The sequence below is a fragment of the Lygodium microphyllum genome, chromosome 19 (assembly GCF_053477565.2).
Source record: "Lygodium microphyllum isolate KBCC chromosome 19, Lygodium_microphyllum_v1.1.10, whole genome shotgun sequence".
Taxonomy (NCBI): domain Eukaryota; kingdom Viridiplantae; phylum Streptophyta; class Polypodiopsida; order Schizaeales; family Lygodiaceae; genus Lygodium; species Lygodium microphyllum.
The window spans coordinates 51,366,996-51,439,084 of record NC_141153.1 but is presented as its reverse complement, the minus strand read 5'-3'; the positions used below and the strand labels follow the sequence as shown (position 1 = coordinate 51,439,084).

General features: G+C 39.9%; 1 protein-coding gene across 4 annotated transcripts; it reads left to right on the top strand.

The window, feature by feature from the left end:
• Window positions 1–19,643: 19,643 nt before the first annotated feature.
• LOC148019861 (uncharacterized protein YGR266W-like) lies at window positions 19,644–46,607 on the top strand. Of its 4 annotated transcripts, none has more exons than XM_087700064.1 (7): window positions 19,644–20,044; window positions 20,313–20,536; window positions 20,612–21,061; window positions 21,330–21,719; window positions 22,020–22,383; window positions 45,353–45,582; window positions 45,888–46,607. In XM_087700064.1, the coding sequence occupies exons 2-7, from the start codon at window positions 20,315–20,317 to the stop codon at window positions 46,056–46,058; spliced, it is 1,827 nt and encodes a 608-aa protein (XP_087556190.1). In that variant the 5' UTR covers window positions 19,644–20,044; window positions 20,313–20,314; the 3' UTR covers window positions 46,059–46,607. The 4 variants fall into 4 exon arrangements, with proteins under 4 accessions (XP_087556190.1, XP_087556187.1, XP_087556188.1 ...); XM_087700062.1 differs by having other exon boundaries at window positions 19,649–19,797; window positions 19,883–20,044; window positions 20,313–21,061; XM_087700061.1 differs by having other exon boundaries at window positions 19,645–20,044; window positions 20,313–21,061.
• The last annotated feature ends 25,482 nt before the right edge of the window (window positions 46,608–72,089 follow it).

The window sequence follows — 72,089 nt, the reverse complement described above, 5'->3', positions numbered from 1 at the left end:
ACTTAGAAGCCTTAAACACCTTGTGAGAAGAAACGGATAGTTATCATCCATATGGATCTTGACAAGCTCATTGTGTTCTTCCTCAAGAACCTCATTAATGAAGTGATACTTCATCTCTATGTGCTTTGTTTTTGCATCAAAGTCAAGGTTACATGCCATAAATGGTACTCTAACTATCACAATGTAATGTAGATACCTCTCTTGTAATATCCAAGTTTCCTGCTATATATGTAAACCATATAGCTTCCTTGCAAGCCTTAGTGGCTTCAATATGCTCTGCCTCAATGGTAGATGAAGTCATACATGATTGATAATGATGGTTCACCATTGTCTAGAAATGGTGGTCCACATACTCTAGTTGCTCCACCTCCCACTATTGCTTGAGCTAGTAATACACATCCTCCAACACATAAGAAGCGAAGATGGAGTCCGGGCACAATTGTGCTAAGTGAGATAAGGAAATTCCAGAAGAGTGCCAACTTGATTATTCCTAAGGCACCATTCTCTAGGTTGGTGTGAGAAATACTGTAAGATCTGCAATTACGGCTTCATGACAAGTTCTTTTCAAGGAACCAGGCAAGGAATGTGGGGCAATGGTCAAGCCAAGCCTTGCTTGCTCTCCAAGAATCAGCTAAAAGTTACTTGATTGATCTAATGAGTGCTTGTCAACTTTTAGCCATTCATGCCCGATGTATCACTATTAAGCCCATAGATATGGTTCTTGTTCGTAGGATCCGCAACAACACGGATGCATTTAATCTTAATGTCAACAATATACTTTGAGAAGCTACCGTGTAATTGGATCTATGTTTTTAGCTAAAGTTTGGTTGTAGATTGTAAGGAGCTTAGTTTTGGGTTATCTTTCCAGTAGACCTTCAAGTATTTGATAGCAGTGGCCTATAAAATGGAGTTAAATTTTAGCTAGCTCTAGTTGTACTTGATGCGATGCACTATCTACCGTGTACTTCATGGTTTCGTAATGCCGAATCTGATATGTGATATTCTATTTTGACCATGATTTGCATTGTGCGTATTTTCAATTTTCTAATTTTGAAAGTAGTTTCGTTGAGGATAAATTCAATACGCAATCACACATACGTCAGTGATCAGTTGTACATGGGCCGATACACTATATCTTTACTGTATTTAGCGGTTTGGTAACATTATATTCGACATGCGATATTCCATTTGACCCATGACTTATTTTTTGTGAATTTTTAAGTTTCCAATGTTTCACATAGTTTGGTTGACAACACATTTAATATGCAATTGCGCACACTCAGTGGTGAGTTTTTCTATTATCAGTGAAGTAATCTAGTTAATGCATTTTCAAAAAATGATTGAACCATCAATTTTATAAATCAAAGTCTGGTGAAACTTTACCCACATGTCGGGCATCATAAAAACTCATAGATATTAAAAAATTGGCCCCATCAGAAGCCTCCGAATATGTGTCCTAGAGGCTTTTGATGGGGTCTTTTTTTTTTGTAGTTGATGTGTCCTAGAGGAGCCCATAGGTAAAATTTCACATCAATTAGATCACTAGTCATATTTTTCCAAAGCATGCATACATTAATTCAAGTTTAAGGGTTTTTAGAAAGTTTGGCTATAAGTTTAAAGTTTCACCTCATTTTCAACATTTCAGTTTTGATTTTTGAGTTGTCTCTCCTAAAAGACATGGCATGCACCAAGCAAGCGAGGCCCAGAGATACCCCCCTAAAAATCCCATGCATAGGCCATCTCCCCTAACTCCACCACCACCATGCCAACATCACAAGTGTCAATGGAGGCTAGACACATTGGCTCTTTGCGAGATTCGCCATTACCAAAAGACCACGCACCTCTTGATATCAAAGGCTCCATTCCAAAAGCTGGTGCAAGAGATTATGGATGGCATACTATTTAAGAACAACATGAGGCACTTCTCAGATGGATCACGCTTACAACAACCCGATTGTTGGACTGCCCAAGCCCTCCTTGCACTACAGGAAGCTATCAAAGCTTACCTCATCAACTTGTTCGAAGACTCGATCAATGCAGCAATGTATGCAAGGAGAGTCACCATCACCGATAGGGATCTGCAAATAGTGAGGTACATATACGAAATGTAGCTTCCAAAGAGATTTTGTAAAACCCTAGTTTTAATGGATCCCATGTAAAATGTTATGAATATGAATACAATTTTTTTAGCGCATCTTATTTTTGTTTATTTACTTGTTATTTGTTTTATTTATGTCTTTGGGTTATCACTACATGTGTTCGAACGAATACATATTGTGCACGAACTCGATAAAGCACTATGTATTAAATTTAGGGTACGAATCATGTTGCGTATAAATCTGACAAATAAACGTAGGATTCAAGTAAAAACAATAATAAACGACACATATGACAAACTACATTGCATGCAAATGCAACAAACATCGATTTTCATTACTTCGAGATAAGATTACAAAGTGCATTACATTGGTGATGAGATATCATTTGGCAATAAGTACATCTACTCTCTCCTAGGCTTCTTCGAGCTACACTCCCCATAGTCATGAGCTATTCTTGATCATAGACAACAACACATTTTGCCCTAGTAGTTCTTGCCTAATGACATTGGGGTCTTGAACACCAACAACCATGCCACTGGCCACCATGGAAAAAAGTGGCCCGGACCTAGTACTAGAGAATACATAGAGGAGCTTCAAACGTCAAAGCAACACTACTTTCTCCAAGCTGGAGTTCGTCAGGATGGTCTTGATGAAGGGCCTAACCTTCTTTAGTGCCCTCAACTTCAAGAAATTCTTAGTAAAATCCAGAGAGCATATCTTATGAAATACAATAATATCGCTCCAAGCTAGTCGATGTACTCCTTCAATGTCAAGTCCTGCACCCTTCCTTGGCTACCAAATTGGCCACCTTGTCTAGATGAAAATTCATCTATATAGATAATGTCCTATATCACACAAGTTTGGTGTTAGACTCATTATATGCATAGAGTGTGCCAAAGATATATACATCGGATTTGCACGTAAATTTACTAGTAGGGCCTCTAGGGCACCAGTACCCTTGGGTTAAATTTTTGCCAGGTTATCGGATTCGCGCATAAATTCACCAATAGGGCCTTTAGGGCATCGAGACCCTTGGGGTAAATTTTTTCTATGATTACCTTCTCTGCATCATCTATCTATTGTTGTAATGGAGCATCTTACAATTGGGCCACCCTCATCTCTCTTCTAGGAAGGTACTGTGTAGTCAGCAGGTCAAGGACCAAAAAGACTTTCTTGCAACCACTTAAACTCCTCATCTGAGATCTCATACTGTGGCGTCACATGCTCTACCTACTCTTGGATGCTCACAATGACAGAGATGTCATCGATACTCGTGCCATCATATCAACCCACCTCATCAACATGTGCTAGGGTATCTTGTATATCTATAAAATCATCAAGTGCATCACACACCATGATACAGTATAGTTCTTCTTCTCTTAGCTCCAAAAATTCTAATACATCCTACATAAGTAGATATTCCACCCCCTCAATGTGGTGATAGCATGGAGAGAAGCGAGGGGTGGCTCATCGCCGGTGTCTCATCAGGGCGGCAGGGAGGTGGGTGCACAATGGCTAAGCTCTGTGCTACCTCTATGCTCAGATCGAGTGCAATCTCCTCAGGCTCCCTCTCGAAATACTCTAGTTGTGGCCGACAGGGTGCATTAATGTCTTCCTTACTGTCCTCTTACACCTCAGTACACAAAACATATATGGAAAATGCTACATCGCGCTCGATGATATCCATCGTGGCGTGGTCATGGGATGAGGTGGACACTGCTCTAGCGTGAAGATGCTACCCCACATACACCAAGGCTCGATTTATCACCTTTACATGGCTCGAGTCCGAAATAGAGCAAGTAAGAGGGTTTGTCGTATCACAAAATGATGTCACTATACTAGAGCTAGGGTCTACAGCAAAAAGCAAGCTCTCTAGACTCAAGGTCATGCAAAACCGATGGTATATTTGGTCTCCCATGTATGCGTAGTGTGTCGAGCTAATCCATGCGGCGAAGTGAGAGTGGTAGCCATGGCACACAAAGAGAAAAGGAAGGAGAGCACAAGTGTAGAGAAGTGGAGAATGAAAATGAAAATGAGTTTGGAATTATAGCTTTTATGTATCTAGGGTTTTAAATAAAGATTCTTTTTTAATCCTAAAGTTTCAAATTAAAACTCTTACCTTAGTTTCTTTATTTCAATACCTTAAAGTCACTGTTAAAATTACTTATAGAGACAAATGCTTTGTTCTACATTATTATATCCTCGAATATACTTGGATCGCTGAGTATATTCAAGTCTAACTAGAGAAAATATAGAAATTTTTTAAGAAAAGAAATCTAAAAGACCTTCAAAATCCCTTTGGATCCAATTTAATATTTAAATTTAAGAAATAAGTAGAAGCGATGAGCTATAATATATCATTATGTAAATACAATATTGCATAGATTATAGAACTCCAGCCTACAATTTAATTATGATTTTAACCAGCACAATTGACTAATTATAGTATGTATTATCACACACTTGGATCATAGTAAACTAAGATCATTAAAATTGAAAGTACTCGAAAGTTCTAAAAAAGTTTGTATTTATTCTTTATTTAAAAAATTTACAAAAATTCCACTATCTCAAGGATATGTGGAGAAGCACATTGTTTACATGTCCTAATTTGCTCACTACTACAAATCCTGGCTTTTCTATTATCTAACTTGAAATAGAAGCTGTAGAGAGGCTCATTGGACATTCATTGGATTTCTTGTCTCAAAAAAGAAATGGGCCAATGGATCTCTGTGCTAACCACAAAAGGATTATGACCATTCCACAAGATAACCACATCTATGAGAGTTGTATGTGTCTCATCTCGGGTATCTTGATCTAAGTTGATCCACTCCCCTTGCAAAAGTCATCATCTTCTATATCGAAAGTGAATGCACAGAGTTTGTCTAGCAATGAAATACTTGTAATAAAAATAAAAATAATGATAAGTAAATGCCATTCCTCAAATGGACACTTGCATTGATAAGTAATCTTTGTTTTCTTTAGAACATCACATGAACCAAACAAGTGTGCAAACAATGAGAATGGAATAAACCAACTAAGATGCACATCTTTGGAGCCTGTGGTGGGTTTCATAGCACTATTGATGTCAGATTTTATACTGGACTTATATGCTCCTGACAACTTCAAGCTACCAATCAACCATTCACCATTAGATAGTGGCGGCAGAGTTATTATCATAGATCAAAGAACATATATCTTTATGCCAAATATGTATCTTGCCGCTCAAACATTCCACATTCTGCCATTCATGCAAAGTTAATGGATATAGAGTTGTCAACACCATATTGGGAAATATGGGAATTTCCCATAAGTTTGGGATACATGGTCAAATCTTTGGATTTGTCATAACTTGAATACTATAACTCCAAATCGAGCACTCTATAGCTCAATAGATTCTATTTTTCAAGTGTTTTCCAATGATAGGTCACATCATATGGTTTTGAGAAACTTATGGGCATATTATCTGGGTGCCACCTTTTTAGTATTCAAAAAATGGGAATTGGAAAATTTTCAAACTCACTAATATTGTGTTTATTAGTAAAACAAGATTGAATTAGAACACTGCAAAGATTTTTAAAAACAACTCTGATGCAAAATAATAAATAATGATAAAAGTTAAAAACTTACTACTTTGTTTATAATCTGCAATGTAGTTCTCGTCATGTACAGAGATTTGTTTGTGTGTATAAACATGTTGGATCAACACTTATGTTACTGTACTTATTCCATTAAACACTTTTCTGAACTCTAAAATTCTACCTTTCCAATGTTTGTTGGGTTTGCAACATCCTTACGCCTGACCTTGAAACTCCCTCGAGTACTTGGGTGCATCAAAATCCAATCAAACTAATAGTACTTATCACAAATCCAATTACCTATTGAAGACCTCCACTACAAGGATGTTACTAATGTTTTTTATCCGTGAAGACATCTATAATAATCAAATAAAAAAGTTATCTATCAACATGTGTGTAATTTGCAAATGTTCTCTCCAAATGAAATGAAATTTAAATGGAGTAATTTTTTTAAAAGCATTATACTTGTAATTCTTTTCATAAAGAAGCCCAGCAATGTTGAGCAAGAAGTTGACTTATAACAAGACCATCGTTCCTTCACTGACAAATTCCTAGAGTACATAAACAAAAGAAATCTCGGGTCAAATCATACATATAAACTTACATAGGCTTTGTCCAAATGAGTTGAAACTTAACCATGGAGCAACAGAAAAAAATGACAATATACCTATGGCTCTCTTTGCAAAAGAAGCCCAAAGACGTTGAAGAAGAAGTCAAAAAACAAAGAAAAGCTCTGTATGCATATAACTTGCATACATTTTGTCCAAATAAGATAAATTTTAACTATGGAGCAACAAAAAAACAAGACCGTGTACTTGTAACTTTGTTTACAGAGAAATCGTAAGACGTTGAAGAAGAAGTTGAGTGTTCAAAAGATCATTGTTCTTGACTATAAGAGACTCCTAGAGTACCAAAACAAAAGAAATTACATGTCAAAGAATGCACATAACTTGCACAAGTTTTGTCCAAACGAGATAAAACTTTACCATAGGACATCCATGGAAGAGAACAATATACCTGTAAAGTTTTGTGAAGAAAATCTTAGGGCTTTGGTAGAACAAGCTCTGCTCTCATAAAATATGTAAAAATCACTATGTGTTTGTGTAGAGAAAATGAAATTTCACAGGGTTACAAATAGGGCAAGCAACAATGAGGCTATAAAATTTCGTCAAGAAAGAAGAAGTGAGGAAAGAGATATGATAAATTTGAGTTCCACCTAAGAAACAAGGGGGAACTAAAAAGGGGAGAAATGAAAAGTCAAACATAAAAAAATAAGAAAATAAAAATTTGAGTCATAAACTTTCCGGAAGTGATAGCGTTGTATGCCCCACATTTCCCCTTACTTTATTATTGAAGGAAGATTTGGGCCAAGGTATGGCTAGAAGATTCATGTTACATGAATCTGGAATCCCGGCTCTCTCATTGGCTAGGCCTATATTTGTTTATTCACTCCTTAAGGGGCAAAAAAGAGAGTCCATATTTCTCCTAATACATGCCAGTAAAAATATTTTCTATATGCAACTTTAGTAAATTGAATGTCTCTATATGCCATGTAAGCTAGTATATGCATTTCATTCATTGCAATGTTTGTAAAAGATGCAATAACACATAACTTTCTTTGATAATACAAGAATCCATTGGCATACATATAATGGTAAAAGACAATGGTATTAGTAGTCGAAAATCTTTGCCAAACAATAGAAAAGTTAGAATCTATTGAATATGCAAGAATCAGGGCATCAAAAGTTTGAACTTTGATAGTAGAAATATAATGCATGTATACATTTTTTATTTTATCAAAACCAAGAAGATGATGTGATGGAACATTTTTAGTAGGTCTATAGCTCAATGCATCTACAACCACATTAGTATGTCCAAGTTGGTATTGAACCATTGGGTGAAACTTTTGAATAAAGGAGACCCATTTTATATAACAATGAGAGATTAACAAGTGGTTTAATAAGTATTTTTATGGCTTGTTAGTTTATCTTGATAAGTAATTCATATTCCACAAGATAATGTTTCTAGATATCTAATGCATGTACTATAGCTCATTGTTCTTTATTATACACGTTATAATTTTGTTTTGAGGATTTAAGTTTTTGACTTTTATAGGCAATAGGATGATCATGTTGCATTAAAATTACACCTATGCTTCAACTGCTAGTAGTAATTGATATATGGGCACATGGGTCAAAACATATTTTAAAATGTCAAAAGATTTCTATGGGTTTTAGGACCCCATTTTTACACAATATCATAATCAAGGGTAAGGTAATCAACGAAACATTTGGAACAATTTTTTTATAGAAACTTGTTAATCCAAGAAAAGATCTAACTTCATACACACTTTTAGGGATAGGCAAGTCTTTTATTGTTTGAACTTTCTTTGGATGAAACTATATGCCCTATCTACTCAATTTGATTTTCAAAAAATAGACTATTGTCAAGATTTGTATACAATTGATTTTTATGCATTAAATCAATCATAATTTTAAGATGCTTCTTATGTTTCTCTTTTGTCTTACTAAAAACAAGAATATCATTTAAGGAAACAATTACAAAATCTTGATCATACAAGAATGTTTTATTAATCATCTAGTCAAACATAGCTAGTGCATTAGTAAGATTGAAAGGCGTGACTATAAATTCATAATGACCAAACTATGTATTAATCATCTAGTCAAGCATAGCTAGTGCATTAGTAAGATTGAAAGGCATGACTATAAATTCATAATGACCAAACTATGTCTAGAATGCAATCTTAAACATATTAGTTGAATCCTTGAGAATTTTGTGATATCCTTACTTGAGATCTATTTAAAATGTTGGTCCCCCCCTAAGTATATTTAATAGATCATCTACACTTGAAATAAGGTATTCATTATTGACAATCATTTCTGTTTAGTGCCCTATAATCAATGCACGTTCTATTGGTTTTGTTTTTATTTTTAACCAAAAGAAAAGATACACCGAATGGTGAAGAACTACGATGGATCAAACCTTTATCTAATAACTTAGTCACTTGTTTTTGTATTTCTTTTTTGTGCAAAGGATTGTGCCTATATGGAGCTTTGTGTGGTGGAGTTATCCAAGGAAAAGTTTCTTCTTTGTGATCTAGGTCTCCATAAGATTATGAAAATCCATGTAGATAATCATCAACAAAGCAATATTAATATGAATTAAAACAATACAGTGGCAAAAGTCCTGAATGAATTTTTTTGTTTTTTGAGTACTCATTAGTTTATGTGTGGTTTATTTGTTGAAACATTTCAAGTTTCGAATCACCGCTTCAATGAAATAGATTTGACTTGAACTTCAAGAGTTATAGTATGTGTGTGGTAATCAATGTTTGGATTGTATTGATGTCTAACAAGCATGCCCAAGGTAATGTCATAAGATGATTGAAGAGGTGCAACTAGGTAAAAGTGATTTTCTTTATATCTATCCATAGAAGTTTATAGCCCTCTAATTTTCTATGTATCATTACATTTGATACCTTAGAATGTGAACTGAACTTTGTATAATGAAGGACTAGTCTCGAACCATCTTTTCAAAAATAAAATCATGCTAGTTTAATAAAATCATGGATTACATTTGTATCATATTTCAATGTCTACAATCACTCCTTTGCCTTTAACATACACATCAACACTTATCATTATAGTCTTCCACAAAACAATTTTTTGTATCAAATTAAACTTGTAGCCCTTGCTCTACCATCTCGCCAATAAATACTAAATTCTTTGTGATGGATGGCACATATAATACATCTAACATAATATTTGTCTAACCATCATGCAAGGATAAGGAACTTTTCTAATGTGTGAAATTGGGTGGCATGAATCATCACTCTTCTACATATAACATTGATTTTGTAAATTCTACATCTCTTTAACCCATTCAATATGGCATCAATACATCATACATCACCATGTGTCCCCTTTCATGTAACAACCCTAGTAACAACAGTCATCATATGTTGCATGATAAACAGATGCTTATTTTTGTTTCCATTTTGCCATGAAGATGATGCATAGTTTCCTTGTTGAAATTTACCACTGTGGATATCATCCTTCTTAGCATATCATTGGGCTATAATATGACTTGTTTTGCTTTGAAATTTGTTAGAACCTCTATTTTTCTATCCACCTCTTCCTCTAGAACTCCCTCCTACCTCTAAAGTGTACACGGTCTCCTGAAACCTGCATTTCATTGAACTCTCAATTTAACCTGTTTTATTAGTTATCACCGGTACGTTCCATACCAGAGCCTCTTGAAGAGGATCTACCATGTCTCCTTCTTGAACTTGAGTAAAATGCTTAGGCCTATTCACCACTTCTTACAGATGATTCACCATGCATATTCATCTCTTCAATGAGATCGTGAGAGAGACCAACTCATCAAAAATTGGAAACAGCTTATGTACATATATAGAAGCAACAAACAATGCATCACATGTGTCGATGAAGAGAGCTTGCTTGTGGGAGAGTCCTTTACATGGCATAATAAGCACAATGACTCTTTATGGAGGGCTAGAATATTGGATAGGGCATACCTCAATTGGGGGGGAGAAAGGGGGGAGGGGGTTTGCACCAAGACCCAATCTAAAGGTCTTAGCTGATGTAACAAAGGGGGGAGGGGATTTTTGGACAAGTTTAGCTTATTTTTTATATTTTGTATATTATTTATTATAAATATCCAAAAAAGATATTAAAAAATCCTAAGATACGGTGACATGCAAAAAGCAAGTTGCTTTTCAGCCAGTTTTAGGAGATCTCATGCAAAAAGAAGGGCTTTTGAAATCGCACGGCACAAGATCACAATTTTCAGGTACTAAACAACACTCCAAATTGGAAAGAAAAAGAAAGAGTGATCAGGGAGAATTTTGATCAGGTATTCTAAGGTTTTACCTCCCATTTGGAGCCAACAAAACCCTCAAATTTACCATCTGAGCAGCAAAGAAGAAGCTAGTATTTGGTGCGTGTTTTTGGTCTACCAGGGAGCTCTAGGATATCTAATCCTTGGAGATTGCTTCCAAGTAGTCCTAGACAAGGATTTTGTTTATCTTCTTAGATTCTATCAATACATAGTGCTTTGATTCATTGAGCTTTGTTTTTATCTTGTGTACCTCTTGCCTATGCTTTTTCTTCTCTTCTATCTCCTACTCTCTACTTCCTTCTCTCTCTCTGATCCCTAGTGGATATGACCTTCTAACTAAAACCCATGTGACATTGGTGAACCTGACGTAAAAATTTGTCAAAAGGAAAGACAAGATGGGAGAACCTTCAAGCACAATTTCTAGTTATGTTTTGCAACAGTTAGTGTAGAATATGAACATGCTTATGCAGGTACAACAACAATAACACTTGATGCATGCTTATGCTCAATCAGAAACTGTTGTGATGAATGCTCTGTAGATATTAGAGCATGAGATGAAGTTGTTTAATGGTAGGAATATATCTGTATATTTACATATCTATGCTCAAAAGATGGAGTTCTTTGGGGTGGCTCAACTTGCATGGAGCTAGTATTTTGTATGGGTCTCTGTACATGAATTGAAAGCCCAAGTTACTGAATTGTACATGCAGGATGTTGACTAGATAGCTTTCAAGAAGACACTCAAGGAATAATTTTACATTGAAGACACCAATTTGATTACCCACAAAATTTCCAAGAGTGGGTTCTAAAACCCAATAAGGGTCTTGTGGCTACATAGTTATTAAGAGAATTTGAAAGTCAGTTTGAGCAGTTAGATCTTGCAGAATAGCAAGCTATTGCAAGTTAGAAATTTGAATTGTTCCAAGCAGTAGATCTCGAGCTTCAAGAGAAGATGATTTGTTAGAGGATCAAACGAAAGAGATAAGGCTTAAAATAGAGTGGAGGCATGTTAAGGAAGCTGTTATTATTGCACTAGTGAAAAAGCATAAAGGGAAAGAACGATTGCATGTATTTAGCTTGCTCACTGTTATGGGCAAAATAGTTTATGTATCCAATAAGCTACCCACTTCTGTGGCTAACCCTATGGCTACACGTGTTGTTCCCGCTATTAGGGAAGATGTATTAAATGAATTGGTTAAAGACGTGGGATCTTCAGTTGAAGGTCACAAAATTGAATGAGAAAGGACAAGAGGAAAGGGGATGGGCAGCAGCCCCCAAACTAGGGAAAAGATGTATGTGGTGTAATAGTTTGCAACATGAAAGGAAGGATTGTGATGCTTATTACGAGGCATTGGCACGACAGCTCATCTTCTTGGAAAGATGGTAAGATACATGCACAAGAAATGGGATTGCCTCTTGCATTGAATTTTGGAAAGGGAGGTATACAAAAGTTGTTGGAAGACTTGGTTGTCCAAAATGCTTATATAGCCGTACATGTTGCTACTTTTGGTCTATAGTTGGATAGAATGCCTGGCCGAGTGATGGGTGGTCTGAAGGCTGCAATATAGATACATGCTTTGCATGCAGATGAAAAGAGGAAAGCTACTAATAGTGAAATGCCTCATGCAAGGCTAGACATTCGTGACATAACTAGTAGGAAATCACTAGTAGATGCATATTCAGTGTATGAATATTTAGCAAAAGTGCAAAACACGGATGTACTTGTGGAAGAGAAATGGAAGAGAGATGAAAATATTGCAGAGACATCTAAGGGAGTGACAAGAAGAAGTGTGGATCAGCCTAAAGTTGCAAATCAATCACCTTCCAAGCATGTTATGGAAGAGGTTGGGTAGGAGTAGGAAAATGATAGCAAGCAAGAGGGCAAACAATTGGGATACAAGCTATAGCTTAATATTGCGACAAAACCACCACGAATGCCTTAGAAGATCCTATAGTGGAAGAGTCAGCCATTGCATATATAGATTTTCTTAATGCATCTGAAGAGGTTTACAAAGCTCATGTTTTACTTGATGCACAGACTTAAAGGAAGATTGGTGGTGTTGGATGCACATGATTTGCAAGATATGGTTATTGTTTTTGAGACAGTTCGTGAGCTCGAGGATATGCCTTTAGAGGATGTTAGATGGAATGCTCCACAAATGAAGAATGTTTCAGACGCTTTGTCAAATCCCTTGATAGGCAATTCAAAGATGCTTCAAGATATGGACTACTTCACTATTTTTTGTGATGGTCACCATGTGTTGGATGCAAGTGAGGCTTAGTTTATGTTTGATGTGGTACACAATTGTCAGTATAAGTAGATTTCCATGCACTGGACTTTGAAAGTGCATGCATGATGCTATGTATTTATTGATGGGTGCATTGATAGCTTGTATATGGAGAATCAACAACCTCTAGTATATGATGTGCATCGAATTCCTGATGACCCTAGAGTGGATGCTTGGTATGGTGTTAGAGTTGTGCAAATGCTAGTCATTTTAATCCATGATCCAGGGGATACCTTCTTATGTGCATGATGAGCAACAAGTTGATGCTATGGGTTTTTGACCCAGGTGGTGCATTTGTGGCACATACCGGAGGATGTGCAGGTTCAAAGGGGGTGGATGTTGTGCCGCTATGCAAACAGTGTGAAAAACTCTAGAGTGCATCATCATCCCTCTTTCTTATTAATCTAGAGAGTCAATGTCATATTAGTCACTAGTGTTAGTGTCCATAGTATGGACAGTTCCAAAATACGGGATGTCTGGACAAGTTTAGCCTATTTTTTATATTTTGGACATTATTTCTTATAAAAATCCAAAAAAAATGTAAATTTTTTTTAGAATAGGGTGATATGAAAAAAGCAAGTTGCTTTTCAGCCAATTTTGGGAGATCTCGTGCAAAAAAAGGGCTTCCAAAACCGCGCAGTGTGCGATCACAGTTTTCAAGTAGCAAACAATACTTTGAATTAGGAAGAAGAAGAAAGAGCGATCCGGGAGAATTATGATCATGCATCCTGGGGTTTTACCTCGAAGCGAGTATTTGGTGCACGTTTTTTGTCTACCAGGGAGCTCCAGGAGATCTAATGCTTGGAGATTGCTTCTAAGTAGTCCTATTCGGGCAATATTTTTTGAATATATACAACACAAGCACTAAGCCTTAAACCTCTTAAACTTGACCTAGTAGCTCAAAAGCTACTTTAAAAACATGGATCATTTTTTCTAGTAGCCTAAAAATAACTAGACTCTCTTATCTTATTTTGTTGAAATAACTCACTAACAATGCAATTCCTCTCCTTCTTCATGCATACCCTTTTCCTATTTTGTCATATACCCATAATAGCCACAGCCCTTACAACATTCCATATCTTAATAGACTCCTTGTCCAAACAACTCTAATCAACAAACAACATTGTCTTCATTTTCACCAAGTCATAAAGACCCGCATCCTTAAACCGGCTCTTGATCTTCTTCCACAGTGGCATTACATCCCTACATGACCAGAAAAGATGCTTGATAGATTCCTTTTGGGTGTAGCACAACAAGCAACAAGTATTCATAGGTATCATTCTCCCTAACATGTCTTTTGTGGATAGCTTCAATGATATGATTTTCCACAATAACTAATCTCCTTTTCCATGTAACCATTGATGAGTGGGGAAACATACCTTTCTACTAGGATGTGAACCTTCATAGGAATGTCTACTCTTGTCTCAGCAAAGTCCCTCATCTTCCTCATCTTACAAGTAGGCTTGCCTCTATGGTTAGCTAAATATCTTCGTAGCTTTAGATGCCCTATCTTAGTAGAAGGTGGCTAGCTCTGGTTATTGCTTTCTTTAGCACTTGTCTCATCCAATTCTCCTCTTGCTAGTTGAGAATGAACTTCCTTCTCATCTTGTTTGAAGTGATTATTTCTACTCTCTCATTGCTCCAAATATATTTCCATCTCACCATCCCCTTATTCACAATAATATTGGAGATTTTGGTGTCTGAGTCGACTAGAGAGCTATTCCTCTTGAATGCTTAAGAAAAGGGCCATATGCATTGCAGCAAGGCTCCATCTCCTATCGTAGGAGCATCTTCCTTCCACTGTAACTTTCTCATCACCTTTCTTCATGAGAACATCATCTTTTTCACCATATCATAGCCACTAAATGAAACTCTTGAGGTTAAGACAAGCAATTTGTCTTCCTAGGTAAGCATCTCCCACCTTCCACCTTCTATCTTAGTTGAGCTAATCAGTACCCTTACGATGATAGCTCATGGCTCTTGGCTTTCTAGCTTGAGAAAAAGCTTGAAGGAAAGCATGTTAACTTTCTCTATCAATTATTCTAAATAACCCATTGCTAATATCTTTTGTGATAGTATCCTAGGAAATTGCATGCCATCTCTCTTGAGAGCCGTAAGTCCAAAGGAAGGAGCGAATAATTTTATCAATCCTTGCACATTGCATTTTGCTAAAGGGGCTCACAGCAACAACAAATGTTGCAGTTGGAAGCAACATCTTATCGGCAACCAAGACCCTGCCAACAAAGGATAACAAGTGCTTTTGAAATTTAGCGACCTTCTATTCCATTTTGGTCACCAACCAGTCCATCATCTAGAATCCTGACATTGTCAGGTCAATCGAGGCACCCAAATATATGAGGACCTCCCCCTTCTTAACTACTTTACACCCCATTTCACTAATCCAATCTGGTTTATCTCCTAGCCCTGGGAAGACAAACTTTGTCTTAGGATTGCTTATAATGGCCCATGAGACCTAAGAATATTGATCATAGACTTGCAAGAGCTCCAGCACATTCTACTTCTCTTCCCTTACCACATTGGCATTATCTTCAGCAAATAGTTGAGCAATCATTTGCCTCCCATTCGAAAGTGGTAACCCATGAAGAGTCCCTCTCTCAACCTTGTATTGAAGTGCCTTCAAGAGGGGATCAACAAACAATTGCAAACAAATAGAGGATATCCCTACTGCACCAACCTTTGCAATTCAAAGGGATGAGAGATATAACCATTTACTCCCACCTTAGTCGTGGCATTTGAGAATGGGATCTTTATCATTTGACAAAATCTATGCCCCATCCCTAATTTGTCCATCACTCCCAGCAAAAAATCCCATCTGAGCATGTCATAGGCTTTATCAAGTTCCATATTATTAAAACAAAGTCACCTCCTGATTCAATTGCATGTTCCATTGCAACTATTACATTTAGAATTGCATCATGTATCTCTCTCCCCCAAACAAATCCGTACTAGGTTTTGTGAGGCACCTCCCCCAATATAAACTTAAGCCTTAAAGCTATTGCTTTCGAAATAATCTTGTATGTCACATTTAGGATAAAAAGTGGCCTCCATTGTGGAGGCTTGATTCTTACTATACCTTTAGGCAGTAGTTTTATTCTTCCTTGATTCATTGCAAAAGGAAGTGATCCCATTCTCATGCATACATTCACAAACTTTGTGATGTCTTTGCCACACGTGTACCACAACGCTTGGAACACCTCGACTGGTATCGTGTTTCTGGCTTTTTTTCTTCATCTTTGTAACAACGAGGTGAAGTTCCTCAACTAAAAATGGGCGTGCAAGCATTTTTGTTGTTTCCTTCCCCACCACCATCTCCACTGGTTGCAGGAACCTTTGAAGCTTCTCTCCATAATCTGGTTCTACTGCGGGTTTGGCCCCTACAATGTTGGATAGATGATCGACATAAACTTTAGCAATTGATACATTTTCAATATATTTCTTATTACGAATATCATCCTCAATCATTGCTATGTGTTCCCTGCACAACTTCTATTGAAGGGATTTATAGGAAAGTGTAGGGGCATCTTTCTCCAAGTAGTAGTCCCCTCTTAGATATGTCTACAGGGCCTCAACCCTCTTAACTTCATCCATTCTAATAAACTCCTCTACCCTTTGAAGCAACCACATTGCAGGTTGGTAATTTGGGACATCTCTTAGGACCTCTAACAGGCAAGCTTTGCACTTGATAGCTGCCTTCATGTCTCAGTTCTTATGCTTGGCCTACAAGCGACCAAATTGCTTTGCAACTTCTGCAATATTTTCGATTTCCTTCTCAAGTTCAAGAAAGAGGTTGGTCTCTTTTACACTAGCTTTGCTCCATTTTTCTTCCAACTGTTTGATTAGCCACTTGTTTTCTAGAAATGAAGTATTGAACATGAATTGGGGTGGGCCCTCTGTAAAACCTTGGGGCACAAAGATTTTGAACGTGAGTTGGATGGGGCTATGATCTGAATCAACCACATTTGTGAGTAATCTTAGATTTGGTTGGGGTGACATCCACCACCCCCCTCTATTTTGTATAGGCTTGGTGTAGTCAAGTAGCCCTCCATGAACTATCCTTGCACCTATTATGGCAAATGAAGGCTAAGGAGTTCTTCCCCTCGCCCATTTGTGCAACGTCAACCTGTTCATGGCTGTAATAGAGGTTTGTCCAGCTCTCTCTTTTTTCATTTATCATGGTACCGCCTTTGTGCGATCTATCAACCTTAGCAAGAGTCATGTTGTAGTCCCCTATTAGTATTGTTTTCTCTTTATCCATTATCAAGCTGACTTGATCGCATAGCTTAGCCCTTTTTGCAGAAACATTTGACCCATAGATTGAAAATATGTGCATCTGACTGTGCCCCCAAAGCAACCCCCTCATTGCTTTTCCAAATAAGACTAGGCATTAATTCCTCCTTGATTAATAGCATAGTGCCTCCTCAGCCTCTCTCTTATGTATCAAACATTGTGACATTTCCATTAATCTTAATGCAAGGCATATCCTCCATATGTAGCTTGATTTCTTGGATTGCCAAGACGTTAGGTCGCCTCTTCCTTACTAGCTCCCGTGAGCATATCTCCTCCTCTTGGAATATAAACCCCTTATGTTCCATGGAATAATGCTAAATTTTTTGGGTTATATACCATGGGAGGTATCCTAGAATTCCTGAAAGTCATCATTGTCATCTACAAGCGGGGCAATATATTCTTGTCGACCAACAGAATCCTTGCTAGTTTTTTAAGGGATACATTATTCTTATTGCTATCTTTGCACTTAGCATGCACCTTTCCCGATGGCACATTCTCCTTTTGGGGTGCTCATGCTTCTCCTTGAATGGATCTTTTTCTTGGTTACCCTCTTACTTAATCTTAGCCACATTAGCAGATTTGGAGGCACCCTTAGCTCCCTCGCATTGACTACATCCCTGCCCTTTGTACACACCGCTCATGCTCCTACTGATTGAATGGTTCGGTGAAGTTTTCGAATTGTGGTGACATTGGTGGTTTAGGCTTTTCTTGCTACTTTTGCTCACCTTTCTCAGGCCCGACTTGATTTTCTTCCTTGGTTTGCTTTTGCTTGCAACCTCATGTATAGTGCCTAGTGCAATGACACAAGTAACATACGTCAAGGAAGGGGCTAAACTTGACCTCAATGCAGAGTTCAAACCCCTATGGATCCGTGACTTCTAGGTAGTCAAGGATCTCCTTGTTTCAGTTCCACAAGATACATGCTTTTTTGTCAATCCTAATAACTCCATTGTTGGCCTTGGGGATATACAATACCTTCCCTAGCACTTGCAATAGCGAGCTACTCTCTTCCCCAACATTTTCAACAATGATCTAGTTGGCAAGTCTTAGGTACATAATCCATACTAGACACTCATGTTGGAGAGACTCCTTTGGGTTGAAATGCAACATCCATGGGAGTGCATAAACAAAATTTCCTTTGAACCCCACTACTGTCACAGTAATCTAGTCTCTCTCCTGTTGTGTGCCCACCACTGCAAAGTAGAAACCCTTTCCAACAAACTTATATTGACTAAGCATGGCTCTACTATGAGAACTAGCATAAACCATTTTGCAAATTCATCTTCTTCAGGTATTTTACCCATAAAATAGAAATAGAGCCCACAATAGTGAACTTTGCATATTTCTTTTCGATCTCCTATAGTGAAAATGATGTCGGTGCCTTAAGCACCTTTGCTCCCTTCTCTGCGATGACCTTCCTCCTTTGTTTTGTGAGCTTCCTGATGTTTTGTCTTAGGTTTTTCTCCACGTTCGCCTTGTCTAGATCATGTTGCTTGCCACCGGTTGGCAGTAAGGTAATCCAAATCCATAGCATCATCACCCTTGGTCGACTTTCTCTTCATCAACTCAGACTCCCCACCATCCTCAACATGTCACTTCCTTGTGGTCTAGATGTTGCATGAGCATGGCCCCATGTTAGGGAAGTCGTCATGGCCTTGTGGGTAGTAAATTCCCTTATTGTTCTACTTTAACAATCAAACTTACAAGGAGGACTAAAATGGACTTCAAATTCAAGGCCATCATAAAGAGATCAATTGAAATTCAAATTCTTTAAGAGGAAAGGATGAAAAGTTCTAATGATGACATCTCTAGTCTACATGAGTGTGACAACAACTTGGAAGCTAGTCACAAGTTCTAGGTATGCAAGCTCTTTTGTAAAAATTATAAAAAGTTAGCTAAAATAAACTTGGTTAGGCTTATGCCTCAACTAATGTTCATAAGAAACTGAGGTCTAGTGTAAAATGAGTTACAAAAATGTCAAAAAAACACTTTAATTTCAAATCTTGAGATGTATAAAATGTTTGTATTCATTAAAAAACCTTGTTAATTTTGGACACAAACAAATTTGATAAGGGATGTGAGACGTAGGGTTTGAAGTCACGCACACCTATAACTCAACACACATTTCAACCTTTACACCATGACACTATTGCCAAAATCCCTCTTGTTTTTGAGTTAAAGGTTTTTGCACATGCTACCACCCTTTTTTTTGGGGTTGGGGGGGGGGGGGGGGCATTGGCCTTGATGCATTTAATGTGATGCCAACACTATTGTGAAAAAGGAAATTTAAATTCCTGTAAAGAAGTTTACCTGGGAGATGGAAAATTTCCCGATGTTGCGTTTCAGTGAGGTGAGGTTCAGCCTGGCGATATACGTGATGCCACGTCAAGGATTCTGGTCGGCTGCCACGTCAGCGGGCCGGGCATTTCCGCGGGTCGAGACTTGTAGACGGTTAGTTAGCCGATGAAGAAAAGAAGGATTTCGCTCTCTCGCTCTCTCGCTCTCGCTAGCTGGCCCTCTCTCTCTCTCTCTCTCTCTCTAACCAGAACACGATATCCTCTGTTTAGACCTGCCCACAGATAAAGCATCGCTTGCTGTGTGAAATCAGTAGGCTCACCCACCATGAAACGAGGGGGCACACGCCAGGTATAGTCCTTATATCTCCCATCACACCATCGAGCCTTTTCCCTGGCACTATCAGGCGTTCTCACGGCATATTTTCTTGAGTCAGGGGTCCGATACACCCAAGTGATTTCCAACCTTCAGATGCAGGATCACTTCTCGATTCATGCTCCTACTCTGCAACAGCTCACCTCTTGATTGGCGAGTTGATCGCTAGCCTTTTAAATTGCTGCTGAAGAAGATCATTGCCGATATCGCTGCCATTGCCATGGTGAGGACTCAGAGAATTGTAGCAGACATTTACAGAATTGTAGGCTTCTTTCTGTTGTATTAGGCTCGGTGCACATATACAGAATTGTAGGTTTCTTTCTGTTGTTTTGAATCCAGTCTAGTCTTACACATCAAATGATTCATATTCTACCTTAGAAATGTGAAAATTTGTTTTAGGTTCAGTATATATATACAGAAGTGTAAGTTCCTCTCTGTTGGTTGTAAGTTCAGTTTAACTAACACATCAAATGATTCCTATTCAACCCCAGAAATGACAAAAATCAAGAACGCTGTCCGCAAGGCACCCCTTCGGCTCTCACGATGGAACGTTGCTGCCAAGGTGCATGCTCGCACCAAGATTGTGGATGCAATGGGGAAGCTTGGTCGCTCTTCAGAGCCTATAAAGAAACACGTGGACAAGGACATCCCTGTGGTCTTAGTTGGGCCTGTGATAGGCTTGGTAACATCCACATCAGCCCGTATTATGCTGGAGGTGAGCAAACAAACAGAAGTGGTGATGACTTTGCAAAAAGTAGTGGCTGTTGATCTTGCAGAACGTCATTCGCAGGATCAAAGCCATCATCACACTGTTAGGTTCTTAAGGAAAACGTCTGGATCTCTTCTCAGAAGGAAATGGTCATCCCCCTCATCCCCCTCATCCCCATCATCCCCATTACCACAAAGGGATGCCCTGACAGAAATGACAATTGATGAAGACATTGGGGACCCAATCACCAAAACTGTGCTGCTTACAGCATGCCGAGCAGGCGTGTTTCATTTTACAGGGCTCAAACCTGGTACACGGTACAGGGTGCATGTTCATGGATGTGAAGGAGCAGTTGTGCCAAGCAGTTTTCAGACCTACCCAGCCTTACCCGGCAAGAGCTTTTGCATGGCCTCTATCAGCTGCAACAGCATCTTCATTACCAAGAAGACCATTAACCCTTTGTCCGACCTTTGGTCCCACCTTCTTAAAAGTGTGCAGAGGTTGGACCTTATTGTGCATCTTGGTGATCAGGTAAGCTGTCTTCTCTTTCATTTTCTTTAGCATACTTCCCTCATAATAGCACCTATACTTGCTTCATTAGGGTGAAGCATGGTAGAGGAAGTTTAGCTATGGGTGTTGGGAGGGGTAAAACAGAAGTAGAACACTTATTAGTTGATTATTGATATCCTTTTTTGAGTGTTCATAATAGTCTTTGCAACAATTCACTACTGCAGTTGTTACTCCTTTTACCTGCAAGAGTTTCTTTTTATGCTCTATTCATTCCAAACAATATGTGCAGATTTATGGTGATGGGGATAAACGGCTGGATGCTGGAGCTGGAAAGAATCGTGATAAATGGTCAAATTGTTTCAAAATTGCCCAAGACATATTGAAAAATGTTGATAAAGAGCATTGGGAAACAAAGCAAGATGAGATATGTGAAAAATACAGACAAGTATACAGGGATACCTGGAATCATACAGACACTGCCAGATGTCTTGCAAACTGCCCCAACCTAATGATATACGATGATCATGAGATAAGGGACAACTGGGGAGACAACCCTTCTGATCGGAATCGGGAGAGTGCTGACTTCTTCATAGCACGATGTGCATGGCGTGTGTCAATGGAATATCAACGACAACTGTATGAAGATGTCAATTTTGCAAAATTGGAGCAAATAAAAAAGGTCAGTTTTATTTTACCCTTTAGCTGGATATCTGGTACAAATTTGTGCCTGTGAGGGATGAAAGAGGGGTTAGTGAAGTTTCAGGAAGGTTCTGGATAAGGTCCTTCTGCCACCTCTTCCATGTAGAGATGGATTAGATATGTGAAAGTGTTCTGGAATGGGTTCCAGGTGTATGGTTCTCATCAAACCAAATAAATCTGTTGTTTGACACAAGCTTATGAACTGTCTGCATTTTTGGGATTTGTATTGATCTGTATAAGTGTCAGCTTTTGATCCTTCTAGTTTTCTTTGTGCTCTCAGGATTATCATTTCCATGTGATTGGCAATGTTGGGCTTATGTTTCTGGATATACGTGGGTCTCGAACTTTTCATCGTGAAGATGATGATAAAAAACCGTATCTTGGGTCTAGACAGTGGGGAGACATTAAGATGGCTTTGGGGATCAATGGTCTTTTCCAAAATATCAATGTTCTAGTAGTCTGCTCTCCTGCTCCACTTGTATTTCTTGTTCCTTCTATAACAAAAGTGTTTGGACAAACTGTTCAGCGTTTGGAAGACTTCAAAGGGCATTGGTCAGCTCATGAGCGTGAGCAAGTAGAGATGATTGAATGCTTGTATCTTTGGAAAGTGTCTAGAAAGGGTCGTGATGTACTGATTCTGGGAGGTAAGATCACTGACTTTAGTGACTGTTGTGTGCCAATTTGTGATGCTTATCAAAGTCATTTTTTATGAACCAAACATATAATGCCACACAGCATTTTCCAACTCTTGATCTCCTTAAATCCTCAATTTCATTTCACTCGAACCTTCTCCATCAAAGCTGCAAACAGGGGAAAACACGCTCTGTAATAAGATTTAAAGAGAACACTCAGTCATGTTGATCCAGTCTTTGCCTTGGCAAGCCTGCTTTACTATAGTGTGTCTTAGCAGTTGGGGTTTGAAAGATTATTCATATGGCTAATTGAAATCTTCATCCTAAGTGAATGAACTTCCTGTGTCTACGTTACCTGTGTGAACTGATATTTTTGACTTAAATGCATGCACACAGTACTCAACAGCAGATATGGGGTAGGGGTGGGTTTTTTTTCTGTTTTTGGGGGTTTGGGCTTTTTGTTTTCTTCTTTTTTCTTTTTTTTTTTGGTTGTGTGTGTGTGTGTGTGGGGGGGGGGGGGGGGGGGGCTGGGCGGGGCTGCTATTCCCTTTCAGTCGGTGGCTTGAGTTGGGCAAGAGCCATGTGACCGACATACATTGCATGATGCTGAACAATACCACAATGCCTCTACTAATGCAGACAGAGGGACTTGAGCATGACAACAGAGAAGGCTCTGAGCTTTAAGAGCTAGGTCAAACATCAGATACCTATGCAGAATTAGAGTGTTTGAGAAAGAAACCTCCATAGAGCTATGAACAAGTCAAAGCCAGCTGCTGACAGTATCAATACTTATTGTATTCTTAGAGAGTAGATGCTGGCTTGCAGGAATCAAAAGTAAATGCTGTATAGAATTGCTGCCAACAGTAACTATTGTTGACCTTTGGTGCTGACAGTAACTCAGAGAGTAGGTGCTGGCTTGCAGGAATCTCCATAGCATTGTCTTCCTTTGCTCCCGAGTAATCATTTGTTCTACTCTCAATGACCAGCAATGCAAGTGTGCTGCTGCAAATGCTTTCTGGGTTTTTCAGTTGGCAAATACACCATCCTTTCCACTTCAGCTCTCTACCAAGATATTCATTTTGTGATGCACATGGCAGATATTCCATAGTAACAAGCAAAGGACCCCGATGATGCAATGGGTGTGAAAGGCAAAAGTTGTGATAAGTCATGTTGATTGGGTTGTGTTGGTCAATTAGTATCTAGTTGGGCCCTAGGGCAGTGGTTTCGCCAATAAGTGTCGGTGGTGACACTAGGGACTAGCATTAATTAATTAATGCTAGTTTAAGGGTCAACAAAGGTTGGGGACCACTCTAGGTTGCAAATGGCCTAGCCAATTTAATTATGGATAGGCACATTTAACTTTGGACAGGGTTAGAAGGGCTGAAATTAATTTTCAGGATTATTTAATTCTAAAAATTATTTAAATGGTTGGATAATGCTGAAAAATGGGTTTAGAAGGTTGCCACTTGGCAAAAATGCCCATGCAAACTGAGAAAACGTTTTTGGAGGCTGGGTCTCAGCCATTCAATTAGTTTACAGCTTGAGAGAGAGAGAGAGAGAGAGAGAGTTGCTGGTTTATTTTTTGATCAAAGAATAGCAATTTGTTGCAAAAGATAGCCATTTGGGAGCCTCAATAGGTAGGGGACAGCAATGAGTCACCTTCCAAGGGTTGGCAACAGCATTGGTGATCAAATGACAGCATTTTGAAGGTGTCTTACAGTAGGTGACTACATTAAATGCAGGTTGGAGCATGCAGTAGGTAGAGTTTAGAGTTTTCTCACGAAGAAAATCAGATTTCTCTCTCATCTTGGCTTTCTCTCATTTTCTCTAACCCATTCTTTGGAGATCTCAGCCATTTTGAGCAGATCTCAGCCAAATTTAGTGGACAATAGAGAGATCTCTGCTCTGTAAACCCTAAATTTCTGCAGAAATTAGGGTTTGATAACCACCTGAAGACCCATGCCAATTGATGAAGGCATTGTATACTAAATTTAGCACCTGAAATTTGTATAATTATGAGGGAATTCAAATGCCAGCCCATTCATTGTAATTTGGGATAGCATTTGGCTACTTGGTGGTTCTAGTTGTGTAAGTCTTGGGTAAAAAATTAAGGGGCAATTAACCCGAATTGATTGCTGATTGTTGCTACAACAAGGAGATTGTGGATCCCAGCTTATACTTATTTCATTAGTAATCAAGTTAAAGAAATACCAAAAGGGGCGCTAATTTTGGGGCCAATAGGGTGTCCAATGTTCGAGACTATTAAGGTAATTTGTGCATTTCAAGTATATTCATTTGCTGATTGTTGTAATTAAGTGCTTAATCAAAGAATTACCATCCTTTCCAAAAAGAATGGCTGGTTTTAGACAACTTGACTCCCAAAGAGGCAGCAAAAAAGACTATGATAAGGATGGAAAAGGAGTGAAGTTTGAGTCCTTCAATGGTGCACAAGATAGGCTGAAAGCTTTGACTTTCATTCAGTAGTCTGATGTAGCCTATTTAGGGGGAAACTTTACCGAATCTTCTAAGATTTGAAAGGCACCCACTTTTTTGAAGGGGAATGCATTGCAGTGGTGGTTCACACTCTTAATGCAAGGAAGAGCATCATCAATATGGGTATAGTTCAAGCAAATGCTTGTATCAAATTGGTTAACAAGCACTTTTGAGGTGGACCTCATGAGAGCTTGGAATAAGCTTGATGCAAAAGAATGCAAGAATTTAGAGCAATACAATAAGAAGTTTTGGAATGTATTGCTACATGTTACTTCTTATCATCCACTACCCCTTTATGAGTAAGTGGAAAAGCATATATGTGGGTCGCCAAAAGGAATCAGGGAATTTTTACAGTAAATCCACCGTGTCTAGCATGTCTTAGCTAATAGAGATTGCTGCTACAGCTGATGCATTGGTATGTGGAAAATGTTTGGACTTCCAAGAGAGTGGGGATAAGCCAAATAATAAGTTGTCAAAGGTTGAGAAAATGGGCAAATCTGAAAATTGGCGTGAAAAGAGGCCAGCACAACAAAGAAAGGTTTGTAAATTGCTGGCACGCTATAGGGAATTAATGGTTGCAAATAAATGTTTCATCTGTGAGCAAGAGGGTCATATTGCAAAGGATTGTTCTAATAGGCAGCAAGCTGAAAAATTAGAAAATTAGAGAGATCCTAAGGTTAAGAAGACCAAAACATCAATGGGATGGGTACACAATGTAGATAGTGATCAGCCCAATGATGATGCTACTGAGTTATACAGAGGAGCAAAATCAAAGATCAACATACATTGATATTATTTGATATTGGTGCACGAGCTAACTTCATCTCCATAGACATACCAGCCTATCTAGGCATTAGAGAGGATGAGATGGGATCCATGGGGGAAGTTGGAATGGTGGCAAAGGCCATGCAGAACCTATCACACCACTCATTGGAAAGCTTCGGTTGCACATTTAGGGACATTTGGACAGTGAAGTGTTTTTTATTGCTCCACTTGAGGATTGAGATATCTTGCTCAGTATGCCATGGTGCCATTGTATGCATGTAGTGATTGATTCACATACAAAAGTGATCACTATTCAGCATAAGGGCAAAACCCATACAATTGATATAAAGTTGAAATGAGAATTTCTCGCTATCATATTGACTATTGCCATTTTAAAAGTAATGAAAAATCACCTTTCAACGTACTTGGTTTTTACTAAGCATAAGGTTGATAATGAAAATGTTGGAAACATGTCAAAGTTAGAGAAGGATCACATTTCATTTCTGAAAATGTATACTAATTGTTTCTCTTAGTCACTTTCAGGGCAGCTACCATGTGAAAGGCCAAAAGATCATGGCATAGATCTTATCCTTGGAAGTAGCTTACCTAATAAGCCACTCTACAAAGTCTACATCACAATAGGAGGAGATTATGAGCCAAGTGAATGAGCTGCTAGAAAAAGGGCTGATTCAGCCCAGCTCTTCCACCGTTTTGCTCTCTAGTGCTTTTGGTGTAGGAAAAGGATGGTTCATGGTGTATGTGCATTGACTATTGTGCTTTGAACAAAATCACGATAAAGAATCAATTTCCAATCCCTCGGATCGATGATGTCATGGATAGATCACAGGGGGGCAACCATTTTTAACCGTATAGATTTGAAAAGTAGGTATCATCAAATATGCATTAGACCGGAGGATGTGTCTAAGATAGCTTTCAGGACATCATATGAGTTTCTTGTCATGCCTTTTGAACTTACAAATGCTCTTGCTACTTTTAATCGGATGATGGATCGCATCTTTAGGCCACATAGAGGATTTGTAGATACTTTCTGTGATGACATGATTTTCTACTCAAAGAATGAGGCAGAGCATAGAAAGCATTTAGACATTGCATTCAATGAATTGTGTAAGCATAGACTGGTCATTAATGATAAGAAAAATGAATTCTTTTTGCATGAGATCCACTTTTTGGGACACATTATATCGGTTGACGGTATTTGTATGGACCCTGTAAAGGTTGAGAAAATACACTCATGGCCACCATTGAAGAATGTGTTAGAAGATAGCGTATCAGCAAGACAGTAGGGTTTGTGGGGAGGAACATGGAGTAAACTCGGCAAACACTGAGAAGAGAAGAGAAGAAAAGAGAGAGAAAACTCTAATGAATGGAATGATGAAGATCTGAATCATGGAGTAAATGTGATACAAGGGAACAAGAGTGCTATAGCACAAGGAAGGTGATGGAGACAGCCATGAACCACAAACCACGAACTGCAATGTTCTCTTGAAGGGGTGTGAGGGTAGTGAAGAGACTGGAGAGAAGAGGTGACGACTGAACGAGTCAGCCGTAAGGAATGAATGAGAGAGTGTCCTATAAATAGGCACAGTCAATCTAGGGTGGCGCCCCTTTTTGGGGCTGCAAACCTTAAACGAAAACCCTAAATGCAAAACACAGAAACGCAAACTACAGGTGAAGGGTGAAGGGTTTCTCAACACCCCCTCTTAGGTCCAAAAAGGGGAATAAGAGAAGAATGGGATGGAGATGGAATGCTATATACTGAAGAATGCTCATGCAACAGGTGCCACTTGGACAGTGTCTCTTGTGGGAAAATTATTCACTTGTCCAAGTGCCCTAGTACAAAGATGATTTACACATGTGAGGTGCAATTGGGGTTAAAGTAAATTTACGAGGCCGGGACCCGAAGAGATCACGGGATGTTAAAGGCAAAAGTTGCTATAAGTTATGTCGCACAAGTACTTGGTAGTATCTGGTGCCAGTTGTTAGCCTAGGTCATCCATTTGGCCATAAGTGTCACTTGGTGATACTAGACAAGTGGTATTTAATGGTACCTAACTCCAATCGGATAGTCAAAGATGGTGCAGAGACACTTGAGAATGGAAGTTGCCTAGCCAATTTAATTATTGGCCAGTCAGATTATTTTTCAAGGCACCGAAATAATTATTAGATTAATTTTCAGTATTGAAAAACTGAAAATTAATATCTAAAATGCTGGAAAAACCATTTGGGAAGGCTACTACTTGTTAAAAATGCCCATGCAAGATTGAAAAACGTCTTTAGAGGCTAGAGAGAAGTATTTCTATAAATTCAACCTGAAAGGGAGAGGGAGGGGAGGTTGCTGGTCTGATTTGTAGCCATTGGAAGACCTTTTGAGGCTGCCAAGGGCAAGAGAAGACCAATCAACAGCAGGAGACAGCATCTACAGATTGTTGAGATAGAATAGCAGCTGTAAATGACTGATTTTCTTCAGTTCTTTGCATCTACAAGCTGTCGTGGTAGGGCAGCAGCTGCGTTTGACTGATTTTCAGTCATTCTTCGCGAGAAAATTTTGAATTTTCTCTCTCTACAGCTTTCTCTCTCATCTCCTAGCCATTTCATAGCTTTGCTCCGAAGATCTCAGCATTTGGACCCTTGGAGGCTGAGAAAGTTCAGATTTCTCTGCTATAAACCCTAATTTGCAGCAAAAATTAAGATTTAGCAGCAGCCTTGGAAAGCGTGCCGGAAATTGGAAGCTCCGAGACTTGGATTGAACGGGGCTGAAGCTGTTTTTAGCCTATTCAAGTGGATGGACCAGCAAATAATTGAATTTGGGGCATTCTGGGGCATTTCCATCTCCATCAAAGCGGGTGAAGGCCAATTGATTGCCCAAATCAAGGGGCAAATCGGATTAAAGAGTTACTGGTGATTCATTGCAGCAAGGAGAGTTGGAATACCGAAAGGGATTGGAAGAATCCCATTGTAAATCAACTTCTTCTTCAATAAAGCTAAAGAAATACTGAAAGGGGAGTCAATTTTGGGGCCAATCAAGTGTGCATTGTCCAAGATCAATAGGTAAATTTGTATTTTCAGATTTGCACTAATTGTTTGCTGCTGTAATTAAGTTGTAATCAGGGATTTACCACCCATCCACGGAAGGCAGGCTAGTTACAAGGTCAGCCACAATGTTTAACTCAAGGGGTGGGAGGGCAGGGGAAGGGTCGAAAGTGGGCTGCTGGCTACAAGAGTGTGGCTACCAAGAGGAGGAAAACAACCGCCTGTATCAGAGCCGTTGATAGATTGGAAGGAGCTGCCAAGTGCAAACGTTGGAAGGGTTGAACTACCAATGGTAAAAAAGAACCACTAACGGTTAAGGTGCAGTCGCCAATTGTGGGAAAAAGCCGCTAGCTGAGAAAAAAAAGTGTAATTTGTGTTGCCAGCTGATTGGCTGATCTACCAGTAGTAGCTTGTGCAAACGCAAGGAGATAGGGAAGAACCACTTGTTGTAAACACAGACCAACAGAAGGGAGGACCGCCAGCTGGCTGGGTGGAACCACCAGTCTGCAGCCAGTACCTCCAGCAGCAGGAGCCTAAAAAATGTAGACAAATTGGGTGTAGCCGTCGGCTGACAGGAAAATGCCGCCAAGTTGCAGAAAACAGCGGCCAGTCAGTAGGGAGGAGCCGCCTGCTGACTGGGAGGTGGAGGCGGCAGCAATAAAAATCCTAAATGTAGGCTCGAAAACAGCAAACGCAGGAGAGGGTAGCCGTCAATTAGGGTGTTGATGCAGCGGAAGAAGAAGGGAAGTGGATGCCGAACTCACCACCGGTCTTTGCCTTTACTGGAATGGAGGATCTTTGCCGCTGTTTGAGCGTACCGAGCTCTGATACCATGTCAGAAGATGACGTACCTGCGAGACAATAGGATTTGCAGGAAGAAACATGGAGTGAACTCAGCAAACACTGAGAAAAGAAGAGAAGCAAAAAGAGAAGAAACTTTGATGAATGGAACGATGAAGATCTGAATCACGATACAAGGAAACAAGGGTGCCGTAGCACAAGGAAGATGATGAAGATAGCCATGAACCACGAACCGCAATGTCGTCCCAAAGGGGTGCGAGGGTAGTGGAGAGGCTGGAGAGAAGAGGTAACGGATTGAATGAATTAGCCATAAGAAATGAATGAGAGAGTGGCCTATAAATAGACACAGTCAGTATAGGGTGGCGCTCCTTTTTGGGGATGCAAACCCTAAACGCAGAATGCAGAAACACAAAAACCCAAACTGTGGGTGAAGGATGAAGGTTTTCTCAACAGAATGTACATGAGATCCACAGCTTCTTGGATTTATATTCTTATTATAGGAAGTATGTATGCGGGTTTGCTGAAATTACATCTCCATTGTATGCTTTGCAGAAGAAGGATGTGCCATTTAGATGGCAGCAATAAAAATTTCAGCATGTGGAAAGTTGAAGGAAAAGATGACTTTAAATCATGTGCTTGTGTTGCCTGATCCAAGGAAGTTATTCGTGGTTTAGTGTGATGCATGTGGTAACAACATTGGGGCTATTCTTATGCAGGATGACGGAGTTGTGGCTTGTGAGAGCTGAAATTCTCCACGGTGCAGAAAAGAATTTGCAAGTCTATGAGAAAGAGCTCTTGGATGTAATTCATGCACTGTCTACCTAGAAAACATTATTTGTTGGGGGCTGAATTTACAGTGCAGACAGACCATTAGACTTTGAGGTACTTTCTGATGTAGACAAAGTTGTTAGAGAAGCATACGAGATGGGCAAGTTTTCTCTCTATGTTTCATTTTCAGATTATACATATTGATGGTAAAAAGAATGTTGTGGCTGATGCATTGTGATGTAAGCCACAAATTTCAGCCATCAGCATGGTTTATCACATTGAGTTGGATGCCATGAAGGAGCACCTATGCTATGGATTTAGATTTCGCTAATGTTTATGATCAGCTTTGCAATGGCCAGACCCATGAGTACTTTGTGCTTAGAAATGGCTTTCTGATGATGCATGGAGGACTGTGTATCACAAAGTAGTTGAGGCCTAGAGTGATCATTGAAAGTCATGCTCCTCCATATGCAAGACATAGAGATATTGATGCCACAATCAAAGCAGTGGAGCATTTCTTTTATTGGCTAGCTTTAAGGCATGATGTGGAGCAGTTTGTCAAGACATGCATCATATGTCAAAAGGTAAAGCATGATAGACAAAAGATGTCTGGTTTGTTACAACCCTTGTCTGTTTTAGACAGGCCTTGGCAGACATTGCTATGGATTTCATCTTTGAGCTTTCTAGGATACCTACAGAGAATGATGGGATATGGACTATCATTTGCAAGTTTAGCAAACAGTTTGCCTACATATAGGCAAAAAAGAGGGAAAACCCTAAAAATCTAAATGTGGTCAAACCCCTAAAAATTAGCCAAAAGTGCACAAAAAGAAATGCACTAATACGTTTTCCATTTGAAGTGTGTAAAACACATAAAATGACAGATAAAGACAATGTCAGAGCTCCTAATGTCCTCGTTTGACTCAGATTAAGGATCACAAGTAAGAGATGACCACACAAGATACATATGACTGCTAATACCCCCTCTCAGATTCTAGATGCGGCAAAAGGCCAAAGGAGATGTTGATCCGAGGGTGGCAGGAAAGAATGAGGAGAGTTGGTTGATCATGAAGGATCAATGATGGATAATGAAAGTGGAAGGGTAAGTTGCCTATATATAGGCGAAAAAGAGGGAAAATCCTAAATGTGGTTAAACCCCCTAAAAAATAGCCAAAAGTGCACAAAAAAAAGCACTAATGTGCCCTCCACCTAAAGTGTCTAAAACACATAAAATAATAAATAAAGATGATGTCAAAGCTCCTAATATCCTCGCTTGACTCGGACACTGAGGCTTATAGGCAAGTAAGCCTCACAACACGGGCGCCAAGATGAGGAAGGCCATGAATTGAGAGGAGAGAGAGCCCCAAGTCCGGAATAGATAGGGCCTTAGAAATGGAGCTCGATGGATATCTAGACAAAAGAGGCAAGGTGCCAACACCACTAATTGGCATCGAAGAAATGTCGCCAACAATGATGATACCCTTGGATGGACGAAGAACCTGTAACAAATCACCTCGAGGAGTCATAGGACTTGATGCACCATTGGCAATGAGCCAAGGCTACTCAGAAGAAGAGATTGTCAAGAAGGTTCCCCCACCTAATAAATGTGTAGGAACATTGACTCAATGGAAATAGCGAGTGACGAAGTAGAGGTAGAGGAAGGGTCCAATGTAGATCCACCCTTCGCTCCCGGATGAAGATGAGGGTATATCCTTCAACACTTCCCCTCAAGGTGCGAGGTCTTCCCACAATGAGGATGCGTGGGATATCCTCTATGCTTCCCCTCAAAATCTATATCAGAGTTGGAAGATGACTCCAACTTCTTTTGCTTCTTTTTCTTCTACTTGGCTTGTCCTGTACTTGTAGATAAAACCGCATAAACATTCTCGTGTGCATAGGCTCCGCAAGAATTTGGTTCACTGTGATGCGTATCCTGCTTAAGCACCAATGGGACTAGCTCCTCCCAGGTGAGTCTCTTGGCTACGAGAAGTAGGAAGACTGGTGTAGAACACTTCGCAGGTCAGTGACGAAAGATGTGAGAGAAGTGTCACATCTAGGTCCTTTGAAGAAATGTATGTATCAAGGAATGAAAGCTCATCCCAAATCTCCTCCATCCTGTGGATGTGATCCCTCATTGTAGGGGAATCTGCGACAGAGAGTTGTCGTAACTTCAACTTGAGATAAGCAATGCACAAATTTCTGGATCCAGAAGAGAGATGCTAATCTCCTCCAAATCTTTATAGTGGTGCAGATATGTTAAACATACACAAGCACAGAATTTGTATAGCTAAAAAAGGAGAGAAGAGTGAGCTCTCCGATCCCATAAAGCTACCGAATCTGCGGTCACACCATCATGAGGATCTACGGTGGTGGTATAGGGACTGTAACAAAATCCCAAAGATCACAATCGTTGAGGAGACACTCCATGCGGGTGCTTGGTGTTGTTAGTGATTAGCCCAATGATGATACTATTGACTTGTGTAGAGCATGGGTTAAAATTAGGGATCAAGCTTCAACATGCATTAATATTCTTTGATAATGGTGCACGAGCCAGCTTCATCTCTGTAGACATGGTAGCCCATTTAGGCATCAGAAAGGATGAGATGGAACCTATGGGAGAAGTTGGAATAGCATGTAAGGGTCATGTAGAGTCCGTCACAACACTTATCGGAAAGCTTCGATTGCATATACAAGGATATGTGGACAACGAAGTAATTAAAAATCATCTTTCAGCATACTTGGTTTTTACTAAGGATAAGGATGATAGTGAGAATGTTAAACATATGTCTAAGTAAGAGAAGGATTGCATGCCATTTTTGAAAATGTATGGTGATTGCTTCTCTTAGTCACTTCTAGGGAAACTACCACCTGAGAGTCCTGAAGATCATGGTGTAGATCTTATCCCTGTAAGTAACCCACCTAATAAGCCACCCTATAGAGTTGGTGCAATCCAATAAGAGGAGATTATGATTCAAATGAATGAGCTGTTAGAAAAAGGGTTGATCCAGTCTTGTTCATCTCCTTTTTATTCTCCAATGCTTTTGGTGTGGAAAAAGGATGGTTCATGGTGTACGTGCATGTACTATCATGCTTTGAACAAGATCATAATATAGAACCGGTTCTCGATCCCTCGGATTGATGATATTATGGATAGATTGAAGGGGGAAGCCATATTCAATTGTTTAGATTTGAAAAATGGATATCATCAGATACACATTAGACCAGAGGATATGCTTAAGACAACTTTCAGGACACCTTTTGGGTTGTATGAGTTTCTTGTCATGCCTTTTGGACTTGTGAATGCTTTTGTCACTTTCAATCAAATGATGGATCGCATCTTCAAGCTACATAGAGCATTTGTGGGTACTTTCTTTGATGACATAATTGTCTACTCAAAGAATGAGACAGAGCATAGAAAGCATTCGGACATTGTGTTCAATGAGCTGTATAAGCATAGAAAGGTTATCAATGATAAGAAAAGTGCTTCGTATGGACCCTGCAAAGGTTGAGGCAATGCTCATGGCCTCTGTCTTTGGCTCCCATCCACAAAGCTGGTATATCCTCTCATTTGTTGCAACATGACTCCATCGACCTGTCTCAATCATTAGCTGAGGTGATGGGGTGCGAATTTGTCCAATAGCAACTCGAAGCCCATGAGAGAGTTGAGCATCCATATATCTCAGCCTCACTATGAGACCATCATGGGAAAGTTGCAAGAAGTGACACTGGTATTGTGCCATCTTCATGCCTAATGGGAAAGGTGGCTTGGACCAAGTCCTCTCTGTCTTCATTTTAGTGATGTCTTCTCTGATCACTCTATTCAACTCTGAATGGCTGAGACTCAAAGTGAGACAATCAAGGCTATAATCGAATGGTGGCAATCTATCTATATTCATGCCATGCAAGTTCAGCCATGTGCTCATATGTGCATACCAACACTATCTATCTCCCTTTACTGCAAGCTGTCTTGAAGACTCCAAAGCTAGCCTAGGGTATCGGTCTTTAGGTAGTTGACATATCCTCTGTAGGAAAGTGATTGCGTGGAATAGTGTCTCCACTACAATGGGTGCTGCACGCAACTCTACTTGGATGAACTCTTGTGGTATTGAGGCTTTCGCCCTTATCATACGTGCTATCATCATGACCAGCGGTCTCTCCATATGTTCCCAGCCATCATAATGTTGTGCTTCAGGTCTGTTATAGTCCATGAGAGGCATCCGTCTAGTAAGGCTTGGGCCCCAAATGGCTGCTCCATAAGAGTAGTGTGGGCATAACTAAAGTGTCAAAGAGCCACAATTTGGTATGGGGTTCCTGGAACTGTATGTGCACATACTGTCACTCTAGAGTGCCCAAAGCTACATATGCCTGTGCAAGCCTAGCCTCTAAAGTCTCCTTCCATGAAAACTATGGCCCGTACACAGATTGTCTAACCATTTCCAAAAACTAACCATCATACATAAAGTGATGCTTTGAGTGTGTCACCCAAGCTGCTGAGGAGTTAAAGACCATAATTTTAGTCTTTCCAAGATTAACCTTGAGGCCTTTCTCTTCACAAAACACATGCAATGCATCCAGATGTCGCTGAAGCCCCTCAAGTGAATTTAAGATGAGCACAATATCATCTGCATATAGCAAAATTGGTATCAATACCCCTGCCAAGTTGGCTGCCATACCGCCCCATCTCTGTATGTAATCTGAAATCTCGTCAATGTACAATCCAAACAGCAAAGGAGAGAGTGGACAGCCTTGCTTTACACCAACCATGCTAGACACCGAGTCTGTTATGCCTCCAAGCACTCGTACTCTACCTGTCACTGTCTCATATAATGTATAAATACAACATTGCATATTTACTGGGACCCCAATGGTTTGCAACCTCTACATGAGTCTTGCACGTGGTACCGTATCAAAAGCTTTGCAGAAATCCACGAAACAACAATAGATTTTTTGCCTTCATGATCGGCCCTCCTCAATGATTGCAAATGTCGAATATGAATGGCTGCAAGATGCAAACAACAGCCCTTAGGGATGTGTTCAGCATCTGGGCACAGCTACAGCAGAAAACATAGCCTTTAGAGGTGAGGCAGGTAGGGTTGTAGCTGTAAACCTGAAACAGTGATGTGGGTCTACAAGGCAGCAGTTGTGCTGTTGCTAGAGGCTGGTATGTTGTTGCATACATTCAAGACAGGCCACCAAGGCTGGATGAGGATGAAGAAGGGCTGAAAGCTGTGATAGGGTGGAGACAGCAGGTTGATGATGAGAGAGGAGAGAGAGTACTCATGATGTTGGAGGAAAGCTAGCACTAAAAGTGGAGGGGGAGGAATGAAGGGATGAAAATGGTAGTGCACATTGAGTCCCCTATTATAGAACACTATGAGCCAATTGTCCTATTGAGTCTGGCTATACGTTGCCATGGGCACTCAAATGGGTGTCCATTTTGTGGGCGCACATATTTCAGCGGTGGGAAGCCTTCTTTTCCCCTACCCTTTACCCACAAGGCAATGGACAACTTTCTAGTGTTAAAATGGTAGGCACTTGTGTCACATTGGTCTTTACACTAATCACCCACCAAACCCTTCTTCTTTATTGATTGGTGGACTTCATCTAGGGCCCTACCAAAAAGTACGTGGAAAACTTATGACACAGGTAGCACCAGAGGTGGAGACAGTGCATCTACTGATGTCAGCAACAAGGCTGAAAATGCAGCAGCAAATAGATTGCCAAATGTCGATGTAGATGTGGGAGCAGTTGCAAGGGCGTGATGGCCACTGGATGGTGTGGGCTGATGGCTGGGACTTGCAAAACAAGGAGAACAGAGTGGCTAGGCAGCCTCCTATTTATAGATGTGGATCCTCCCAAAATTAGGGTTTTGGCTTATGGGACACAAAAATTTTGGTGATTGAATTTGGGCTGTTTTAAAGATCTAATGAAGATTTAATGTGTAATGCATCTTTTTTAAGTTAACAAACAACACGATGACATTTTTGGAGAATTCTCAATGAAAGATGTGTATGAGAATGTGAATGACACAATGAGGGGCCTCAAACCTTTGTGGCATAAGGACTAGGGCCTCACTAGGGCAAAGATGAGCTGAGAATGGTGTTGTGTCATACACATTACGAATCCCAAAATGCAGCAGCAGCAGTCCACTGGATGGTGATGTCATTGGTGGCCAGCAGGATGTCGATGATGATTTCAGGCAGCAAAACATAAGGTTTGCCGGCTAAGATGGTAGCTCCACCAAGAGAGTTGCCAACTCGGTCGGTAGCATAGCATATGAACCAAAGGAGGTGCTAAGCTCACACAATCTGCTGGATGGGAGGGTCTTGTTGGAAGTTGGACTCAACCACTTCTGGCTGTACACTAGAGGTAGATGACAACTTACAAGCAGCGATCAAGGACATGTCCTGCCCATCCCCAAAGGAGATGGAGTGTGTTTGAGGATTCAAGTCCATGGGAGGAGTAGCGGGCTAGTCAAACAACCCCTTTGGTGACCATGGTGGGGCTGGCTATGAGGGTGATCTAGTGGTCATATGACCAGCAGATCTCCATTGATCAATGTGAGCACCCTGCGAGCATGGTGGATAGGCTGCAGGTGCTAGTGCATGACCCCATCTTGAGTGTGGGGAAGCAGAAGCATTGCCCTCTCTTGCTGGGCATGAGGTCCTAGGTGGAGTATAGGATCGGGATTTGCACGTGCTACCCTTGGCCTTTGAATAACATTCGTCATCAAAATGACCAGCCTTCCCAGCAATGCCGAAAATACCTATTTTTCTTCGGGATATTTTGCCAAACCAGATTTAATATTGATTGGGAGATACTTTGCTCTTCACTATTGGGTCTTTTTGTTGTTCCTCACTAGTCGATTGGGTCTTTGTTGTCATTCAGCCCAACCCCTTGCTTCCCATTTTGAGAGGGATAAAAGGGCCCCCTCCGAGGACTCTAAACACTAATGCCAAGGCTTGATATCAGTGTTAGGAGTGTGTAGCCAATGCCAACGGGTTTTCAAAGCCCAAAAGAGCGACTACAGCCTGTGTATGGCTATTAAGAAGCCAAGAAGAAGAGCCTACAAATAGGCACAACCAGCGTGGTCTTACACTATTGGCCTGCAAGGTGCCAATGCTACAAAAGAGAGCTTTTAGAGCTCTAATAGACTACCAAGAACCTCCTCAAGAAGCCTTGAAGCAAGACATTGAGCATAGAGTTGCCAATCTCCAATGGTATGGCAATAGGGATTTCTCATGAACCATATCAAAAAATCTTGCATACTTCATGAAATTGAAATATTTGGGCGTCAAATCATTCAAGAACAAAATGGTTTGGTGATCATTTGACTTCTTTGGGCCAGTGGTGGCAAATTCGGCGAGTAAGCATTTGTACTCAGGCCAACTTGACGGTCAAGTCATTCCTCTCAATGATCTTGAACTCTTGGAGTTTTTGGTCAATGTTGATATAGGCACATGAGATTTCACCAAGTTGTTTAGTTTGACCCGTTGAAGCAAGTCTGGCACTAAATTCATGCTTGGCCATAGTGGAATGATGAGTGAGGTGTTGGATAATTGGGTAGCATTGAGTAGGCTTCTAGTTGACTAGGTGCTACATGTGATGCTGAAGTGCATGGCATGATGACTGTGTGTTTGCCTCAAGGGAGATGTGTAGCCAGTGTGAGGTGCATTTGCCTAAATGGTGTAGGATGGTCCACTAAACATTGGCATATTAGCAAACTGTGTGACCACCTGAGTGATTGGAGGTTCCCATGACATAACTCCCACAAATCATAGGTGCTCAGTATGGCCAAGGTCTTCATTCTCAAAATAAATCTCTTTGGGGATGGGTGATGCTTCAATACATGGCTATCCTCCTGAAATTGCGAATCCAGGATGCTCCTAGGTTCCCCAATCATAATGCAAAGCCAAAATCACACATCCAGGATGCTCCTAGATTGTGCACCCTAATGCAAAGCCAGGTTGATCAGCTGATGCCAAAATGCAGATGTCGAGCATTCCTTGAGTAGAAAGTGACTCTAGGTGATGATGACCTCCATCTGAGTGAAAACACAAATCGGAACATTGTGTTAGGGCTTAAATGTGAAATTTCAGGTCTGCATGCAGGATGGTGGAAGCAGCTCTAAATGTTGCTGGAAACAGATCTGGAAGGACTGGGCTGGCTGAGATATGGCTGGAACTGATATTTGCCAGCTGAAAAATGCAGGTGGTAGCAAAAATTAAAATGCTACTCAACACCTGTTCTAGGTTGGAAAACAGCTCGCTAGGATGTGGCAAGGCCAAGAATGGCGAAATTGTAGTAGTGGCTGATGAAAAATTTGAAGTTGCAAAATGTAGTCAAATACTGCAGTCAGCGCTACTCAACACCTGTTCTAGGGTGGCAAACAGCTTGATAGGATGTGGCAAGGACGAGAATGACAAAATCGCAGTAGTGGCTGATGAAAAAATACTAGAGATTAGCAAACATTAAATGAAAAGAGTGTAGGTTTGAGACTCCAAAGAGAGAGAGTACTCATTAATATGAAAGGAGTGTAGGGTTGAGACTTGGGTTTGGGGTCTCCGTTTTGTTTCCTTTTTTTTCCGAGAGAGAGAGAGAGAGAGAGAGAGAGAGAGAGAGATGATTACTAGACATTTGGATTATCCCATTGGGGTGGTTGTGGCACCCAAGCTTTCATTGGATTGGATGTTTGGTTGTATAAGGTGTATATTTGTATATTGAAAATCACAAGGCAGGCCGTTGCATGTTTGTCTCATAATGGTGCAGACTGCTATGATAAGTATGATTTCATTCTTCATACCATTGTTTCTTTGAACTAGAAATCTTTGCAAGAATTGATGCAACCAATGTTGAAAATGGAGGAAGAGAGAGAGAGTGAGTGAACACAAGACAATGAGCACAAGCGGGCAGTAGTTCCACACTCAAAAGATACAAGTGCTAGAATAATAGAATGCAAGTACAATAGGTCTTAAGTTAGTTAGATCTATCCTAGAGTTAATTTAACTTTAGAACTAACTCTAGAAGCGGTGACACAAATTATTAATGTAGTTGTGTTCACACTACAAATCAACTAACTAAAACATTGGGCACTCCCCATAGAATTGGCAAATTCTAACACCCTTCTACAGTGCCAATGTGGTAGAAGTACAAGAAGATTAATCGCCAAAGGATAGCAAGTTCAAGGACTTTCGAAAAGCCTCAAACTTCTCACGAAGAAGTGCTTTGGTGAAAATGTGTGCAACATTCTCCTATGTAGGCACATACATCAAACTGATCTCTCTTGCATAGCATCTCTCTGACATAATGGTAATGTACCTCAATGTCTTTCACACAGGATTTTGTGCCAATGCAATAGCACTCTAATTGTCCGAAAGAATGGGTGTAAGACCCTCCAAAGAAATTTGTAGATCAGTCAAAAATCTACATAGCCATACACATTCCACTGTTGTGGTGAAGACTGCCTTGTACTTAGCCTCACAAGACGAGGTAGCCATTGTAGGCTGTCTCCTACTTAGCCATGAAATGCATGAGCGGCCCAGAAAGAAACAATGTCCACTAGTAGACTGCCTAGTGTTTGTATCACTAGCCCAATCCAAATCTTTGTAATGTTGTAGATGCAAGTTCCCCCCCTGGGAAATAATAAAGCATTTGATTGAGTACCTTGTAAATATTTGAAGATGCACTTAGCAGCTTGCCAATGTGTGGTCCGTGGGATGTGCGTATATCTGCTCACTTGAGATACTATAGACTGAATGTCAAGACGTGTATTGCAAAGGTATGAGGCAGTCAATAGCTTGGCTATAAATTGCAACATCATGTATTTGTTCACCATCATTCATAGACAGCTTTAAGCCTGGCTCCATAGAAGTACACATAGGTTTGCAATCTTACATATTAAACCTATGTAAATATGACATGATGATACCATGCTGATTTTGGGTAAATTGAATCCTCAAATAGTAGTGTAGACAGCTTACATCTGACATAGCAAATGCATGTGTTAATTTAGCCTTAAAATTTGCAATTTTTTCCTCAATAGGTCCAATGAGCAGCATATTATCCACATCAAGAATGATAATCAACAAGTCCCTCCCTTCATTCTTAATGTATAGAGTGGGAGCAGTTGGACTATTTTTGAACCCTTTGTTGGCCAAATATGCATCAATTTTGAGTGCCATGCATGATGAGTTTATTTAAGACCATAAAGAGCTTTATATAGCTTGCATACTATGTGCTCTTTCCCTTTAATCACAAACCCTAAAGGTTGGGACACATAAACATCCTCATGCAAATCCCCATTTAAGAATGTTGTTTTAATGTCCAAGTGATGCACTTTCCAAACCCACTTAGTGCCAATGGCTTTCTTGCCAGGTGGTAAATCCACAAGATCCCATGTAGAGTTAGTGGCTATGGAGTCTAACTCCTCTTACATGGCCTACATCCAATGTATATCTTATTGAGCTTCGTCCAAGGAAATAAGTTTATCATCATCCAACAGTGAGCTCATAAACACATGCTCATCACAATCATCTACTTCCGTTATATCAGCCAAATGTGCCCCCCTGCATCATGTGTTGCATGTCTAGCATTCGTTCTAGTGTATTGAGGTGAAGGGATATCCATTTAACTCTCCTAGAGAGTTTATAACAACCATCTCGGGACTGCTTTTGCTGCATTTACAACAGCCCTTTCATACTGAACTTCTACCTCCACTGCATGTGGCAAACCCTTATCAATACCTTGCTGTTTAGAGCACATGGTGTCACGGGGACATGAAATTTTTAGATGCTTTAATCTTGCTAGTAACATTTGAATAAGTTACTAATCAAATGTGCAAGGTTGTTTAGCACATGTGATGCACATGGCAGTTATTTCATGGGAACGGGCCAAGGACCCCGAGGATGCAGTGGGTGTTAAAGGCAAAAGTTGTGTTAAGTTATGCCAACTGAGTTTTAGTGGTCAGTTGGTGCCAGATTAGACCCTAGGACACTTGTTTGGCCATTAAGTGTCAGTGGTGACACTAGGGACTAACATTAATTAATTAATTAATGCTAGTCTAAGGGTCAACAGAGGTTGGGAACCACTCCAAGTTGCAAATGGCCTAGCCAATTTCATTACAGATGGGCATGTTTAATTTTGGGCAGGGTCAAAAGGGCTGAAATTAATTTTCAGAATTAATTAATTCTGAAAAATTAATTTAATGGCCGAAAATGCATTAGGAAGGCTGCCACTTGGCAAAACTTTCCCATGCAACTAGGGAGAAGGCTGTTGGAGGGTGGTGGAAGTGGAATTGCAGCTGTTCGGAGCTTGGAAGAGGGAGAAGAGGTGATCAGATTTGACTCTAATGGGCGACGACGACTGATCGCGCGCCGCGACAGGATAGGGGGCAGCAAGATTTCTCTTCCGCCTCAAGAGAGGCGGCGGTAGGAGAGGAGGGCTCGCCAGCTAAGCTAGTGTTTTATCCCCCTTTTGAAGCTGTTGGTGCCATCAGATTTGTCATCAGAGCTACGAATCAGAAGATACATTTCAGCTGATTTTCTCTCTTTCTATAGCATTCTCTCATCTCCTCCAATCTATGCTCAGGTATTCTCAGCAATTCTCAGCCATGGGTAGCAGAGTACAGCCAAATTTGGTGGACAGCAGAGAGTTTACTGCTGTAAACCCTAAATTACAGCAGTAATTAGGGTTTAGCAGCCACCTTGGGACCCATGCCATCAGTCAAAGGCATTGTACACTAAAATCAGCACCTTAAATTCGTGGAATTGTGAGGATTTTAGATGCCAACCCATCTATTGTGAATTTGGGGCAGCATTTGACCAGTTGGGGTTCCATTAGAGCAAGTCCTGGGTGAAAATCAAGGGGCAATTTGCCCGAATGCTTTGCTGATTATTGGAACAACAAGGAGCTTTTGAATCAGCCAAGGAGATCGTGAAATCTCAGCTTGTAATTTATCCATCAGCAATTGAAATTAAAGAAATACCGAAAGGGGCGCCAGTTTTGGGGCCAACAAGGTGTCCACTGTCCAAGTTTATGGAGGTAAAGTGAGCATTTCAGTTTATGTTCATTTGCTAATTGCTGTAATTAAGTGCTTAATCAGGTTAAACCACCCTATCCGAGAAGCAAGGCTGGTTTCACATGGAATAGCAATAGCTTGTTGTAACAAGTCTGTCTTGCCATTTACAATGGGCAGGGACTCCAAAGAAAGTGGTAAAAGGCCTTCAAAAATATCATCAATGTCATGTGTGACTCGTATTTGAAACTGGTCATGTGACAATGCTGTATTTTCAGCAAATATGACACCCCTATTGATAAACACCTTCTTTGTGCATGGGTTATATATGCGATAGTCTTTGCTTTCTGAATTGTACCCAATAAAAAAACATTTTACAGCCTTATCATCAAGCTTCGTATGAAGCTTTTTCAGAACATGTGCATAGGCTATGCAACCAAACACTTGAAAGTAGTCAACTTTGGGTTTCTTGCCATGCCAAGCTTTGAACGGTATAATTGTCTTCAAAGCCTCTATAGGTATATAATTCAATACATAATTTGTACATTGAAGCCCTTCTAACTAAAATTTATGAGGTAGCCCCTTGCTTTTCAACATACAACGAGTCATTTCCATGAGAGTGCGATTCTTTCTTTCAACAACTCCATTTTGCTAAGGAGTCATTCTAACGGTGGCTTGATGCGTAATGCCACAATCCAACAAATATGTCTCAAATGCACAAGACGTGTACTCCCCCCCTCTATCTATGCCAAGTATTTGCAATTTAAACCAATTTCAACCTCAAGCTTTGCCACAAGATGTTTAAAATGCATGAATACATTAAATTCAGCCTTCAATCCATACACTCATGTATACCTTGAGCAGTCATCAATAAATGTAACAAAGTAAAGATGACCCCCAAGTGCACATGTCCTCACAGGACCACAAACATCAAAGTGAATAAGCTGCATTTTTCGAACAACATACACTACATCCTTTTTGAAGGCAAACTTGTGCATCTTGCCCAAAATGCATCCCTCGCATGCATGAGGTGGAGTCTCCATTGGAGGCAATGCATCTACCATATGACATCTCTGGAGGGTCATCAAACTCCCAATGCTTATATGTCTATAACGGGCATACTAAAGTTTCGCATTCTACATAGCGGACTTAAGAGGTAGAGATAGATGCACAAAATAGCAAGATAGATTGCTATAGCTATGGAATTCAAAGCCTCCATATCAGGGCAAATTTTTTATCTAGAGGGTTCTTATTGGAGTTTTCCTATTGGTGCAATGATGCAAGATTGCTAGTGGCCATTGTGTATTTTGCACTATAGGTGTGGAAACTGCAATTGATGTTTTTGTTTCCTACCCAGTTGGTGGACAGATTTCGGATTTTATTTCCAAAGTTTGGACTTCTTCGGCATCCCAATGAATTATTATTTGCACATGGACTTGGGAAGATTACTCAAGATTGACACATTGCAGCCACAACATTCTCATTTGTTTCATTTCTTGTGTCGAATTGACCTTTGACACATTCGGCATACTAGAAGTGCTCTTATCTTGGACTCTAGACCACTGGATTTCATGGTCATATCGATCACATTAGAGGCTTATTGTTGTGGCAAATAGCTTCTATGATAGTAGTAGTGGTTGTCATTCGTGATGTGGCTGCTCCTGTGGTAAGAGATATTCACATGACTTTGATAATTACTCGTGGGTTTTCTACAGGTGAATATGGCTTTTCACATGCTGGTCAGGCAGCCTCTTGTACATCTGATTATTATTTGAAATTTCAGCAATCTCTAGAGAGAGAGAGAGTATCTTCAGAGACATGTCATAAAATTGGAACAATGTAGAGGTTAGCATGGTCCAGGGTCCCTTCATAGGAGTATTCGCTTAGCTTTACTTACTGGAGGATTGACAACTAAATGGAGGTTAGCCATAGTGGATACAAAACATGCAGACAAAAGTTTGCCTTGTTTCAGACATGCCATGTGGCAAACTGTTTGAGGATATAGGTGGAAAAAACTTGCAGGGACACTCACATCAAACTGAGGCAAGATGAAACAGAAACTGGTAGCCGTGAGTGGGCTGAAAACTCTTGCAGTAGCACACTAGAGTGGACAGTAACCTGAAAAAAGTGAGAGTACTAAAAACACTAGTAAATAAACAGGAAAGTGAGGAAAGTGTCAAACAATAGAGATGATCATATGCAGGACAGATCATGAACTGTGGCCCGCCAAGAAAGGGGCAGGCAAGTTGAATGTAAATCAAAACACAGCATATTGGCTTGTAATCAGTGTGGAATGCTTATCACAAATTTGGTGTCCAGCAACTTACTCAAATGGTAGGAAATCAAAGGTAGTCAATGCAAGCAGCAGTAACACAGAAGTTAGATGGGATCTCAGCTTACACACGGCTTATCTTTGGGTGCAACAAGGGAGTTTCTGTCGTTACTCAGCTGTCAAGAACTCTAGACTTGCGCACCTAACCTAGGTTTACAAATAGTCTAGCATACATCTTACTTATACATGTTTAATGTACCTAGGAACCGTGTACCGTTAAAAGTAATGTGAAGACAAGGTTTGGATTGAAACAAGTGATAAGGCCTTAGACACAGTTACATCACTGTATTGTTATGGCCTAACCCAATCTCCAAACAAGTGTGCCACAAGGACTGAGTGATGAACTAGATGGTTCAAAGCAATGTCCAGCCTAACCATGGCATACCACAACTGCAAGTGTGCCTGTAATGTGTCTAATCTCCCGATACCTATAGAACTTGGCACTTATTACACATTTATAAGCTTTTAGTAGTCTGAGAGGCTGAAACCTGAGAATACGACTGTCACCCTCACATTCAGTTTCCCTAACTGTACAGACTTTATAAGAGCTGGAAATCTGTTGGAGAAATATGTAAAATTGTTGATAATTCAGGTGAAATATTTTGATAGTTTTTTTCGGAGTTATTAGTTCAAAGTCAAGATTTGAAGCTGTAAAAAAGTGTCAAAGCCATTGCAGATTTTAGTTTTTAAAGCCTAGCTTTAGGCTAAATTTAAAGCAATCCTCCTGGTCTGTGAACTAAAAGTGAGAGTTTCTTCAGGTGATGTACATTGTGGGGGCCATTCTAGCATTATGAAGTCCGGGGAGATTCTCTATTACCAGCTAACCACCAGTGCTATTGCAAACATGCCATTGCCCAGGCCAGTATATTATCTCCTGCGTTTTGCTGAGCAACTGGGCCACATACGTGAAGATATTACCTTTAATCATTTCAATTGGACTCGGAACCGGAACTATGGCAAAATATTCATTACATTTGGTACAGAACAGGTACATTATACATTATGTTTCATACAAACAGGTACATTGTACATTATACATAGTGCCATTCTTAGAGCAGTCTTTTCAGAATTGTAACATGCCATATATGCACTCCTTAGAAGAGGTACATTATACATGATGCCATTTTAAGAGCACTCATTTGAGAGAGAGAGAGAGAGAGAATGCAAAAATTCAATGCTATTTAAAATCACTTTAAAAAAAGGGCAATGACTGTGCTCAGCTTGATTAACTGGAATGGGTTATGGGATCTGATGCTTGCTGACCCTTACTGTGTGATTGACACCATCTTTCAGGATGAGAAACCAGAGATCATCACACAACTTGTGAAAGGAAAGTTCATGAGACCAATAAGACTGGGGAAAAAGATGAGCAATCTGCAGGAGGAGACATCAACTTGTACCATAACACTGCCGTTTCAGATCTGTAAGCGGAAGCTGATTGAGGTGGCTTTAAAGGCTTGTTGAGGGAGTATGACAGATACTATAAGCATGAGGCAGACAAAGGGGAGCTTAGAAAGGTTAGGAGATTTCTGAGCTAGCTGCAGCAAATGCAGACATGAAAGAGCATACAAAAGGAGAGCCTGGAGCTCTCATTCAGGGCATCAAACAAAAAGGCTGGCAACAATGAGGAGATCAATGTCTCATCTGAGGATATGGGGGCATATTTGCTACCATGCTTGCAATGCCTAAGCTATAACAATCAACATCAGTACAGCCTGTTTGGGGTATATCACTTTCCAACCCATCATAGGCAACCTAGCTTTGTGAAAGGCATTAGCAGATGAGAATCAATGCGACCAGTCATTGTGTGCTCTAACATTCGTTAGAAAAATGCTGATGGAAATCTTAGGTGCACCTTCTACAACTAACCATATTTGCATCCCCTGTAAAAACAATGACATCTCACCTAGACATATGCAGAGAGCATGTGTGCATCCCATTGCCCATACTCGTTTTTTATGTCTTTGCGGAATAATACAATTGTGATCATCAAGCTCTTCAGCACTGTAACATTACCTAAACACATCTCTCTCTCTCTCTCTCTCTCTCTCTCTCTCTCTCTCTCTCTCTCAGAGAGCATTTTGGACTCTGTTCCTACCACATCAAAACTCTCCTCCCTTCTCTCTCTTTCTCGTAAAGGATAATTGTATTTGTATTAATTATTGGAAAAGCACAAGAGTCACAAATTGATTAAATGGACAGCAGAGGAACCGAAGAAATTGTCACATGCCATGAGACAAATCATCCCTAGGGAGAACACCTGCATGCTACACAACATCAAGCTGCCAGTGAAGACCACCTCTCAGATGAACAGTACGACTTTGCACACCAGATTGGGAATAAAAAATGCAGGCATTCCAGTTTTGGCTATGTGGACCACCCCAATCACCCCAAAAACGCAGGAAGTGAAACACAATCTTCATATGTGGCCACACAGGATCTGAAAATTTAGGCTTGCCAAACACCTAATCACAAGGATTCATAATACTTCCCACCACACACACAACACCAAATCTTAGACAAAAGGGACTAGATCTTTCTCACTATCAAGCAAGAGAGAAACCGATGGTGACATGTCTCCACATTTGTGGTATAGAAGAAGCACGAACCATTAGAGATACTGTGTCTGAAAAGTGCAGAAGCAAGAGCGAGGCCAGACATCAGCATTCGCTAACTAAATACTTTGCATCTGAAGGGGGGTTTGTTGATTCAACCCTCCATTACTGTTGATTTCCACCATATCATGCTTTTGTGGAGGTCCCAAATGGGAATTGCCCTTGCTTGCTAGCTAGTCATGATCCTTAATAAACAAATGATGAATTTAATTAACTGAGATGAGCTCTAAACGCAGCCATTCCTCAATGGATTGGTCGAGTAATATCCCTCAAGTTAGTCTTTAACCAAAATAACAATGGCAAATAATAGGATAGCATGGACGACATAATTGTCTAAGTCACTTTAAGATGCACGTGGAAAGATTACGCTTGCAATTATCAATAAACAAATCATTTGCCAAGCACACATGCAGAAACCAATCCAGCAATTGCTTACACAAACCATTCACATCTAAAGGATAACCTAAGTGCCTGGCAATACTTTCTTTGGTTACCACCTCCCCTCGATACCCAAGGCCTGCAAGACACATTCTATACAATTGATGAGGGTTGATTTGGTGGTGATAATATGCAGCCCTAAATCCTGAGTAAATAAATCTCATATGCCTCAAGCGTTGCAAAAGTTAACTTTATCATCCTTCAAGATCATAAAAGTATCATAAGCCAAGGCCTTGCCAATGAATTATTGATATGAAGGATGAAACAAGGCTACCAGCTCCCCAATTGTAGCTAAGCATGAGAACATTGTCAGAATAAGTGTCTTGCAAGAGCCAAAAAAGGAGGACTTGAGGGGCAGCCTTGTTTGATCAATTGAAGAAGAACAAATGGCTCTATAACACTAGCATTAAGCATGATTCTCAAGGATGAATCCCTACTAATAGTATATATCAAATGAGACATTCTGGGCTCAAACTCCATATTTTGCATAAGATAGATAAGAAAATACCATTCAAGCTAATCAAAGGCTTTCTCCAAGCCCAACTAAATCAACACTATTGATGTGTGTGTTGTGTGTAGTCAATATTCATTCACATATTTAATATGTTATGTAAAATATTTCTCCCCTTGATAACTCCATAATGGCCCAAATGCCCAATATCAAGAAGACTCATGCAAATGATTAGCCAACACTTTGGAAAAGATAGTATACATAGTTCTCGTCACAACGAAATGGGTCTCCAGCACTCGGGTATAGAAGACAAGACAACCTTAAGAATCAACTAAATAATATCGTCTTTCTATGAGACAAGCATAATTCCCGACATCCAAACTTTATAGCATATAGTGATCAAAGATGCTGCCAAGTGACTGGCATAAAATACAAAAAACCCATTTGTAAGAGTATCCTAATCAAGGCTTTTTTCCTTGAGTAAATGCAACAAAACATCCATCACCTGATCCTCACTAATCTTAGCCCTCTAAACTAGTAGTTATATCAGGGGAAACTTGATCTTGAATCAACATATAAAACACAAATTGAGCATTAACAATTTTATCTAAAATGGGTTGCTAGACCCAAGCAAATCCATGAAGTATTATTAGTACCTTTGCATTATAGTCTGGGGATCAATGATGATGATCATTTAATGAGAAAAATTTTGTAGTCATACCACATTCTCTTGTGCAAAAGAGGCATGCAATCCCTAACAAAATTTACACGACTAACCGTTGTTGTCCTACAATCCCTTTGTTAAAGCTGCAAGTTTAGCCTACTGATAAGAGTGCACTTAAAAGTGTTTGATGAGGCCTAGCAATTGCAAATATAACTAGACCAAAAGAGTATCCTCTAGAGAATTAGCAAAAAGAGACCGAACCACTGTTCCTAAGCAACATCCTATCTTTGTTTGCAAAGAGGAGCAATTGTCTAGCAACTCTTTGCACATTACAAATCAACAAGTCAAAGGCTACTATGTAGGACTGTTGATATCTCTATCTCTGCCACAGGTTGCAATCTCAATCTCTCTCTCTCTCTCTCTCTCTCTCTCTCTCTCTCTCTCTCTCTCTCTCTCTCTCTCTCTCTCTCTCTCTCTCTCTCTCTCTCTCTCTTTGTGCGTCCCGCGGCCCACCCAAAAGGATTGGCCCAAGCATTATTTGCGTCACCCATATGGCCCCGGGGTCTTGGTATCCTAAAAATCTATCGCATTAAAAAAAAGAATAACATGACTACCATCACACAAAGTGACCAAGAGATGCTAGCACGTGAGGGAGCTAGATCATCCCAGGTAAGAAGACCTCCATACTCAGGCTGGTTACACACTGCCATTGCCTGCCCAATCTGCGCCTAGTTGGTGGGCACAGGAAAAGTTGACCTGGGCGGCCGTCACCTGCTTACACATTGGGCGGCGGACACTTCTCGTGGTCATTAAGTGTCCGTCCATCTTCCGTCTGTAATCGTTTACACACCGGGCACCACCTATGCATCGCACACTTCTCGACTCATGTGTGAATGAGTGGATGCTATGGATGTTGATCGTTAGTGATATAATAATTACTATTTGAATACCTATTTAAACACAATCATTGATGCTAGATTTAAAAAAATGACTATTAAAATTGAAAAAAAGTGATTCATAAAACTAAAAGTGTTACAAAACTATAAAAAGTGACTAATAGAATTAAAAGCATTACAAACTTTTAAAAAACGGCTTATAACACTAACACAATTTAGTAATGAAAAAGAGACCAGGGGAGTTGAACCCCTTCACCATGCTATTTAGACATGGCTCTACCCAGCTCTCTACGGAAAGGTGGAAAGAGGGAAAAAAATTTAGCACACCACCCCTCTTTCCACCTTTGCACTGTAGACGCTACTGAAGTTTACTCACCATTGTCTTCGTCATTGATTTCCTCTGCAAAGTCAGAATCACCAAAGACTGTTTTCACATTTGTGTTCTCCCTCTCTCGAAACATGGCTCGAGCGATGTTGTCTCCTCGAGATGCCCCCCAGGATGGCTTGCCTCCGGTGTTGGCTCTGCTGCTTGAGCTCTTTGTATTGCTTGTGTGGTACCTGTGTTAGTTAGCGTAGCAACCTCTGCTAATCCATTCCTCAAACTATTTTGCTGGTCCATATCTTGACGAGGTGCATTACTTTCTCTCTCAAGTTCTGCTGTCGCTTCACGTATCCATGCATCATCAAAACTATCTTCATACACAATGCATATATTATGTAGAACAAGGCATGTTGCCACCATCTTTGGGACATTTTGTAAAAGCATATCACATCTCTTCAACAAAATATGAAATTGCGCTTTAAGGATGCCAAATGCCCTTTCAACTGGCATACGAGTACTTGATTATATGTAATTCCAATGATAACGTTCTGAAGATAGTCCATCCTTACCACCATTGAAAGGAGGAAGCATCCAAAAGCGTGCAGGATAAGCACAATCACCTAGTAGATAGTATTGTCCCAAAGCTTTGTTTAAGCATCGTTTTGCTAGGTCTGAACGTTGAAAAACATTCCAGTCGTGCATAGAACCTGCCCAGCCAACGTCATAGGCCCAAACAACACAATTGGCTGCCACACTTATCTGTAGAATAATTGAGTGGAAGCCCTTCCTATTAAAATAATCTTCATGGTTCTATCTTGGGGCAATGATGGGAATATGACTGCCATCTATTGCACCAACAACATAGAGTATACCTCGAAGGGCTTGAAATGCATCTGCATTTTTTTGCATTTGTTGTGATGTTGGCCACTTTATGTACATACCATGCAATCCACATGCGGCCAATGCATCGCAAAAGTCCAGAACAGCCATCTGTGTAAAAGAAGTTGAGACTCCGTACAAATTAGCTATGAGTCCCAAATTTGAGCCACTCGCCAAGCGATGTAGAGCCACACAAACCCGCTTCTCCACAAGTATTGCTCTTCGATAGTTCGTGTTCTTGTGTCGCATTTGTGGTGCTAAGATATTCAAATGTACTCCTGCTAACTCGTAACCTGCTTTTGAACATTCGGTTTGAATAACTCCCCAGAAGCCCCTGCTCCATAAAAGTTTGTGGTCTTGGATAGGCCCAACATGACCATCGATCGTGCCTTCGCTGACTTATCCTAGCTTGACGTGCAACATAACCACAAGCCATGCACTCCATCAAAGTATGCAATTGCATATTGTCATCATCCCCGTCATCCAAATCACCTAACAATAGCTGAAACATTGCCATGACAACAACTGTAACACCGATGACACACATTATCAAAAGACTTTCGTCATCCATTCACCTGTCAAAAGATTTGATGAAACTCTATGAGAATTGAATAGAGATGTTTAGGTAGAGTAAAAAACATTTTTTTTAAAAAGTTCCAAATTCATCTAAAGTTCAAACCATCATTCCTTTTTAAGACTTTTGATTACATCTAACAACCCAGATACAGAGACAAGTGTATCCATGATAATGAGCTTGCGCTCTTCAAATGCTTTCTTTTCCTCTAGGTTTGATTTCTGGTTGGCTAACATAGATCAAACAGTGCTAGCCATGTCACTAAGAGACTCCTCTATCTTTCTACCCTTCTTATTGCGTGCTCCTTGGCTAGTTGTTTGATCTTGCCCAATCTTCGAAGGCTCATTGGATCCAATGTCTTCCTGGGTGTGGTCACATGGATCATTGGAGATAGATGTAGTGTTGTCTTCTGGAGAAGACAACCCACCAACAGATGAGGCATGTGCATCGTTGACAACATTTGCACAATTCCACATATATTCATCCACAAGATCATACCATTGACAAATGATCATGCGATCATTACCTGATATCGCATTGTGGGCCTTATCCTTTCTATATGACTCATAAACGCGTCCCCATCGTTTTCTGCATGCCTCACCATCTTTGTCGAACTCTGGAAATAGAGATGCTAGTTGTGTGGCTACCTTCGACCATATATCCACTCCTTGCTTTGGTGGCTTTGAGAACTCCGCATAAGATGGATAAGAAAATACCATTCAAGCTAATCAAAGGCTTTCTCCAAGTCCAACCTTTCCGCACCCTCTTTGCTTTAGGAGGTTTTGGCGCATCAAACTCAGATGAGGTTCGCTGTCGACGCTGCTTGTTGGCATTCTTGGAAGATGGCACCATTGATTCTTGAGTCGAACCAAGTCAACCTCTTCACATGTGTCATGGACTGCATCACAGGAACTTATTACTTGTGGTTCTTGTTGTGATGGTGCCAGGGGGCCATGTTGAGGACTATGTGCGATTGGACGACGAATTACATGATTGTGTGTTGTTGTGGGTCCCTCTACACCTAAATGTCTTGGTCGTTGGAACGGTGCTAAATGAGGAGAATGAGGATTGGTCAAAGGAGGGCTGTTCGGAAACACATTTACCGCTGGAATACTGCCAACCACACCATGGCTTGGAAGGTGGCTTGGAACACCCAAACTTTGGCTCGAAAAGTACATAAAGTCTTTATTGCATATTGCATCCTGACTCATTTGAGACATGAACTGTTGAAACTCCTCCATGGGAGTGCTCTCTTGAGAATCCATCGAACTCCACCTTATGCATAAAAATTATCCATAATTTACAATATGTAAATGGACAAATAGGTTTATTGTTCAATAACTTTATTCTATCCATAACTATGAATTGTAAAGTTAAAATAGCTTTAATGAAAACTAACTACAATATGTCAAAACTTATCAAGTAAGTAACATGTCAAAACTTATCAAGCAAGTAGAATGTACTTAGGTTTTTACAAAAACATAATTTAGTTTGCAAATATGTTTCATGAGCTTGGCTAAACCATGATGCCACCTATCTAATATTCTTGGGGTAAAAAAGGGGATAAGGGGATGACTGCCCAAAAGGGATTTAGGGTTTTGCATATAAAGTTGAAAAGTGAATGAGAAGCTCATTCTTGTGTGTGGCCAAAAGTGGCTCTCTTCTTCTTCTTCTTCTTCTTCTTGATTGCTTGAGCTTGTGCTTGAGAGAGGGAGTGTGAGAGTGTGAGGGATTGAGTGTGTGAGGGTGAGGGACCGTGGAGGAGAAACTCTCCATCTTCTCCTCTCTTCTTCTCTTCTCTTCTCTTCTCTTCTCTTCTCCTTCTTGATTGCTTGAGCTTGTGCTTGAGAGAGGGAGTGTGAGAGTGTGAGGGATTGAGTGTGTGAGGGTGAGGGACCATGGAGGAGAAGCTCTCCATCTTCTCCTCTCTTCTTCTATTCTATTCTCTTCTCTTGTCTAGCTCGCGACAATGGAGCTTGGAGTGTGGATCTTGAGGATGGAGCTCACTTGAAGCTTGCACTTGGATCATGGAGCTATCGAAGTGCTCGAGAGAGGAGGTAACTTGATCGGCATAGAGGTAAGCTCACTACACCCATAGAGATGGATGGCGCATCAGCTATATGAGAGGTAGCCATTAGTGCTCGGCTTGGAACGCTTGAAGCAATAAGCGCTCCGTGGGTCTTGGCGGTTGAGCGAGAGCTCCAATAGAGCATTTTTGGGCTGAGGTAGTTATTACTGTTGTACACTTGATAAATCGGTCCCCATGTACTACTCTTAACTATCACATTGCAGAGGAGGTATGGTCTAGAAAACCTCCCTCATATGCTCATTTCCGTGTCTTTGATTGTTATGTAGATTTTTTTGTCAATTGAAGGAGAAAGGTCACATCATTATGGTTCCAATTAGGACAAAGGTTTGGCTCCTTATTGAAACCAACGATGGTAGTTGTATGTATCCCCCTCCTACACACAACCTCCCTTGATGGGAATCAGAACATTGCCCTTGGGGGATAGATATGGACCAAGGTGTTACATTGGAAAAAGAGAGAAAGATCTTTACTTGGGTATAAATGGTGATAAACATAATGAGGTGGAGGAGAGACACTCAAGAAGAGAAAAGAGAAAAGGTTTGTGGACATATTGCATTCTCTCTTTTGTTATCTTATTTTGGGATTGTTATGAGTATGGTATTTAATAGTTTGAAGCTATATCAGTATTCTACATATGCACAAGAAAAAAATACTGGCTATGGAGATGAAGAAGTTGTTCTTGATGAGGTTATCACGAAAGAAGGGATGCTAGCTTCACTTTACAACCTTTCAAATTATGCATGTGGAGCATCTTTAAGTGTTTTGTTACTTTTTGAGGAACTGGCATTTACATGGCATCCAAAAGGGATTTGAGGTAATATGGAAAAAGTGGAGACACAAAAGACAATAAGATTCATATTTATCTTGCAACATGATCTTCACAATACTGACAATCTAGTTAAGAAGTGTATTGCATTGGCTAGAACTATGTGACTATAGGTAAGGATTTCTTGGATGGGAAGAAGAATACTACTTTCTCAGAGATTCATCATTTTATGTGCATGCATAGACCTATTGGAGTAAATTATACTAGAAAGGGGAGGTCCAATGGAATGGGAAACAAATCTCATATTCTTGGACCTTCCTTTTGGAGGCTCACATTTTGGTGACACTTCCCATCCCCCTTGTGATAGATTTATTTTAATCCCTTTGACTAGAGAGATTTTAGTACTTTGACTATGCACATGTTTGGACATTTATTTTATCATGACTTAAGAGTATTATCCATGATGAATTTTCATTAGTTTTCCCTTGTATGGTACCACAATATGTGAACAAAATCATTATTCTTGCTAATACCATAGTTTATATTTTGACAATATAGCTTGACATGTTGCGTGTTATTTATTGGTGTGTTGTCTTTCAAGAGAATTCTTCATATGTACACAAAAGTAGTGGCAATATCCATGGCAAATGACCCAAGATATGATATAAAGCAACAAGAGCATCCTAGACGTTGCAACCACTTCATTAATGATGAATGCGAGTCATCCTGACTTGGAAATTCTCATGTAATGTTCTATGCAAATACTATATCATGTCATGTCACATTCTTGTACTCATTATCTCCAATATTGCCTTTTGTATTGATTATCTCCAAGAGAGTTTTTTGTTCTCATACACACTATGTTATCGTACCTTTAATCTATCTTCATAATATATACATGTAGTTATCCATTCATAAATCAAAACTCAAATACCCCTCAATTATGACACATTATTTTCAACCATAATGATTTAAATGTCAATGTGCTTGCTTAAGCAATACACCCTTGTTCTCTCAAATAGTTTCCTCTCTTCTAGTGATATTATTGCACTACCTACATCATCTTGAAGTTGTCCCAATGCTTGCTATTTCTGGAGCTTTCACATGGTGGATGTTCATTAGCACAACATCCACCCCCTCTACTCTACACATCCTCCAAATGTGCCAACAATGCATCCACCTAGGTCAAACACCCATATAGTTCACTCTACACTAATCATGCAAAAAAGCATCCATCCACCTAGATCATAGATCAAAATGACAAGCCTTTGCACAATTCGAGCACCACACAAGGAACCCCCTCTAGGATCATAAGGCCTTGGGTGCACATCATACACTAGAGGCTGTGGAACCTTCATATACATGCTCGAAATGTACCCATCAACAAAGATGTAGCAACTTCCCTGTTCTTTGTGAATCCATTGCTCTATTCTAGCTTGAAATCTATGGAAATTTTGCCATAAAATATCTTGATTGCCCATAAGAGAAATAATAACTAGCAAATGCAGCCCATTTCAACTTGAATATCAAAGGATGTATATTCTTAGAATTAATCCACAACCAATTTGGACACCTTGTGGCTATATCTCAAAGCATGTTATTTCATTATTTGCATTTTAGGGGAAGCCAAAACCTTCCTAATGGCAATTATAACATTTGCCAAAAGTGGCCAATACACTTTTGGGCATCCTTCAACCTCCATCTACATAGGACAATCTTGTTTAAGCAACTTATGGAAATCATCTTTGAGTCTCCATGGCACTAGATAAACCAAGCAATAGTCAAAGAAAGAAGGGAGTTTGCTTAGCAGTAATGTGCATTGTTTAACTATCTTTAATACTATCTCCTAAAAACTATGAGGATTTGAAAAGATTTTGTTTTCACATTCTTGTTGCATGATACAGTGCAACCCTTACTTAATCCATGAAAGCAAAGAAATATGAATAAGGAAAACCAAGATAGCATCCTTTTCATGAAAAGAGGCAAATGATTTCAATGCCTTTTGGTGTCCAATGCATATCCAAATCCTACATAATATTTCAATTGTGCTCCCATATTCCCCAAGTAGGATGTTGGAAAACTCCAATAGTTTCTTTGTTTAATATATTATGCTGACTTACAACTTGAGCTTTGAGGCATTTGTGGTAGTGATATGGCTGACAAATACATTGGATGTATGCGCCAATGCACAAAGGCAAGCCTTTCTCAGCACAGTGCTACATGTCACCCAAGCAGAGGGCAATGATTCAGTGGGAGGGTAAGAAGGAAGCTGGAGTTGACTACCCGAGCGCTAAGATATGGCCTTCAAGAATGGGAGCTTCCCACCGGCACAGGAATCACGAAGGAGCAGCAATTCCACTACTTGCGCCGTGTCGGCCTCTCCACCGTTGAGCTCAAGGAACTAGGGTCTGAAGAATAGGAGCAGCCTGCACCACCACCACAAGTGGCCCCAGCAGTGGCCGAGCAGAATGCCGAAGAGGGCCCGGACTTGGAGCAAGATGCTGAAGAAGAACAACGAAGAACGCCCAGTCCGCCTCTACCAGACCTCTTGCCTGAAGAGCCCGAAGATGCCCACATGCCTGAGCGCATTGTGGCAGCCAGAAGAAGAAGGCAGGAACTGGCAGAGGAAGCACAACGCAAAGCATGGTCACTACCCAGACAATTCCCTGAAGAGCCTGTGCCACTACAAGGGGATCCCAACCCCATCGATTGGCCTCAGGAATTGATCATATGGCGTGACCAGGAGTTCCAGACGAGACCATTTGAGCTTTCATTTGCCTATCCACACTCGTTGGACCGTGCCTTGCCTCTAGGCATTTTATCCAAGATCAAGGACCTGGCCAATGATCTGGCAAATAGATGGATAGAAGAGAGGAGCCTTATAATAACCAGGTGGAGGCAAGAGGTTACAAATTACTGGCAGGACAAGGTGAACATGGTTCCCAAAACCGTCCAAGGATACAAGGCACAACCGAAGTGGCAGAGCTCTACATGCCCTACCCCCATAGGCATGGAGTTGATTATGACCGCACTATTCATGGGGATTTTGACTTTCCTAGAATATATATCGTAAATGCCCGGAATCCCGAGGAATGCCTAGTTTTTAGAGTAGAGGATCTCCTTCCATCCATCAACCGCTTCCTCGTGGATTTTTCTTCTTGCCTGGACCCAGCCTTCCTAACCACCTACAATTATCTTAGGTTCATCAAATTCCTATTAATGCAAAGGCCTACAACCGAGGAATCCCACCTTCCCCCCTCTTTTTTGACATCAACCTAGGGATAGATAGTAGGGCTATGACTAGATTAATGATGAGGGCAACCCTGCTTCCCTCCTTTTGCCTAGAAATCTTAGAGAATATGAATGATACCCGCTTCACGAGGTGTAATCACCCCTTCTTTTCATCCACACCTCTGAAGGCCAGGGCCACTATTAAAGAATACCTACAAAGCCACGCATTTCTATCCCAATGCCTGCGACCACCCCGTGCTTCGGCTGAAGGTGAGAGGCATTAGCCAGAACGCCTTCTTTGTATGCAATTCTTTAAAAAAAAAACAAAAAAAAAACAAAACAAAACAAAATAAAAAAAAGGGGCACGAGGGCTCACTTTACTCATACACCTAGGGTTCACCCCTAGCTTCTCCCTCCACTTCACGCTTAGGGCACATCAAGGGCAGGACTTCCAGACCTGTCACCCTAAGCTCTACACTGCACCTCCAACAACACATGAACTGGGTCCTCAAGTGTGGGACATTACCGAGGGCCTAGACTCATCTCCCAATTCCACTGCACCTACACTTACACCACACCGTGAGACAAACACACCCCTTAGGGAGTGCACACCTTTCTCTTGCAGGCTACGATCGTAACTCAGTTATGGACCCACCATTGGCATACATCTTGGAACCATGTATTCTTCAACTGATTACGGAGCCCCGATTTTGACAGTCGTCGCAAAAGGGAAGTTACAATTGCGTGACAAATGCCGAGCACCTTCATGAAGATCAGAGCATGCCGGGATCCCTCCCAATCATCAAGAATCAACACTCCATCATCTCTCATTCATAGCAGCACCTTTTTTATTGTAGTCATCTACCCACCAATTCCACTTACCAGCAACCCCAACTACCCTACTACTGCCCACCCCAGTGCCATGGGACTGACACTCCGCTAGGAGGGGGTAATGTTTACCGCAGCACAGAGGATCGGAAAATGGAGCAGAAGTGCGGGAAAAATGAAAGAAGGAGATAACCAAAAAGGCACAAGACAAAGGAAGGAAAAGGCGCCCCGAATGGAGGTCAGACCCTGAAAATTTGAATGACGACCTCCCCAGAAGGCTTCACTGTCGCCTCGAGAAAAGAAAAGAGTAAAGCGCACCATTAAATATGAAGGCGCTCCCGAATCTTTGTAAAAAGAGCGCCGGGATCACTCCTGTGCAAATTGTATGCATTAGTGGGAATGGGATAAGTTAGAACGGTGGGAAATAGGAAAAGAGGGCCTAGGCTAATGGCCGGTCATGTAAAAAGTGGGGATGACTGCCCAAAAAGTAGGGCATGTATATAAAGTTCAAAAGTGAATGAGAAGCTCATTCTTGTGTGTGGCCAAAGCTTCTTCTTCTTCCTCTCTTGTTTCTTGCCTTCTTGCTTGTTCTTGAGTGAGAGAGTGAGGGAGTGTGAGAGAGTGAGGGAGTGAGTGTATGAGAGTGAGGGATCGTGGAGAAGAAGCTTCCCATCTTCTCTCTTCATCTTCTCTTCTTCTCTTCTCTTCTCTTCTCTTGCGCGGTTATGGAGGATGGAGCTTGATGGAGGGGGCTTGAGCTTGCTTGAGCTTGCCACAAGGATCGTGGAGCTATCGGAGTGCAAGAGAGAGGAGGAACTCGATCGAGCATAAAGGTAAGCTCACTACACCTGTAAGGTAGGCATTGCACGTCGGCTATGTGAGAGGTAGCCATGGCCGCTAGGCTTGAAATGCTTGATCAATAAGCGGTCCGTAGGTCTTGGGGTAGAGCTTCATAGTTCCCCTCCAAAACACATCGTATGTGTCTTGTAAATTATAAAACTACTTTTAAACCATTTTAATAGTCCCTCTTTCTCTCCGTTTCTCTATGTTTCTCTCTCGATTACTAAGCAATTTTGCTAATGTACTTTTGTAACTTAGATTGGATTAGATACATAGAATGATTGAAGCTTTGATATGTTGGGACTTTTTGTATAGTTTGGTTTTGCAATTAGGATATATATGCCTCCCTCCCCCTCTCTCTCTCTCTCTCTCTCTCTCTCTCTCTCTCTCTCTCTCTCTCTCTCTCTCTCTCTCTCTCTCTCTCTCTCTCTCTCTCATGGGCGAGCGCACCGTCTTTGTAGACATATACATTGACTGGGTTGTAGGCATTAACTCAAATACGATGGTAGTGGTTTTGTGTCTTGATATTTAATCTTAATATTTAGATATTTAAATATTAAATGTGTCTATACATTGATAACATGTTTTATGGCCATCCGATCAATATGGGGTGTTCACATCGAGCAATGGCAGAGACTATGTGTTGCGTGTTCGTAGGGACATACTTACATCCACAAGGTATGAGCGACGGCAGGTTGCTAGGATCAGGGCTCAGAAAGGGATTCTGGATCGTGGTAGACCCATTCGTAGAGATATTGAAAACCTTACATTTCATTAGGAGATTCTAAGTGGTCATCATGAACTAGGCCAACCACAGTTTGGTATAGACGTGGCTAATGTTTTGCCATCAATCGGATAGAACCATCAGGGGATTTCAAGCCCTACGACAGTTCGGTATGGATTTGACAAATGCTTTACCATCAGTGGGTGGTTGCAATGGTCTTAATCATGGATTATCGAGTCACACGTTAATAATGTTTCAATGTCTAAGTTCCAAAATGGGGGGAATCTTAATGAAGTTGTTTGTGAGAGCGTGTCTCATTGTGTTGAATTTGTAAATGGGGATAATGAGCCAATTGAACAACATGTTGGTTTAGATTTTGGGAATCACCACAATGTGGAAAATTCTGTGGTTAATGAGTCACGTGTTCATAATATTGCTGTTTTTGATCCCCAGAGTGGTGGATTGTGCTCCATTTTAAATGCTTTGCCTGCAACGGATGTTCACCTAGCAACATCAATATTGCTATTTCAAGAGCCGGATGTGCATTCCATGGGAAGTCTTTGTGTAATGTGTGAAAGGTGTTTAGCTAAGTTGTGGAGATGCGAGACTGGGGTGCAAGGGTCGATTTTGTTTGGAAGGCACTATTGTCAAAATGGAAAAGTAATGTTGCCACCATTGCAACGTCCACCACAACCATTGTGTGATTTGTTGCATGGTATGCACCCTCAGAGTAGGATATTTAAAAACAACATACGAGCATACAACAGTGCTCTTGCATTTGTATCACTCGGAGCTAATGTTGAGACGAGCTACTTGTTATCGGGAATGGTTACACCTTTAGAGTGCATGGCTCTGTTTATCACCATATAGGTACTTTGCTTCCTGATGTGCAGCGTCAAGAAAGGCCAAGATTTGCACAACTCTATGTTTATGATACCGAGCATGAGTTGCTTAATAGGCTGGGGGTTATGCATGATTTATTAACAAATTTGCTAGGGGAGCTTCAATGTATGATGCATCGACACAACATATATGCACATGCTTTTAGGTTAATGGGTTTGCAATTGCAAAATAATCCCATGCAAGAACTAAGAATGAGTATTTTTGGTGTTCAAAGAACCAGTAAACAATACTCTACTCCTGTAGCAACTGAGATTGCAGCTATCATGCCAGGGCAGGGTGATGATGATACTTTGGATCGTCGGGATATTCATGTTTACACTCGGGGTGGTCGATGTGTTGCTATTTCAAACTTGCATAGAGCATATATGCCAATGCTATATGTCGTCCTTTTTCCTATGGGAGATGATGGTTGGCATGTAAAGGTTCCCTATAGTAATGTTAGTGTTCCTGTTAACATATATGAATTGTCCAATAAAAATTGTGTTACCCAAATGCAATTTTATGCATTCCGTCTTCAATTGCGCGAAGATACTGAGGTGTGCATATTGCGTGATGGTCGACTATTGCAACAATTTATTGTTGATGCTTTTTGTAGTATAGAGCAGTGCAAGTTAACTTGGTGTCACCAGAATCAATCTATGTTGTAATTGGAGGCCTACAAAGGCCTGGCAAACATAGTGGGGGCAAACGATAATGGGCCAATGTAGATTGTTGGTGCCTCTATTGGCAAGAGGATAGTTTTACCGTCGTCATTCATAAGTGGGCCAAGGCACATGTATCAATTATATCAGGATGCCATGGCTACAGTGCGATGCAAGGGAAAACGTGACATTTTTATAACAATGACATGAAATCCAAAGTGGTTGGAGATAACTAATGCTTTATTGCCTGGGCAAAGTGCTTATGACCGTCCGAATTTGACTGCTCTTGTGTTTCATAAAAACCATGCTAGTTTAATGTACACGTTGTTGCGGAAGGATCTCTTTGGAAAGGTTGCAGGCTATGTTACTGTGATTGAATTCCAAAAGAGAGAGCTACCACATTCTCATACTTTGCTAATTTTAGAGCCTCTTTCAAACCTTCTAAAGCATGTCACTATGATAGACTAGTTTGTGCTGAGTTGCCCGATAGAGTTAAGTTTCTAGCCTTATTTAAGACAATTTCAAAGTGCAACATTTATGGCCCTTGCGGAGGATTGAACTCCAAGAGTCCCTGTATGGACAAGGTAGATGTACTAAAGATTACCCGCGAAAATTAGTGGGCATGACAACGGTTGATAGTTCTGGCTATCCCATTGATGGAAACTCTGTGATCATAAATGGTAATGTTATTGATAATCAATGGATTGTTCCATATAATCCATTCTTGAGTAAGAAATACAATGCACACATAAATGTGGAGGTGTGCTCGACAATTGCAGCTGTTAAGTATTTGTATAAGTATGTGTACAAGGGGCATGACCGTGCAACTGTCAAATTTTCTGTTAGGGTTGATTCAGTCCGAAATGGTGGCAATGTTCACAAGGTGGACGAGATCCAAAGTTATTTGGATGCATGATATGTTTCTACCTCTGAGGCATGTTGGCGGATCTATGATTATGCATTGCATGATGAAAATCCTGATATACAACGTTTGCAGCTACACTTACCTAGTGAGAACTATGTGGTGTTTCAGGATACAGATAGTATACTAGATGTTGTGCGGAATGAAGACCTCCAGAAAACTACTCTTACTAAATGGTTTGTGTGCAACTGCGTTCATCCAGAGGCTAGGACTATTCACTATCAGGATTTTCCAACGTATTGGCTGTGGAATGCATGACATAAGATGTGGACTAGGAGGAAGCGTGGGAATACATGTGATCGGATGTATTTTGTGGCGCCTACCTGTGGTGAGCTCTACTATTTGCGGATGCTTTTAACAGAGTGTCGGGGATGTACTTCTTTTGAAGATTTGTATATTGTTGATAGTGTGATCTATGATACTTTTAGGGATGCTTGCATTGCAAGGGACATGTTGGAGAGTGATGATGAATATGTCGTGTGCTTAGAAGAAACTGCCTCTGTGCAAACTGATGCTCAACTCTGTACTTTGTTTGTTGCAATTTTGGTCTTTTGTGAGCCAGATCGGCCTAGCCATCTATGGGAAAGATTTTTGGTGCCCATGGTAGAGGATATCATGTATAGATTGCAGCTACAGCACGTGCATGCCTCTCTTCGTGTTCTGCAGCATGAGGCGTCTAACATGGCTTTGTTACATCTGCAAGACCTTTTGCATCATGTAGGACGAAGACTCTCTAATTTTAATGGGTTGCATGAACCTCATCAACCAAACTCACAACTGCATGCTAACCCTCTTTTGCAAGATGAATATGCATACAACATATCAGAACAACATAGGGTTTCTGAATCCATGGAGGAAATGTTGAATGAGGGACAAATAATTTCCTTTAGTGCAGTCATGGATGCTGTCGATACAGATATTGGGGATGTATTCTTTTTGGATGGTCCTAATGGGTCTGGGAAGACTTTCCTATATAAATGTTTACTTGCGAAGGTGCGCAGTGGTGGTCGTATAGCGCTGGAAACAACATCATGTGGCATTGCTGCCTTACTTTTACCAGGTGGTCATACAACTCATTCACGGTTTAAAATCCCAGTATAATTAAATAATCGATCCACTTGCAATATTCCTGTTCAAAGTGACCTTGCTCTGTTACTGAGACAAACGAGCCTTATTTTGTGGGATCAGGCTTCTATGACCCATCGATATGCCTTTGAAGCGGTTGATAGAACTCTAAGAGATGCTATGAGTTGTGATAAGCCATTTGGTGGAAAAGTTGTTTTGTTTGGAGGGGATTTTAGGTAGGTCTTGCCGGTTGTGGTAAAGGGAACAAGTGAGGATATTGTTAATGTTGCATTTTGTTACTCTTATTTGTGGCATTACATAAGGGTGCTAAGGCTATCTGGCAATATGCGAGTGTTGACAACTGGTAGTGTGGTGGACAATGGGTTCATTTGTTGGATTCAAGGAATAGGGGATGAAGTGGGTATTACCGAAAGTTGTGAGAAGTTGTGTGTTCCACCTAGCATGGTATTAAAAGGGCAGTCTATTGAAACCTTGATTCATAGTGTCTACAGTGACGTGTCCAATGTGGGTGACTACATGTCGTATTTTAGTGAGTGGGCTATACTTGCCTCGCGAAATACAGAGGTGGCTACTTTGAATAATCGTGCATTGCAACTAATGCCAGGGGAGGTTAGGCAGTATTATAGTGCAGATTCGATTACAGAGACCGATGACTCATTTGTATACTCTGTTGAGTATTTAAATACATTGGACCTTGGGGGTGGATTTCCTCCTCATTTATTACTGTTGAAGATAAATGCACCTATTCTTCGTCTTAGAAACCTAAACCCAGGAAGGGGTATGTGTAATGGTACACGATTGATATGTACATTGCTCACTGTAGCTCCTGATGATATCATAAGAAGGACACTTGCAAGGGTCATCGAGCGTTTATATGATGATGTTAATATTGACATCAAGCTCCTAGTTTTTATTGAAGTTGTACATTGTGGATACATGCAATGTTTTCGGGTGCATATGTATGAGGTTGACCATAAGAAGAGATTTCAACGCTCTCATATTGATAAGATACAGTATGGGTTCAAGGATTTGGGTTGTTTTTGTGATGCTGCATCAACGTTTGTCAGTACCTACGGAATGGTTCACAAATGTTCGACCAGGTAATGATCTTTGTTAGTTGTTCCACGTACTTATATTGTAATTTTTGTTCCAATGCAGGTGATAAAGAGAGAGGTAGGACCATCGCATCGCCCATGTGATTACCAATGGAAACTGTGGGATCATTCCCTGCTTCGCCTTCACATATTTTACTCAGCTCAAAGAAGAGGAAGCTTTCTTTCCATTAGGCGTCTTGGAGACATTGTCCTTTTTTTGTTGGCATCGGCCATTTGCCTATGGTACTTGGAAACACTCTGATGCCTTATACTTGGCCTTTGTGGCTTCATTTTGACTAGGTCTCTTATAGAAATTCTTTTTGTGGTGCTTGGTCTTTGTCTCAGTTATGACCCGTTTCAGTGTAATGTTGTTGTTCTACATACTTATATATTGATTTTTGTTCCAATGCAGGTGGTAAAGAGAGAGGTAGGACTATTGCATCGCCCATGCGATTACCAATGGAAACTATGGGATCATTACGTGCTTCGCCTTCACATGTTTTGTTCAACAAGGAAGATTTTGTTAATGATTACTCAAAGAAGAGAAAGCTTTCTTTCTATTAGGCATCTTGGAGACATTGTCTTTTTTTGTTGGCATCGGCCATTTGCCTATGGTGCTTGGAAACACTCACGTGCCTTATACTTGGCCTTTGTGGCTTCATTTTCACTAGGTCTCTTATAGAAATTCTTTTCGTGGTGCTTGGTCTTTGTCTCTATTATGACCCATTTCAGTATTATGTTGTTGTTTCTAAGTATCGTGTGTGCAAGCATATGATTGCTTACATTGATGTCGAGAGGAAAGTTTGTAAGTATGGTGCATGGAAGAGATTGTTTCTATGTCTGGCATTTTGTGTTACAAATTTTTTAAACTACTTTTAGTTTTAAGTTTGGTGTGTGTGAGAGAGAGAGACACAGAGAGAGAGAGAGAGGGTGCTTAGAGAGAATTGGGGGGAGAGAGTGTGTGTGAGTGAGTGAGTGAGTGAGTGAGTGAGTGAGTGAGTGAGTGAGAGAGAGAGAGAAATAAATCATCTTGGAAATGGAGAGGGGAAATAGGAGGGAGAAAGAGGAGAAATGGATTATTGAGCGAAGTTGTCATGCGATAGCATGGCAACTTCAACTGTCGCGAAGCGGCCTAGCGTTCCGCGCACACAAAGCTCACACGGAACGCTAGTTAAACATTATAACTCAATTTGTCTCATCCATTGACAATTTAATATAATAGTTGAGAGGGACTCGGTACTTCTTCTTTCTAAGGTAAATATTCTAAACACTATATTAGGGAATTTGAGAATTCGTACATAGTTTGGGAATTCTGAATATAGTTAATATTTGGCCACATGGTGAAATCTTGTCCCCTTACTTGAAAGTGAAGTCTATCCTAATTTTTATATAAGTTGTCTTCCCAAGTCCCACTTTGAAGCATGGGTTAACATTTAGCCACATTGCCAGATCTTTACCCCTTATTTGAAAGTGGGACTTGGGAGATTCCCAAATTCTCCAATATGGTGTTTCTATTGTTCTAGCTTTAAACAATCTATCCTTAAATAATGCCATAGATGTTCAAGGTTGAGAAAAGGAAAGATTCTTTGTCATAATGTGTTAAATGGGAAAGTAAAATTGGACATACATTTAAAGATTTAGATAAAGTGCAAACATCACTTGGCTATATGGACAAGTTACGTAAAGGTTTTTCACATGATTAAACAACTTGGACCCCATACTTCCTTCTTAACACTTTTAGTAAGCTTAGATGAAAGGGGAACCTTTAGAGATGGCTTTGCATGACAAATTATTTATCATTACTAAACAAGATTAAGAATGATAGTATACTAACATGCACATATGATAATTTTTGTAAGATGTGGAACATGAGAAATGCCAATAAAAATCCCTAAGGTTTAGGTTAAATTCTTCCTCTTAGTTTGTGATAGAATTCCACAATCATACTAGTGAGCATGGCCATGCACTAATTGGGTACATGATGCTCCTTTGAGAACTAATCCTACTAGCAAAGGTATTCCAAAATTCATGAACATGTGTATACTAGTTAATGACTTCTTATTTATATACAAACACACAACCTTATTGAAACATGTGAAATATACAAAGGAAAATATACTAGTTGATGACTTCTTATTTATATGCAAACACATAAACTTATTGAAACATATGAAATATACAAAGGAAAATATTCTCTTCTATTTCCCTTGGCCCCCTTTTAGACGTCTAATGATTCTCAAGCATGTAGTAGCACTAAAGAGAAATGACTAACAGGCTTGCTAAAAAGCAATATTTATCTTTTTGAACATATCACGAGGACAATAACTTTAACATTCAAAAACCTTCTAAGAGCACATGCAATGGGAATATAGAGACACCTTTGGAGAATGACTTTGACATTACGCATGCCCAAAATGAAAAAAAAGAGAGACATATATCTACATTAGAGAATGTGACATATGATATTGCGTTAGATTTAACTAAAATAGCATCCAATAATAAGAAAATACACAAAACTTTCTCAAATCAACCAAGTTGCATATGCAAGAAGAGAATTAGAATATTAGTGTGGTGAAGAAAAGTGAATAATTTTCAATGTTTCTTATTTTGTGATATCATATGTAAAAGAATCCATAATCCAAAGATGTCCTTTAACCTCTTCTTAGCATAGGTCACAAAAACAAGAAAATTATGTTCGTTTGTTCAAAGTCCCTCATGCCATTTTCATCAAGACAAATGTTCATTATGCATACCAAACAAATGTGTTAATAATGGTGGTCGTCGACAAAATAGCAAATGTGTTAATAATGGTGGTCATCCACAAAATAATATTTAATGTTTTATGAAGTAACTTATCATTATGCTCTTCAAATAACAATTGATCCTTCGAATAGTACTTTGCACATAAGTAGACAAGTTAGTCATAGTATTAGATATATGTTGAATTACAATTATGATTGATTTAATGAAATCTCACTAATGGAAAGGTGATTATTGTGCATAGTACATGAACTATTGCAAGCTATCAAGAAAATTACTTTAAGGGGTTGCTCCTACTATTCACACATTTCACAACATTGGCATTGAGTGCATTTGAAGTTTCATAACAAGATTGGTTGTTGTCAATATATGATATGATTGTAAAAGACCAAACAATACCTTATACGGCCTTTTTGAAATTGATTTGTCGTTTAAAACCTTCCAACTAAATTATAAACTATTACCTTAGGTGATTTAAACATTAGTATACTACAATAAAAGCAAAATAATTTATTGCTTTATGAAACAAGAGAACTTATCAAATATAGTTTCAAAACTATTACATATTACAACTCACAATTAGATCGTGTGTGTGTGTGTGTGTGTGTGTGTGTGTGTGTGTGTGTGTGTGTGTGTGTGTGTGTGTGTGTGTGTGTGTGTGTGTGTGTGTGTGTGTGTGTGTGTGTGTGTGTGTGTGTGTGTGTGTGTGTGTGTGTGTGTGTGTGTGTGTGTGTGTGTGTGTGTGTGTGTGTGTGTGTGTGTGTGTGTGTGTGTGTGTGTGTGTGTGTGTGTGTGTGTGTGTGTGTGTGTGTGTGTGTGTGTGTGTGTGTGTGTGTGTGTGTGTGTGTGTGTGTGTGTGTGTGTGTCCGATACTATGTGCTCCACACCTAGCTTCTCTCAGTACTTCATGCTAGGAGTCCTCCCAATGCTTCAAACCGAGATTCTCTTACTGGTTCCCATCAAAGTTCGAAGCACTAATATTTCTAATACTCAAGGTACTTTACATCCTAATGCACATCCCATTTGGCTTTATACATGTAACAATATTTTCCATAAATGTACCAATAGATTTAAATATTTTTTCAATATGATTCTAGGGTGTATCTAAAATTAAATGAGGAATATTGTTCAAATTCACCACATAAATGTAACTTACATATATACTTGTATGTGAATATACAAGCAATATCTCTACTTATAGTAAGACTAAAGTACCCTAAAAAGATGAATGCATGATGCAATTTTTTATAACTCAACCATACAAAAAGATGAATGAATTTAAAATTTTACTTTTTTTTTTGGTAAGATAGATTCATTATCCCATATCAAATTGAACAATAACTTCATCTTCCAAAATATAGTTTCACTTTTTGAGCATGCATCAATTACAAAAGGTGATCTCTTAACTTCAATATCTAAAAACAAATCAATAACATTGTCGCATTGCTCGCATAAATTTGACTAATAGATATATCCTTATGTATACATCCATTCTTCTAAATCATCCTAAATCAATTATTGGAAAGATAGTCCCTTTTTCTAGTTGAATTATGGAAAGTTGACGTGGGTCAAACTATGTTACACCACATGGATTGGCATTATTGCTTATCATAGCTTTTTATTTTAAAAATTAAAAAACATATTTTTATTGAATGTATTTTATGCAATAAAAGTTTTAGAAGTAAATTTGAGTGAGTATTACTTACAGTGATGATATGCTAACCTCTAGCATCGATAGAGCAATCAATGGAATTTGGATGAAACTAATGCAAAGTAACATAACAGAAAATATCTTGGAACTTCCATTTACTCCAATCATTTGGTATCCTCCTAGTATATGAGCAATATATATTATAGTCATCATGTATTTGCATAATGTAGTAGCCCTAAATATACCTAGAATACAAAATCTCTAGATAAAGGAAAGTTTCCATTGGTAAATCCATATGTTGACAATCTTTCAATTACCTTGCCAAGAGATCTACGAATGATACATTCATTGCTAATGACCATAATGCATCTTGCAACTATATTTGATAAGGTGAGGCAGAATAATATTGGAAGACTAATTGGACCATCTAAAAGAGCATATTTATAAAAACATCAAAAATTAGTATTAATTATCAATTTTTTAATAACATCAACTATAAAGATAAGACACCTTTAAACTAAGCATACACAAAAAGCAAATGACCAATGAAAATAAATTTTATTTAAGGATACTTAAAAATAGTAATTATTATCTTTTTTAAATTTCTTCAATTGTTTTTAAAATAATACTCACCTTATGATCAAGGAATAAATTTTATAAAATAAGAAAAGAAAACAAATATAGCAAATTTTATGATAGGTAAAAATGAAATTATACGATGTAGAGAATTCAAATTCAAATAAGTTTTAAGTGAAAAAGAAAATGAAATTTTACAATGCTATGTATAGAACTACTTTGTATATACGTAAACAAATAACCAAAGAAAATAATTACACATCAATATATTTAGAGACAGATAAGTACATAGAGTTAGAAAATAAATACTACACTAGTTAATAAGAACGATAGCTTATACTACTTTCTTCAAGACTTTTTTGTCCACACATAAACAAATACACAAAGAAAATAAGTTTGATAATATCAAAACATTTGTGTATACAAATTTTATGTAAAGGAGTGTGTTGTGAGAGAGAAAGAAGAGAAAGATGACTAGCCAGTGTAGCTAGCATTTCCCCACACCACTTTCGTACATTCTATCCCTGCCCAAATGTTTTTGTCCGCAAAAACAAAATTGGAACTTATTATAGAGTATGGGATAGAGCAAAATAGAGTACTACTTTGTTTCAGCCATTATAATAGATGAATCAATGAATATAAAAGTATGAAAAGAATAAAGGGGGTATAATCAAGTATATTGAACAAGCATCAATGGAAAATGAGAAAATCCATCACTTGATCATAAATATGTGGCCAAATGAAGGTTGCAGTCATGGAATAGCATGCTATCTATTAGTACCTTGTTGTAGTAAATCTAATATAACTTTTGGTAGGAAGCTCCAATCAGGGCGTTATAGGCATCAAAACATGGGTAATCCTCTCCATTTAATCAAATATTTTTTAATCGTTCTTAATCTAAGATTCTTATCTCGTTGGTCAATGACCTCCTCACGCATATATCAAATGACACCCTTCTCATCCATAGGTGGAAAGTCCTCAACATAATCCATTGTAGATCGAATGAAAAGTTTTAACTGAGTCACATGGAAGACATTGTGAATCTTAGTGGAGGAGGGAAGTGCCAACTGATATGCCAAGTCACTCACTCTCTTCAGAAACCTATAAGGACCATAAAATTTATGAGCTAATTTGGTGCCAGACCCATCTTGGAGAGTAACATAATGAGACTTGGGTACTTTCAAGAGCACTAAATCCCCTTCTTGGAATTCTAGATTATGCCTTCTCTCATCAGCATAAAGCTTTGTTTAATCTTAGGCCTTCTTTCAATTCACTTTATATTGTTAAAGGAGAGCCTGCATACAATCCAACTCTTCCTTACTCTAGGGTTTACCTTTTCATTGAAAATGACCATGGGAAGGAATCCTTGTAGCAATACAAAGCCTTAAAAGGTGAAACTCCTATGCTAGAATGAGTGGAGTTGTTATAGGCAAACTTTGCCAAATGTAACCATTAATCCCATGCATTCTGTACATCATAACAAAAGTGTCTCAAGTAAGTCTCCAACCACTTGGTAATCCTCTCTATCTATCCATCTGTTTTAGGATGGTAAGTTATAGAAGGAGCTAATTTGATGCCCATACAGCTAAATACCACTTGCCAAAAGTTGCTCGTAAACTTGGCATCCTTGTCATGTACTATGACCTGCAATAATCCATGTAACTTGAAGACATGCTCCATCAATTGATTGGTTACTTGAGAAGTTGTATAATGAACTTTTGTAGGGATAAAATGAGCTATGTTGGTGAGTCTATCCACCACTACATAAATGCTATTCCACCTTTCTTAGTGACAACTAAGCCAAGGATAGAATCCATAGTAATATGCATTCATTTACCTTCAAGGATAGGCAATGGTTGTTATAAACCGCTTGGCTCTTTGTTTTGTAAACATGGTATATATGTTGGGGGTAAAGGCGCCTCCGCCTAGCCGCCTGTGTATTACTACACTGACAGTCACCGCCACTACACATTACAGGTGGCGGGCACCCATCACCGTCACTTTATTCTTTATTCTTTTAGTGACAGTTTGAATAAAGGAAGGCCCGGTCACACATTGTGACTGTTGGAGTTCCCATTTATTGTCTCTCTCTTTCTTACTCTTGCTCTCCCGCCATAGATCTCAAGTGCAAGCTTCGATCCTTCTCACCTTTCAACTGGTATCAGAGCATGGCTTCCCGACTCTTGAGCTTAGCTCATGGCATTCTCAGCTTCCCATTGACTCCCCACTCGCATTGGGTCTCCTTCCTGGCAGCCATAGCTCATTCTCTTGAGCTCCCGTCACTCCCCAGCTTCTGAGCTTCTTCCCGGCCTATTGAGGCACCATCAGGGCATTGACATTGAGGTATTGCTTCATTATTTCAGAGTTTTACTTTAGTCCACAGGTCTAGGTAAACAGGGTTTTCACAGGTTGGGGCAGCCATATCTCACACCTCTTGGAGCTTCCTTCACCTGGATCTTGCTTCCAGCCTATCAAGGCTTGCTGAGGCTTGGTGTAGGCCTTCTTTGGTCCCCCATTTGTGCCCCCTTTGGGCCCATTGTTGACA

What these genes read in the sequence shown, in the direction of transcription:
- LOC148019861 (XM_087700061.1), top strand. Translation starts at nt 20,315, where the DNA reads ATGACAAAAATCAAGAACGCTGTCCGCAAGGCACCCCTTCGGCTCTCA. An exon ending in TGATGTACTGATTCTGGGAG is followed by an intron (nt 22,384 to 45,352) that starts GTAAGATCACTG and finishes GAGTTTCTTCAG; the next exon opens with GTGATGTACATTGTGGGGGC. An exon ending in TTACATTTGGTACAGAACAG is followed by an intron (nt 45,583 to 45,887) that starts GTACATTATACA and finishes ACCATCTTTCAG; the next exon opens with GATGAGAAACCAGAGATCAT.